The sequence below is a fragment of the Littorina saxatilis genome, linkage group LG5 (assembly GCF_037325665.1).
Source record: "Littorina saxatilis isolate snail1 linkage group LG5, US_GU_Lsax_2.0, whole genome shotgun sequence".
NCBI lineage: Eukaryota > Metazoa > Mollusca > Gastropoda > Littorinimorpha > Littorinidae > Littorina > Littorina saxatilis.
In genome coordinates this window covers 10,141,619-10,213,707 of record NC_090249.1, presented here as the reverse complement: position 1 = coordinate 10,213,707, position 72,089 = coordinate 10,141,619, and the positions used below count along the sequence as shown (strand labels likewise).

The 72,089-nt window shown below is 41.5% G+C and overlaps 3 protein-coding genes across 10 annotated transcripts in view; 2 read left to right on the top strand and 1 right to left on the bottom strand.

Annotated features, from left to right (window-relative positions):
- Window positions 1-12,542, top strand: part of LOC138966265 (angiotensin-converting enzyme-like) — a 41,447-nt gene extending 28,905 nt beyond the window's left edge. For all 5 annotated transcript variants that reach the window (XM_070338416.1, XM_070338415.1, XM_070338414.1 and 2 more), the window contains exons 10-14: window positions 7,949-8,047; window positions 9,190-9,334; window positions 10,141-10,239; window positions 10,416-10,538; window positions 11,895-12,542. In XM_070338416.1, coding sequence (XP_070194517.1) covers window positions 7,949-8,047; window positions 9,190-9,334; window positions 10,141-10,239; window positions 10,416-10,538; window positions 11,895-12,171 — 743 coding nt within the window. In that variant the 3' untranslated portion in view covers window positions 12,172-12,542. The remainder of the gene's footprint in view (window positions 1-7,948; window positions 8,048-9,189; window positions 9,335-10,140; window positions 10,240-10,415; window positions 10,539-11,894) is intronic.
- A 5,618-nt stretch (window positions 12,543-18,160) lies between these two features.
- LOC138966266 (glucosidase 2 subunit beta-like) lies at window positions 18,161-61,025 on the bottom strand. Of its 2 annotated transcripts, XM_070338419.1 has the most exons (16): window positions 60,868-61,025; window positions 59,000-59,116; window positions 58,507-58,602; window positions 57,347-57,404; window positions 54,633-54,750; window positions 54,113-54,176; window positions 47,528-47,593; window positions 47,177-47,261; window positions 46,801-46,879; window positions 46,165-46,311; window positions 36,032-36,151; window positions 32,882-32,984; window positions 32,348-32,417; window positions 30,333-30,497; window positions 29,872-29,971; window positions 18,161-25,991 (listed from the first exon to the last, which is right to left on the bottom strand). In XM_070338419.1, exons 1-16 carry the CDS (start codon window positions 60,947-60,949, stop codon window positions 25,848-25,850), a joined length of 1,614 nt encoding a protein of 537 aa, XP_070194520.1. In that variant the 5' UTR covers window positions 60,950-61,025; the 3' UTR covers window positions 18,161-25,847. The 2 variants fall into 2 exon arrangements, with proteins under 2 accessions (XP_070194520.1, XP_070194521.1); XM_070338420.1 differs by lacking the exon at window positions 36,032-36,151.
- Window positions 61,026-71,095: 10,070 nt separating this feature from the next.
- The window catches only part of LOC138966263 (microtubule-associated serine/threonine-protein kinase 3-like), a 211,480-nt gene continuing 210,486 nt past the window's right edge, over window positions 71,096-72,089 (top strand). For all 3 annotated transcript variants that reach the window (XM_070338411.1, XM_070338412.1, XM_070338410.1), the window contains exon 1: window positions 71,096-71,745. The gene's annotated coding sequence lies outside the window, so the exon portion shown is untranslated. The remainder of the gene's footprint in view (window positions 71,746-72,089) is intronic.

Here is a 72,089-nt window from a genome sequence, read left to right as displayed (position 1 = left end):
AGGTGGTCGTTGTCAACAGGTGGTCGCCAGGGCAGGTTTAACTGTACAACACTTACGTTTCAATACCGGTCAGTTACAGAAAGCTTACGTTTCCCAGGAAAACGACATTAACAAACAAATGCAGTTTAACTCTTTTTGGATATAGGTCTATGACAACAGTAATGCGAAAACAAAATGATATAGAAAACAAAATGTAATGATATTGGGCACCCGTGAATTTAAGCCAACGAAATACAATTAAAATTAAGCTATCCTTAACCTAGAGTAGGGTTGTTGGGTGGTTTTAAAATAAAACTGCTAGGACTACTGCTGTAGATCGAGCAAAAACAAAGCGACTGGTATAGCTAGCAACTTAGAAGAAAACAATAGCTGAAAAATGTGCCAACAAGTTCTGTGACTGGTGTAAACATCCGGGGTGTTTGCTTCCAGACTAAGCTGAATGAGAATAACCCAAATAGGTCGCACCAATCCCAGACAAAATGCTGGCACAGTAACAAGCTGAATAGGAATAAAAACCAATTCAGAATAAAGGAGTACATCGTTCGCCCGACATAACAACATTTAAGATTGAGGCTTAAAATGTCTTTATTATTAAACGTGTTCTTTCGACCCTGTATCGGAGAGACAAGGGTGTCTTCCGCTGTGTCTTCGTCATAACCCCCTTGACAATTTCAAGGTCACAGTGGGGGCAAGTTTTGGGCAAAAAAGATTTAAATTTGTGTTGTTGCTGATGCTAGATCTTTTAAACTTGACACTCTTCCAGGGTTTGATGACTTCTAGACATAAGTCTGCTTGATTCTGGTCAAATGGCAAGGTCACAATGCTATATGGAATTTCATTTTGGGTCCGTCGGAAGGAATTATCATTTTCTAAAACGTTTAGGGAGCTAGATCAAAAGATATCTTTCTGATCCATATAACTCATGGCGAAAGTGAGTAGTATGAGCATTTGCTTTAATTGTTGTGCTATAATGCTACATTAACGCATGGTCTGTTCTCATGAGTGTTGATGTTATAAACAGCTTTTAGTCAGCGTGACTCGTATAACCTGCAGTAGTGCCACTGTTGTCTATATATTCCACAAAATGCATCGCATGGCCTGGGTCATATTTGCACATGTGTTGCGTTTTATAATTATGATGTATGAGTTCGCAAATGACGCTGATGCGGGCTGGACAAGCGGGTGGGGTGGGTGGGGGGCACATTTGGGGCAGCGATGAGGAACTGCTGCAGTCTTATGTTGAATATATAGACCTATGCATGTCTAAGCCAAAATAATATGCTAATGCCCTGCACCAGGATGAATTTTGTGTCTATTTCTTGTGTTTCGTGTCAGTCGTTATTTCAAATATTTCAAAATCGCCCGAAAGATATATCAAGCATTGTTAAGAGGCAGACGGTTACGTAAATAAACCATTTTGACCATTAAAGATTATGAAATGGTTTCTTGTCATTAATTCTTTTTTGAGATTGATTTGTAGAAACAGAAAGATTCACAATTTTTCTAATGATTATATGTGCCGTTTCGCACATGGAATCAGAGGTTTACATAAATCCCTTTTGGCTGATCCAAAGCATAAACTGAATAGAGTTATACCATGTTCTGAAGATCTAACTGAATCATTGATTGTCAGTACCTATAGTTTCAATGAGTACAATGAACACAGTCACGTCGTTGTTTGTATTGGTATCCGGATTACCAGTCATTGCTTTTCGTGTTCTGTTAACTTGGAAGTTGGAAAAAGTGGAAGAAGTTATTTATTTCTTGATGTATAATTCAGCATCTCTGATAAGCAGACATAAATGGAACAACTTTTGATTCCATATCATGTAGCTTACCGAAACTACAGGATATACGAGATGCGCATGCCGGAAGTCGCCATATCACGTATGTTTCGGTCGGGCCGTCAAGACGCGTTTTTTGAATGCTCACAAGTAAGTCTCGTTATCCGTCAAATCCGCGCTTTTCTTTTAACGATTTGACTTTGTCAAATTCAATCGTTGAATTACAGACCCTGTAAAGACGGTGCATCGTAATATTTTTTGCGTTGCATATTGTTTTCTCAGCGAAAACCGTGACACGACCGACTTGGTGTCGTGCAGATAGCATGGCGGACTCCGCTGATGAAGAAATATTACTACGCGAGGAGACAGGGGAATGCTCTAAATCGAAATTCGAGGCTGTCACAATACCAATCGATGATTGGAATTTCATGAAAGATCAGAATGCTAGAATTCTAAAAAGACTTGATAAACAGGACAAGAAAAGAAAAAGACTCAGCTCCGCATCGGACTCTGACTCTGAGAGTTCAGATTGCGCGACTCTCGCACGCGGGCAAAAAACAGCCAAAACTAAAAGAACCGATCAGCGTTCTTTTTCCAAAGACGAGACGTCTAGTCTTGTGGAAGATGATTTAGAAATGTTAATCTCCTCTCAGTCTCACACAACGAAGCAGGTTGACACAACCGTGCTTGACGATATTGAACAAGAGTTTGAACCTGACACTGATGTTGGGCCTCCCATCTTAGAAAAACTAGCGAAAGTGCTTGGAACAATGGGAAAAGGAAAAATGGACGATGAAAGAATGAACACGAAGTTTGATAAACACAAAAGACCACAAAATTGTGAGACTCTCATAGTTCCTAGGGTCAATCCAGAAATCTGGAGCGTGTTAGATCACAGCACAAAATCTGCAGATCTAAAACTTCAGCGTACGCAAAAGTGTCTGCTGAAAGCAACTTATGCACTGGCTAACACACCAGATAAGTGTGTAAAAAGCGAAATGCAACACATGAAAGATCTCGTGAGAGATATCTCAGATGCAGTAAGTCTAAACCTCAAAACTGTCCATGAAATGTCAATGGAACGCAGATCAAAGATTTTGAACTCGCCGACTGTAAACAAAAAGTATCGTAAATTGACGTCAGACGACATTCCCATTACAGAACACCTGTTTGGTGATGATCTCAAATCTGTCCTCACGGCAATCGACTCGACTGCTAAACTGGGAGCTAATTTTGCACTGTCTACGAAAGGTAGAAAGTTTTTCCCCAAGTTTGATTCCCCAAAAAACGGGGGATGGGTGGACAGGCGTCGTGGGACGCAGGGCCAGCGCCAATGGACACCGAGAGCGGGACGTGGCCGAGGTCAGAGATACCGGACCAGGTGGCCACAGAGGACCACAACACAGGCTTTCCAAGCATAACACCAGAGGTGGGTGAAAAACACAATAATTGTGCACTGTGTTTCGAAGCAGGCAGACTGAAATATTTTGTGAAAGAATGGCAACAACTGACCTCTGACCCCTTTATTATTCAAATGATACAAGGAGTAAAAATTCCTATTTCTAACTCGGCCACATTACCTAGTTCTGTGATACCTAAAAATCAGGTACAGGGAAACTTGTGGAATAAAGTTGATCAAGAAATACGGAAACTTTCTGTCATGAAAGTGATTGTTAAGTCAGAACATGAAGAAGGAGAGATTATCTCTCCTATTTTCTTGGTCCAAAAACCTGACGGTTCATACAGAATGATATTGAATCTAAAAGAATTCAACGAGTCTGTGGAGTATGAACATTTTAAAATGGAAAATTTGTCTTCTGCTACAAGTATGATGAAAGAAGGATGTTATATGGCATCTGTTGATCTTCGTCACGCCTATTACTCAGTACCAGTTCATTCAGATTTCAAAAAATTTCTGAAGTTTCAGTGGAGAGGTCAGTTGTATGTTTACACATGTTTTCCGAATGGATTGGCGAACTGTCCAAGATACTTCACTAAACTTCTGAAGCCTGTGTATGCTTTTTTGAGAGCACAAGGTTTTCTCTCTGCCTCCTTTATTGATGATTGTTACCTGCAAGGCCAGTCAATTGAAGAGTGCAAAAAGAACATTCTGTCAACTGTCAACCTTTTTCAGAAGCTGGGGTTTACAATTCATGATGGAAAATCAGTCCTTGTTCCAACTCAAAAACTGAAGTATCTTGGTTTCATCCTCGACTCAAAGAAAATGACTGTTACATTGTCAGAGGATAAGATAAACAAGATCAAATCAGCTTGTCTTGGTTTAATGCAGAAGAAAGTTTTTTTCTGTACGAGAACTGGCACAGGTGATTGGAAAGCTTGTGGCAGCTTTTCCAGGGGTAAAATGGGGACCACTCCACTATAGACAGCTTGAGAGGTTGAAGACCAAAGCTTTGAAAGTGAATGCTGGCAATTTTGATGCCATTATGAGTATGACAAAGAAAGCAAAGAGAGATCTTGAATGGTGGATTGCCAATGTGACCACAAGCTATTACCCACTCAAAGTGAAACCGCCTTCCCTGGAAATGAAAACTGACGCTTCTACATCTGGTGGATGGGGAGCAGTTTGTGATACAAAATCAACTGGGGGAAGGTGGAATGAGCAAGAAAAAGACATGCACATAAATGCACTTGAACTGTTAGCCATTAAATATGGACTGCGGTGCTTTGAAAAAGACGTCACTGGTAGACATATAAAACTCATGTGTGACAATGTGTGTGCTGTAACCTATGTCAAGAATATGGGTGGTTCTCGCTCAAGAGAGTGTAATGAAATAGCAAAGCAGATTTGGATCTGGTGCAGAAACAGAGATATAGAGTTGACAATAACCTATATTCCTGGAAAACTGAACATTGAGGCTGATAGAAAATCAAGACAATTCAATGACAGAACAGAATGGATGTTAAACCCAAAAATCTTTGAAAAGCTGTTTTTGAAGTTTTCACAGCCTCATATTGATTTGTTTGCATCTAGGCTAAATTGCCAAATCAAACCATTTATTTCTTGGGGCCCAGATCCAGACTCCATTGCTGTGGATGCTTTTACTGTAAACTGGAGCGTGTGGGATAATGTTTATGCATTTCCCCCTTTCAGTTTGATCCAGAAAACTCTCTGCAAACTGGAAGCAGACCAAGCCGAGGGTATGTTCATCATTCCCCACTGGCCAACAGCAGTGTGGTTTCCCCAAATGCTGAATCTTCTGATACAGCAGCCTGTTCGCTTACCTCAGGGAAAGACAACTCTGCAACTGCCGCACTCAGAGGCAGCCCATCCTCTTCATCACAAACTGCAACTACTCGCAGTTCAATTATCAGGCAAGCCGTCCAAGCACAAGGATTTCATGGCAGAACATGTGACATTGTGTGTGCATCGTGGAGAGAGTCAACGAAAAGACAATATGCATCATATCTTGCGCGCTGGCAATTGTTTTGTTCTACAAGAAACAGTAATCCCTTTCATCCAACTGTAGGATTGGTACTGACTTTCCTCACTGAACTTTTTGAAGAGGGGCTTGGCTACAGTGCCATCAATACTGCACGTAGTGCAATTTCTACTGTCATGCATTATGACCAAGAAAGGTCGATAGGTACGCACCCAAAGGTGACAAGGTTCATGAAGGGTGTATTTGAAATGAGAACACCTTTACCAAGATACAAGGCAACATGGGATGTGTCAGTGTTATTAGAACATTTCAAAAGGAAAGAACACAATTCAAAATTGTCTTTGAAAGAGTTGACAAAGAAACTTTGTGCTCTGCTTTTGATAACAACTGCGCAGAGGGTCCAAACCATTCATTTTGTTAAGCTTAGCTGTCTTCAGTTTCATGAGACAGGATGCACTATTCAGGTGGTTGACAAGTTAAAGCATACAAGACCTGGACATCACCAACAAGCCCTCGAATTACACAAATACACAGATCTAAAATTGTGTGTTGTAAACTGTTTACTTGAATATATCAAGCGTACAACAGAGTTGAGGAAAAACAATGACCAACTGTTGCTTTGTTACGTACGGCCGTTTGGGCCTGCAAGTAAAGACACTGTTTCAAGGTGGTTGAAAGATGTCCTCGCTGACGCTGATATTTGTAAATTCACGTCACACAGTTTCAGGGGAGCGTCAGCATCTGCTATGTTGAATAGTGGTTTTTCTATTGATGACATTTTAAAGTCGGCTGGATGGTCAAATGCGAAAACTTTCTTCAAATTTTATAAGCGACCTGTAGAAAATGAGCAGCAAACTAGGCGAGGAGAAAAGAATTCTCTTTTGAATTATTTCGCTTACAAGAAAAACTGAACTCATTGGTTGTGTTAACTCAGTGAAGCTGAAATCCAAACGATGGTAGATTACCTTTGGATGTTTGTGGTTTGAAATGCAAGTGAAATGCTATGCATAGATCATGTTTGGTAATGGTATGGATATACCAGTTGCCAATATTAATCATGTTTGGTTGTGACTAGATCTAGTAAGTCATTGAGAGAAGGAAAACAAGATGTTTTTCAAAACTTTTTCAGGGATGTTCCTTGGATTTTGTCCTTATAGGACAAATGTCCTAGCCTTGCTGAAAGTATAGGACATTTGTCCTGAACTGTAAAAAAACCAATCGGTCATTTCACGTGGAAAGAAATAAGCCGTCCACATCCTCCTTTGGTACACACACACTGTGACACACACCAGAGAGAGAAATATATTGTAATTGTATTCCAAACTTGCCTTCTTCTAGTTCTTGTGTGTGTCTGTGTGTGTGTGTGTGTGTGTGTGTGTGTGTGTGTGTGTGTGTGTGTGTATGTGTGTGTGTGTGTGTGTCGGTTTGGTGAAATGCACACTGTGCAAAACATCAGTTTTCTCTCGCCATCGAAATTTAGCCATGGATAAAGTTTAAGCCATGAAGGCACAAACGTCCGTGGTGGTGTCGTCGCCGTTTTCGAACTCACAGTCACAGTGGGTCCGGTCACAGTCACACTTGACGGCTGATCATGATCTGACTGTCGAAATCACAGCTTGGGTTGGTCCTTGTCCGGTTTCAATTTCTTCGCAGGCGGCATGATCGCATTCGCAGTTTCTAGAATCTATACAACCGGAAGTTGAACTTTCGGAAATTCTTAAACTGCGCGGTCTTCAAACGGCGAAGTTACTAAACCAAACAACAGAAGACGTTGCCGATTCGGAGATTAGGAGACGTATCATCTGATGCCTGATCTAAATAAACGGATCAATGTTGCCATGTCCGACGTGGCAATAAAACGATCGGTCAGTGTCCGTCTCTGACATAAACTTATCGGACATTTGTCCGCCAAAGACACAAGGTTCCGGTCATTAGACCAAGGTATCCGGCCCAGGGCCGAGGGCCGACCCCTGGGAACATCACTGCTTTTTATTTGGTTGAATTGTTTCCAAGTATTCTAGTGATTTAATCAAGTGGTATCTTGAAAAACTAAATGTTCTGTCACATTTGTTTGAAAAATTATTTTGTCTGAATCAGACATATTTGTTATGTTGCCGGTGAGCTCTTGAAGAACATGTTTAAAGAAAATAAACATTAACTCACGCAGGGCGACAACTCATATGATGTGTTAACAATTGTATGTGTGAACAATCAATGCTATTTTGTGAAACCAACTTTGAAATCTCGTATATCCTGTAGTTTCGGTAAGCTACATGATATGGAATTACAAACATAAACGAGAACTTACCCAGTAAGTCGAAGTTTGTGTAGAATTCCATGAGTGTAGTTTATAGAAACGGAGGGATATATGCCCTCCCGTACAGCTATTATGCCCTTCCCAATTAACTGGTTTGCAGATAATGCAAAATAGTGTCAGCAGTATAGATCTGCTAAGGGAGACAATTACTTTTCAAGAAAAAACATTTAATTGTTTTGGTTACACAAAATGTATTAGATCAATCAAGGGTCGTTCCTTAATTGATCTGAGCGTTAAAGTATGGCGACTTCCGGCATGCGCATCTCATATATCCCTCCGTTTCTATAAACTACACTCATGGAATTCTACACAAACTTCGACTTACTGGGTAAGTTCTCGTTTATGTTTGTAATTAATTCATAATACATTATAATTACTTCAGTTTAAAATACATTATAATTACTTCAGTTTAAAAAGATTGTCTGAGTTTTGCGTGTGTTTCACAGGGTTTCACGAGGCGGTCGGTGATGTCATCTCTCTCTCTGTGGAGACACCTAAACATCTTCACGATATCGGTCTGCTCCCCACACTGGTTGAGAACAATGGTACGTCCATGCCTGTCTATCAGTCCGTCCGTCCGTCTGTCTGTCTGTCTGTCCGTCTGTCTGTCTTTCCGTCCGTCTGTGCTTTGTACAACAGAAACTCTTCGCAAAGGTCCGTGCAAAGCTCTCGTCATCCCTGATTCCTGCGGCCATCAATAAGCTTTCTACCGTTGTCTCAGTTGTTTAGAGTAACCTACAGAGTGACCCCCAGTAAGTGCTACCCATTTAATTGCTATTAACTCCCACGTGTTCAGCGAACTACTTCATGATTGGTGTACATTAACGGCAAATAAGTGATGATACGTTCTCAAAGTTTCAAGTTTGGAAGTCAAATGGTTGGACCTAAATTGTTCTTTTGAAAATAAATGTCAAATTCGGTGATCGACTCAAGAGTACGAGATCTGACCTTGAGCAGTAGCGTCGTTCACCCGACTTGAAAACCCTCCTGACTGCCTGTTTCAACTCACAGATTGTCTGAGGTTGGTTTTTGTATTCATACCCCTTCAGATACTCCCGAAAGTAAAAAGGGTAGTAACTTGAAGGCACACTCCTCCACGAGAAGGATAGTGCTGTTCCTAGGGTGGCCAACAGATAGCTTCACCATCTCAGATCTGGCCAGTCTTTTACATGGGACCAGTATCTCCACTTTGACACATACCAAAAATAAACAGCCTGGGTGCTCTCTATGTACAGTGGAAATGTTTAATGATTTAATATCAGGAAAGCAAATAAGTGGCTTTTTAAGAAATGAATCAAGCCGCTTTACAACACAAGTAGCCAGTGCGTTGATATGTGGAATGTATCCAAGCGGAAGGATGGTCCCATCCCTCGTAAAGGCCTGGCCACGAGAAGGATAGTGCTGTTCCTAGGGTGGCCCAACAGATAGCTTCATTTCATTCCCGTCTTACGGCAACACATATTTACCGGTACAGTAGAACACCTCTTTCAAGACTCCCCAATGTACGGCTACCCCCATTTTAAGACATTTATTTTTATATTTTCTGTTCAAAACCTGTGTAAATGTACCCCCATTTTAAGACTCCCTCCTTCTTTAAGACCCGATTTTCTCAGATTTCTTTGAGGTCTTAAAAGGGGTGGATTCCACTGTAACAATTGCACGTGTTATGTTACTATGTGCACTACAGAGGCGGACACGAACTTCCTGATGGCCATGGCGCTGCAGAAGATCGCCTTCCTGCCCTTTGGCTACCTCATCGACCAGTGGCGCTGGAGTGTCTTCAGGGGCCAGACCCACCCCAGCGACTACAACAAGGCCTGGTGGAAACTCAGGTCAGTTTGCGCTACAGCCATGCAAGGCGTCTGGTGCCTTTAAAGGGATACTATTGATCTGACCGTTGGTGTGGGGTTTTTTTTTGGGGGGGGGGGGGGGGGGAGAGCCGATTTTGACGAACCTGAAGAATCAATTTTACCTCAGTCCAGACGCACACGGTACGATTTGCTCAAAAACGCACCACGAGTATGGTTATTTATTAAATCAAAGTGAGCGAGTGACAGGCTACAATTAAGGCGCTGCTTCTCTCCTGTGTTGGAAAACAAAGTCGCCGAGAAGCGGCAAGATCTATCTAGCGGCCTAGACAGCAGCATCACGTTCACAAACAAGGTAAGTCAGTCAGTCGAAGCAACCCAACTTCACAAAGAGGGCTATTTTGTTGCCTATTTAAAAACGACATTGGATTAAACTTTCAAATCACTCGCTTTTGAAAAGTGAAGGCGGTCTTCTTGCGGGGTAGTTCATGTCGAATTCTAACCTAGAATCATATGGTATAGCTTCGGAAGCGATCTGAAGGCCGTTTCCCCCAGGTTTAATCCCTTTAACCCTGCCGCTGCATCCTCAATCCTTATATGCTATTTTAAATACTTCACCGGTCAGGCGAACACAGCGTTTGTTTTTCCGTTTGTCTCTGTCCTGCACCCCTCCTGTGTGTGTGTGTTTGTGTGCATGTGTGTGTGTGTTTGGAGCTCTCTGTCTCAAGCAAACCGTGCGTGCGCGCGCACACACAATCCTTCGGGGGGATACCAGGGCAATGACCTTTTCAGACTTACACCTGCATGGGAATGTATGTGTTATCTTTCAGGTGCGAGCTGCAAGGAGTGTCCCCACCTGTCGCACGAACAGAGGATGACTTTGACCCTGGGGCCAAGTTCCACATTCCCAACAACACTCCCTACATCAGGTGAGTAGTACACTCTATGTCAGGCGTGCAGTCATTTACTAATTACTCCTTAAACACCGTGCAAAATGATCCACCAAGGAAGCATCACAATCAAGTTTCCTTTGCATATGTTTTAACTCTCACCTTGGTGTTGTGGCAGGTGATATGTAACAATGTTGACGCTTTGTGTTGTACAGGTATTTTGTCAGCTTCGTGCTGCAGTTTCAGTTCCACAAGGCGCTGTGTGACGCAGCAGGTCACACGGGACCGCTCCACACATGTGACATCTTCAACTCCACAGAAGCCGGCACGAAACTCGGGTGAGCATTTTGTAACCTGCTCTGATTTGTATTTTTTGTCAATGTACAGTTCATAAAGCCTATCTGTAACCCCGAGAGAATCTGTGAGTTTGTAGGGTCTCGTCATGCAAGTCCCTCGCCTAAACCGGGTATGGAGCCACCTCATAAACATCCCCCAAGATAATATTGAGATCGAGGAAGCAAAGCAATTAAAGCACAAACACCTGAACTGAAGCAGTATCAACCAGTTTTCAGCCGATCCTCATTTCCTGCCGAGAAGCTACAGGCTAACAAAATATTTAGACTCCTGGAATGCAAGATTCAATTGACAGAATGTTTTAATCACGCTTTACAAGACTTGTTTATCACTTTTGCGCACTATATTAAGTTTTGTTTGTGTCTATTGTGATGACGTGATATTACTTGTCTTGGCACTCTGACACTGATGTGTACAACTAGTGAATAATGTGCGCATAGGATTGTCCTCGGCAGCTCCACACAACGAAGCATTCATTCCTTTGCTCTTTTAACTGTTCACCATTTCAAGATCAGTTTGTCTTTATCCTAACATATTAAAGCATACATGTACAGTCCAACCTGTCTATAACGACCACCCCAGGGACCAACCAAAACTGGTTGTTATAGACACGTGGCGTAGTGGGAAAGTAATAACATTGTATATATAAATACCCGTTTGACTTGGAATAAAGGCCGTGAAAGGTGAATGCTCGCCTAATAGGCTACTGAGCTTTACTGGCCGATGTGAATGCGTTATATATTGTGTGTAAAAAATGTCTGTTTGTCTGTCTGTCTGTAAAAAATTCCATTTCAAACGGCAGAAAATAATATGTAAGCGCCTAGGGCTATATCTAGATTAGGCGCATAAAAATGATCACAATAATAATAATAATAATATAAAGAAAAAAAATAGCTGGGATTCTTTGCGGTGGTCTGAGTGGGCAGGTTCGACTGTATTACATAATTACACCCCCGGTATAGGGGTGTGTATAGGTTTCGCTCGATGTGTTTGTTTGTTTGTTTGTTTGTTTGTGTTCGCATATAGATCTCAAGAATGAACGGACCGATCGTCACCAAACTTGGTGAACAGGTTCTATACATTCCTGAGACGGTCCTTACAAAAATTGGGACCAGTCAAACACACGGTTAGGGAGTTATTGGTGGATTAAAATTATACAAGGACTTATAGAGGGACATCTTCATGGTCAAAGGGAAATAACCATTCTCACTCAGTCACTGCCACCAACTGAGAAGGTTATTTCCCTTTGACGGGGGTGTTTTTCTTACCTCGTAGGAATTTCTTGTTATATATGAATCTTTGAATTTTTATTTATTCATCATTGTGTACTGCTGTTACAGCGAAATGCTGAGTATGGGATCGTCCAAGGTATGGACAGAACCGTTCCAGGCGCTGACTAATCAGACACGGATGAGCGCACAGCCGCTGATGGACTACTTCCAGCCCCTGATGACCTTCCTGCAGAAGGAGAATGGGCAGGACAAGGGATGGCAGCCGGACTGTCCCAACTTGGACCCCATCAGCTCTGCTGGTCAAGCTTCTCTGCATTATCTACTGACCGCTCTTCTCTTACTTGTGCTCTCTTCTCACGCTCTGACTCTGAACTGGAACTGCTAGGCGCTTTTTTTTTTGGGGGGGGGGGGGGGGGGTTCTCAGGGGTTGCTCCCAAACATGTTAGCTTTGGTCTTTTTGCTAAATCTTTGGGTCTGACCAGCTGCATGTTTTTCAGAGTGGCTGGACATGTTTGTTGTTTCTCATGGGTTGGATTTCTGGCAGCTGGAAGGTAACTTCCGTTTAATGGGGTTGGATTTCTGGCAGCTGGAAGGTAACTTCCGTTTACTGGGGTTGGATTTTTGGCAGCTGGAAGGTAACTTCCGTTTACTGGGGTTGGATTTCTGGCAGCTGGAAGGTCACTTCTGTTTACTGGGGTTGGATTTCTGCCAGCTGGAAGGTCACTTCTGTTTACTGGGGTTGGATTTCTTGTACTGTGCCTTAAAATATTACTTTTGTTTACTTGGGATGGGTTTCAAGTACTGTAGCTAAAAAAAAAAAGCCACTTCCGTTTAATGGGGTTTGTTTTCAAGTAGCTGAAAACGCCACTTCCCTTTCAGGTACTACTTCTCCACCCATTTAAAACAAGAGGCGAAGCCTTCAAGGCTTACGTAAGAAATCGACAAACAGTAACACAAACTCAATCACTCCGTCACACATACACACACACAGTAAGCATAGGTGACACGGTGCAAGAGTGCGAGACACTAGATCTAGATCTGTCTGTCTGTAGCCTACTTACGGGGACACGACTGCCAGATGGCCAGATCGACACTGCGCTTTCGACAGCGCTTCCTCGCGCAGACACTGGAAACACGCTGTGCAGATTAACCTTTTAACTACCATACCGCCCGATACCGCCCGTCTTCCGCCATTGCCGCCATTCCCATACCGCCCGATACCGCCCCTCGCCGGTGTAGCGTCTGTTTCGGTTGTTTGCGGTTGTTGTGCGCGAGCAGTAGTAATAAGACGGTTGCAAATGCATTGTGGGATTGTCTCACTTCCGCCTTGTTTTTTCCCCATGTGCTTTCGATCTCTGTGAGAGTTACAATCGATCTTTTTTCACCAAATTTGTTGGGCGCTTGGTGCCGACATGACAGTGATCCTGATTTCATGACTATGCTGGATTATCTCCACGAAAATAGACATCAATTAGAAGATTCTGGCTTCGACATCAGCATTTCTGTGAACACTGCTGATCTGACCTACTTTGATTGTTCAATGAATATCAACAAGTGACAGCGAAACGGATGATATACCGGAGCAACAAGTAAGCGTAATTTTTCAACTTTATTGACAGGTCAACAGGTAGATAAATCATGATAACACTGCGACATACATACCACCAAGAAGAAGAACACATACTCTTTGAAGTTTGATCCCTATCCAATAACATACCAATTTTTTTTATCAATCTGACAAAGAGAAACTGAGTAATAATAATTTAAACACGCATACCCGTTTTTGACCGTCTCTGCTCAAAATAACTTGGGAGCTGAGGGAGTCTACACAACAATAAACTTGGTAGTTAAAAGGTTAACCTGTAGGAAATCTCCTTTGGTATCTTCTTTATCCATTTTTCTGGAGCTACGAAACCGACCAATGTGAAATCATGAGTCGTCTTCTCCGAATCGGCGAACTGCAGCTCGGTGATAACTGGTGTATCTATACCACAATCCTTCACGCGATCTGACCTAACCTTGACCCCTGACCTGGTCTACATACCACACACGACACAAACCAGTCAGCTGTTTTTACCCCCCCCCAAAACCCCCCACCACCCGTTTTCTTTGGATACACACTTTAACTACATACGTGCCGACGAAATGTTGATCATTGCTTCAATACTTTGAAGCTGTTGCTTGAATAATAACCAAGTAAAATTAGTATTTCGGTGTTCAGTCAAATGTTAAAGTTTCTACCACAGACATCTATATATATATATATATCCCATGACCTCCCTTCTTTGTCTCTGTTACTTCAGTATGGGTATATATGTTGTATTTTTATAGCTCAATAAATACATCATGGACTCCAAAAAATATATGATAGTGCAGATTCCGATTTGGGCAAAGGACTACTTTCCTCCCGACCTTTGACCTCGCGCCGAACAATGTGACACATTTGTATGAAGTTCTAAAATCGTATTGCACGGCTCAGAAAACCATATCAGTTGCACGCAAAAATGAATCTCAGAACTGATCTGATGTATGAGATGCAATAAGCAAAAGTTTCTTTCATTATGAAAGCAATGCAGGTCGAAAAAAACGAACATTCAACTTACAAGATAACCAGATGCTAGCGAACCAAAACAAAAACACGAGTACCCTCCCCTTGCATCGTTAGCAGACGACTTTTGAGAATCTGTCGGTAGTGTGTTTTGGTGTGCGCCTTCAGCTATCAAACATCGGCTGTTTCACGTGTTTTGCGAGCAAGTCTACTCTTTTGCCTGGCTCTGCAGTAAGTCCACATATTTTTCCGTAATCCAGTCATATTCCTTCAAAATGCAATCAATCGGCGGTGACAGACGTGTCGGTCGCGTTTTCCTCTCACCCATACCAGTTTAAGTTCATCCATGCAAACACACTCGCAAAACAGTTTATCACGTAGATACATTTCAAATAGGGAGCAAATGGTTAAATCTAAACCTACATATTTGTTCCCTAAGATTTGCTTCTCTGTCAATAAGCCTAATTACACACGTTCGAGAAAACAACGTGTAATCAATTCTGAATCGAGTAAGCCAAATGGGTCCCAAACCCGTTTCGCCCGTTCTGCCGACCTAAAACGCAAAACAAAAGAATTGTGCGCTTCAACTAAATTAATTTCTATTCGACTTCATTACTTTCTTGCAACTTATGAACCTTTACTTAAAGCTTTTAAATGGTCTGAAAGTAGTGTTACCGCGTACTTATCGATGCACTCATTCGTTTTATTTTTTCAGCGACGGTCACTTAGTTTAAGGTTGCAAAAGGGCTAAGTCTCACTGGCAACAGTTTTACCCTGCACAGATCGCAACAGTGCCGCTAGTAGTCTACACTTTGTGTTTGATGGTAGAATGGGATATACAGATTACAACACTCGTGGTTTTTTATATGGCTTGTATTTCAGTCAAGACCCAGCGGGAATATCAATCGAGAGCCACTCGCCAGAGGCTCGTGTCTCCCGATGATATTCATCCGCTGGGTCTTGACTGAAATACAAGCCATATAAAAAACCACTCGTGTTGTAACCTATACATATACACTAGTGTCTGTCTGTGTGTCTGTGCGCGATGCACGGCCAAAGTTCTCGATGGATCTGCTTCAAATTTGGTGGGCTTATTCAGAGAGACCCCGGACACAATCTGGTCGATGAGAATTTTCAACACGTGCTCTCAGCGCGCAGCGCTGAACCGATTTTGGTTTTTCTCTGGATCCATTTCCAGTAACTCTTCCTTATCTTCTCCAGTGTTTTCAGCGTTTACCTCCCTTCCTTCGTGTGGCGTCAATCCATATTCCCGTTTCTATTTTTAGAAGGTCACTGTCGACAACGCTCAATCCATATTCCCGTTATATTATTTTTAGAAGGTCACTACTCTTCTCCAGTGTTTTGCGCGTTTATCTTCCTTCCTTTGTGCGGTGCGCCGGCAAAGCCGGCGTACACCCGGCAAAGCCGGGTCCCCGGCACAGCCGGGTATTCGGCTCGACTTTTTCCCGGCGCAGCGGGTATTCATCTAGTACATACATACGCACGCACGCACGCACAGACAGACAGAAGTTAGCATCGCATAGGCTACACTTACGTGAGCCAAAAATGTAGCCAGAAACTGATTCATATTTGTTTCCCACTTTTTTAACATTAATAAATAACCATTACATATTTATGTGTGATATATTAATAGCTTTTAAGCAGGAAAAGAGTATCCTCATGTAGTGATTTATTTGATTTATTTGTTGCAGCAAAGATGGACAATGTTGCATGGAAATATTGTACATATACATCAGTAGCATTCTTCTGTCCCAAACATATATGATGACGCATCAAATACTCTGTTAATGATGCCGATAATGTGCAGGGACTAATTATATTATTCTTTATATTGACTGTATGTATGCTACTAATTATGCCATCCTTTTGTTTTCATGTGATTTGAATACAAGTACAACCACCTACAGCCGTCCATACTGTACGGTTGTACATATCTATGTTATCTTTTACACTTTTGTGATTGTGCCACTGATCTAAATGCAGTCTTAATTACTTTGTGGTCATTTCAGTGTGACAATGAGAAAGCTTGGGACTGCTGGTTGTTACAACTCGACTTCAACTCTCTAATACAAAGACATAGTGCATAGTGTACTCTAAACAAGAGGTTGTGCTACCACAGGAACATCCCGATAATTGAGTGGGACAGGGTTAAAAAGCTTCCCAGGGCTGCAGTGAGGAAGTACATGGTTTTGCTGTCATTGACCTTAATAGCTTTTACACAGCCAGGATATGAGAGATAATGGTCTTCTTGGTGACCGTTCATGCCCAAGCACGCGGAGCTGGTTGCCAGCAGGACAACGTGTCACTGGAAAATATCAGACTTCGGAGTGCGAGGACCAGGGAAAATAACCTCAGTGAACCTGTCTGAGTGTGACCATCGTGACGCCCATATCTTTAACTCTTAGTCGTATGACGATTTCAAGAATATATTATCTCGATACGCAAGCTCTAGGGTGGGTTAATGATTGTAGATAAGCTTTGCCATAATTATGCTGATGCAGTTTAAAAGTGTGTCTGTGTGTGCATGCGTGTTTGTGCGGTCTTGTGTGTGTGTGTGTGTGTGAGGATTGCACAAGATCTCCTTCAGGGACAACTACACCAACAACAAATACATGTACAGTCATTATATCTGTTTTGCCTCCTTTTGAAAATTATACATGGAGTAGATATGATGCGTTAGTTTTAACTCTGTGTGTGTGTGTGGTGTGTGTGTGTGTGTGAGACGGAGTGATTGAGTTTGTGTTACTGTTTGTCGATTTCTTACGGGAGCCTTGAAGGCTTCGCCTCTTGTTTTCCTTTGGTATTACATCATGTACCTAATGCTTTCTTTTTTTCTTTCTTTATTTGGTGTTTAACGTCGTTTTCAACCGTTCAAGGTTATATCGCGACGGGGAAAGGGGGGAGATGGGATAGAGCCACTTGTTAATTGTTTCTTGTTCACAAAAGCACTAATCAAAAAATTAATCTGTCAAATTATTTCAATTGAATTATGAAGTTTGATTTAAAACAAATAAAGAAAAGTTATAGATTCCTAGAACATTTAATAATAAGTCAAAATAATACATTCACTGCTAGCATACAGTCTTTGAAAGGAAGGACAACTAATGATGAGATGATGAACAGCAAAAACAACATAGCTTGCGTTGTCTTTTCAATCTCAAGATGGCGAGTCAAAGAAACTGAAAATATTGATTAGATTATAGATGTTAGAACATGCACTGACTCTATCCGTTTCCAAGTTTTTGTTATCTTTGATGACAATCAAGTCACCAGAAACCATTCCATTTCATTACTGTGTTGGTACATGTCTGGTTTTGTTTTGGTATCTTTCTGCAACAGCATACTTTTCAAAGTCAATAAAACTGATCTTGTTTTTGCAAATAAATTTGTAGAATCAGTGTTCTCTACTATTTGAAGTTATTTATGTTGTGTATGTGTGTATGCACGCTCATGCACATGTATGTACGTGTGCGTGTGTGCCATCACAGCTTTGGATAACACTCTGATAAACAAACCACTACTCCTTGGGAAATAACCCTCCTTGAAAATTCTTAGACAACATTGATTATGTGTGCAAATATTCGGCACCTTTCTAGTGATGACAGAAAATACATTTCACATTTCTTTACTTTGTTTTGGATAGGTTTTTCCTTTGCTGGTACAGTATTGTTTCTGGGCAAAAAAGATGTGTGTGTGTGTGTTTGTGTGTGTGTGTGAGTGAGCATGCATTATTTCATCTTCAAGATAAAATGTCAATTTCTCTTCACTTCAGAGCAAGATTTCAAAATGCAACAAACATTGTGCAGAATGTCCAGTTCCACTTTTACTGGTATCAATCTTTTCATTTGCTGCAACATCAATACAACACCACATATTTCATGTACCAAGTAATAAGGTCTCTTAATCATAGAAAAGACGTTTCAAAAAGAACGAAACAGCAACAGTGATTGAATTACTGGAAACTATCAAGTTGACATGAAGAATCTCACAAAACACTGTGATACTGACATCTAGACCTTTTTTGTCAAAAATTTAAATATATTAAAATACATTGTCACTGTGTAATGTGTATTTTTTGCTTTTCTTTTTCAATGACAATTTGTGGCAGATAACCAAGTTACAACTACACTCTTCTATAGGATGAAGGAACAGGTTCACAGTGTTCTCCAGGAACAAACAGCAATAATTTTTTTTGATCCGATTGCCAGTTTAGCGGTGTCTATAAACATAATTCAATCAACAGTATGATAATCTGATTATCATACATAAACAGTCAAGATGACAAAATAAAACAAAAGAAAAGAAAAAGTACTGCCATAAAACCAAAATAAGAAAGGAATCTTTCAAACCTTTTTGAATCACAATTCATGTTTTCCAAATTATTTCACTCCAAAGAATGTGAATATCGCAATGTCCTGTAAAAAAAATCTGACTGAATCCAGGCACGACAATTACGTACACTGAATAGGCTGATAAAGAACGCCAAGTACATTTACACCATCTTCTCACCCCTTTTATCACAAAACAAAAAGCGAAACACACAACCAACTGTGACACTGAGTAAAGAGAACCCTGTTTGCCTGGCAATTTCATCTTCAAGTTCCTTTGAAAGAACTGTTCGTTGTTACCAACATAACATGTCCTATGATTTTCACCAAAACAAAAATGTCTCATGTCAACATGTAGGGGAAGGGAGGGCAAGTCGACCCCCTCGGGTATGTCGTCCCCCCTCGATTTTGAGAACATGACACTGCAGGGGTGATTATCATCGATTTCATAAGCCAGAGTTACCCAACCTGAATCAGTTGAAGAAAAAAAAATGTCAACAAAAACGGTCCCAGCAAAGCGGTAAGTCTTTATCAATTTTGATGGTTTCCACTCTAAAATTGTTGCACGAAAAAAAACACAGTCAGTGCATGGGAGCCGCTGATTCGTAAAATGCACCAGATCTGCAAAAAAGCTTTGGCTTTCATAACAACTAGTCGAAAGTTAGAGATCTCAGGCTATCCCAGGAACAATGGTAAATAGCAATGTTCAGCGAGTACCATGATCGGGTAATTCGTCCCCCCCTTTGTCGTGTAACTCGACCCGGGTCACAATACCCGACTATGGGTCCATATCACTCTCTCGTCTGTGTAGACTCTTTCATCTCCAAGAAATAGTGTCAGATGAAGAACCCGTAAAAGTTCGGTATTGACATATTGAAATTACGTCACAAAATGACGCAATAATGGTTTGCAGAGACTATAAACAAATGTGAGCATCGAGAATCTAAGCTAGTAGCCTAGATTTTTTTTGGCGCGAGATGATGCATAATTTTTGCGATTTTCACCAAAATAAATGAAACAAAATAACATAATTATGTGGTGTCAATGTGCGCGTACCCCCTTCCCCACACAAAAAAACCTCTCGATTTCTTAATGTAAAAAGTTTCCAAGCTGCGTATAGTTCCTGGTGTTCTTTGATGAACGAGTTTTGTTGCACGCTGATCTCGCATGGTCGTTTGTTTTTATTTTACAGGCCCCAATGGACATCACAAACACTATCTGCTGCGATGGACGCCTTACAGAAAGGATTGAGCCTGCATGCATGTTCAGAACATTTTAACATTCCAAGAGTAACTTTAAGACGCCACCGAAACAAAACCAACAAATTTGCCAATGGTGACATCAAAGTAATGGGGAGGCACCAAACATTACCAGAAGAGGTCGAACAGGAATTGGTTGAACTCATACTCATGAGGGAACGAAGGTTCTTTGGTCTCACCAGAAACGACCTAATGAAAATGGCATACCAAATTGCCGAAATGAATCGAATAAACCATTCCTTCAACAAGGAAAAGAAGACCGCGGGGAAAGATTGGTATCGTCTTTTCAAGAGGAGACACCCTGAAATCAGCCTACGACAGCCAGAAGCAACCTCATTTGCTCGGGCTGAGGGGTTCAACCGAGAAGCGGTCAATCGCTATTTCAACCTATTGGAAGAACTCGTCGATGACAACAGCTTGCACGCATCCCGGATCTTTAACATGGATAAAACAGGGATAAGTACTGTGCAGAAAAAATGCCAAAAGGTTCTGGCACAGAAGGGCAAGCATCAAATCGGTTCAATGTCCAGTGGTGAACGAGGAGTCAACACAACTCTTGTGGTATGTGCTTCAGCTGCCGGGAACTATGTTCCACCATTTGTCATATTCAAGAGAAAACGTATGCCTCCTTCCCTGGCAGAAGGATCGCCAGTTGGTTCTGTTGTTACCTGTAACGACAGTGGATGGATGGACGGCAACATGTTTTATTCATGGTTGCAGCACTTCATCAAACACGTGAAGCCAAACGTTGAGGAAAAGGTGCTGATCGTACTCGATGGACATAAGAGCCACACCAGCAATCTCGATGCCATTAATCTTGCAAGAGAACACGGCGTGATCCTGCTGTCTTTGCCCCCCCACACAACGCATAAGACACAGCCAATGGATCGCTCCGTTTTCAAACCTCTGCAAGCTTATTACGACCAGGCTATAGAACGCTGGCTGCGAAACAACCCAGGACGACTGGTCACCCCCTTTCAAATTTGCAGTTTATTCAACGAGGCCTACCTGAAAACAGCAACAATGCAGACAGCTATGAACGGGTTCAGATCATGTGGTATTTGGCCATGTTCAAGGGAGGTTTTTGAGGACTCTCAGTTTGAGGCATCTATCACTGAGGCTCTCCCTTCGTTGGCAACACTCTCCTCTTCACATCCGGAAACATGCTCAATGGCGCATCTAGCGACAGGCAACAGGACCAATGTCGCATCTAGCAACAGAACCAATGATGCATCCAGCGACAGAACCAATGATGCATTCAGCAACAGAACCAATGATGCATTCAGCAACAGAACCAATGATGCATTCAGCAACAGAACCAATGATGCATCCAGCGACAGAACCAATGATGCATCCAGCGACAGAACCAATGATGCATTCAGCAACAGAACCAATGATGCATCCAGCGACAGAACCAATGATGCATTCAGCAACAGAACCAATGATGCATTCAGCAACAGAACCAATGATGCATTCAGCAACAGAACCGATGATGCATCCAGCGACAGAACCAATGATGCATTCAGCAACAGAACCAATGATGCATCCAGCGACAGAACCAATGATGCATTCAGCAACAGAACCAATGATGCATTCAGCGACAGGAGCAATGACGCAACAGGCAACAGAACCAATGACACATCCAGCGACAAGACGAATGGTGCAACAGTCAACATGACCAATGGCGCAACAGAACCAATGATGCCTCCAGCGACAGGATCAATGACACATGCAGCAACATCTCCCACTACTACATGTTCGGTGATTAACCCTGCGTCAGATGGACGTTGCTTCTTCCGAAGCCTCGTTATTTCAGCTGACACAGACCTGCAAACTGCACGGCGAATAAATGGGCAAGCAATAGATCCTGGTCTAAGATTGAGAGAGCAAGCGGAGGCTGACAATTTACGAAACAAAGTGATGCTTCACATCATTACAAAAATTGACGATCATGCACAGAATCTTGTTGGGGATACACTGAATGCTGATATGCCCCAGCGCATCCGTTTTTCCTCTGTTCACGAAAGAGTCATGGCCATGTCTGTCAATACAGCAATGGTCGGGGAGTTTGAGATACAACAAACATCTGAAGTGCTGAAAAAAACAATCGTTATCATCGACGCAACAGACAACAGAGGAAACACTCTAAAGTACGGAGAGGAATTTGAACATCCGGTGACACTCCGATATACATCATGGGGAGATGAAGTCGGGCATTATGAACTCGTAGTCACAACTGGCAACGTGCTTCCGACACCGTCTTCAAGACGGCGTAAGAGAACATCGTCTGAGGTCCTAACCTCAAGCCCTTACAAAAAACTATTAGAGGAAAAAGCGAAGGGTGTCGCAAAGAAAACCAAGAAAACCACCGCCAAGAAAACCACCGCTAAGAAAACCACCGCCAAGAAAACTTCTGACGGCTACACCATGAAGGACTGGCTTTGTATTTTATGTGGAGAATACAACATTGAGAACATGATACGTTGCAGGAGCTGTGAGGGGTGGGCTCACATTGCGTGCGCAGGAACGAACACGAGTGATTATGTTTGTGATTTTTGCTGTTAAAGAGAGATAGAGATGGGTTGAAGGGGGTTAAAGACAAATTTGCCAATGGTGACATCAAAGTAATGGGGAGGCACCAAACATTACCAGAAGAGGTCGAACAGGAATTGGTTGAACTCATACTCATGAGGGAACGAAGGTTCTTTGGTCTCACCAGAAACGACCTAATGAAAATGGCATACCAAATTGCCGAAATGAATCGAATAAACCATTCCTTCAACAAGGAAAAGAAGACCGCGGGGAAAGATTGGTATCGTCATTTCATGAGGAGACACCCTGAAATCAGCCTACGACAGCCAGAAGCAACCTCATTTGCTCGGGCTGAGGGGTTCAACCGAGAAGCGGTCAATCGCTATTTCAACCTATTAAAGAAGAAGAGATATTTGTTTGACGGTTCAGTCTTTGTTGTAAGGCTACAATTAACGTTTAAAATGTTCTGGATGCTTTGCCCTTCTGACTGTGTGGTTCGGTCGACATCGTCAAAGATGGACTGTTATAATGCACACTCTTTTATGTTATTATTTATTTTTAACAGACAAATTGACGTATTGTTGATTTAAATTATGTGCACGCGCGTGTGTATGTGTAGGTGTAAGCTTATCACTATGCGGTGTGTGTGTATGTGGGTGTGCGAGTGGCTGTGTGTGTGTGCGAGTGCATGAGAGAGAGAGAGGGAGAGAGAGAGAGAGAGAGAGAGCATCTTTCTCTCTTCTGTGAATGTCAAAACTATTTAAAAAAAGTTCTTTGTTTGTATTTGAAATAAAAGTGAACGTAGCCTAAAAAAATAATATTCGAAGTTGTGTGTTGATTGATTAATTAAGACAGAGAGAGAGAGAGAGAGAGAGAGACAGAGAGAGAGAGAGACAGAGAGAGAGAGACAGAGAGAGAGAGAGAGGGGGGGGTGCGCTTTCCCGTCATTGGAAGTGCGCGTACACTAGTAGGCCTATTAAACTATTTCACGTTCACGCAACCTGAAATGGGCGACACAAATCAATTACAAGTCCAATTTGTAAATATATTTTCCCATTTGCTTCGCTTTGAACCAGAGCAACTAATAAGTATAGATGTTTGAACATCTATCCCTTCAAATACTCACCCTCCCTGCATAGCAAAGACGTCGATCGACTTCTGACGTAGGCCGACTCATTATGACGTCATTCTCACTTCCGATTAACAAAACTGACGCAGAACAGTTACTTCAGTCAATTTCATATGTCGAGGTGATGCTATTGGGTAATATGAACAACCTTTTCCACCTGGACGAATTACCCGCCCTCCATGGACGAGTTGCCCTCCATGGAGGGCAAGTCGTCCATGCTTCAGGATTTTTTTCTTTTATTATTTATTTAAAAACTGTGCCAGTTGGATCGTTCATATTCCACACAACGCTTACACGAAAGAGAACACACCAGGTTTTACAACAAAAACAATATTTTTTTTAAAAAGACGAGAGGTATAAGCTGCATTCGTTAGAGGGGTCGACTTACCCTCCCTTCCCCTACAGAACACCAATAATCCAGAACTGATTAAACAGCTAACTAAGCCCACTTTGGGCAACAGTACTTCATCACGCAACCAGCGAATACTAGGTGGAATGAAGCCACGATAGCCATGATTGTACAAGGAGTCGTTTCCCATGTTCCTCTCAAGCATGAATAGCTACTCGTCACTCATGGAATGTTTCCAAATGTGAGCCTCAGTTTTCCAAACGCCATCCACAACATTAATTCTGACCTGGGATCCCCAATGTTTAATGTAATATTCATTTTCTAGTAAATAGGAAAGAAAATGTTCAAGTTCTAATCGAGTAACTCTGTCTGGTCCACTCTTTCTTTTGATTTTGATATAAGTGATTTTGCATGATACTGGTCAGTCAGTCTTATGCTGAAAAGAAAGTATGCTAGGTTCAGGTCACACACAAAAAGCATAATCGCCTCTGCATGTAGTGACAGTAATTTTTTTTTATATAAATCAAACCCTTGTTCAAATTCGTGCAGTGACTATACGAGGGCCAACTGAGAAGTACCGGGCCCGACCAGGAAGGATGAACTTGGACATTTAAAACGTGGCATGAATTAAGAAAGGTTCTTATGAAGACTTCATGCAAAATAATAGGTATTTTCACCGGTTAGTTTGTATGCCTTGGTTTCTCAAAGTACCATACATTCTAGAAAACTAAAAAAACCTCAAGTGATCCAATATTTGCAAAGAAAAATATTTAGCCAACTGGAAATTCATAATGACCTGACTTGAACGTTAGGCAGGGATCCCCCTTCATAGACCACAGTAATAATGTGGTCAGCTAAATTCAGGCTTGGAAGGAAAACCGTTTAAGATGACAAACGGTGTAAAAGACCACCAACGGTTACAACTCAAACAACCGTTGATGCTGTATGCGCGCTGGTGATGCAACATTAACCAACTGGCATTTCTTACATTGCTGATACACTTGGCATTTCACATGGAAGAGTTTGGAGTATTCTGTAAAGAAAACTTTTCATGAAGACAGTTTAAGCAAGGTAGGTCCTCAAACTTTTACACCAGAACAGAAGCACTTCAGATTGAACATGGCACGCGACATTTTACGCTTATTTGAGGCAGATCGAAAAGATTTTATGTCCCGATTTGTTTGTGATGATGAGACTAGGGTACATCACTTTCAGCCTGAAACCAATCAACCATTCATTTAGTAGGGGCATCAAGGTTATACCCACCTAAAGAAGGTCAGGGTCATTTCCCCATAAAAAGGTGATGGCATCTGTTTTATTGGAGGTAGATGGGTATTTCCTGTTGGACTTAGTTCCAAAAGATGAGACAGTAACCGGTGAATTCTATTTCATACTTCTGAGTCAACTAAGAGAGCATATCAAAGCTAAGCACCGAGGAACGCTCCGGAAAGGGATGTTGCTCCGTTAAGACAATGACCCTGCCCAAAAGTCCTTGGTTTCCATGGCAACAAATCATTAATGCGGCTTGGAGATCGTTAACCATCCGCTGTATTCGCCAGATTTGGCACCCTCAAACGATATTATGTGTGCAACCATGAGGAAGTACCACAGGGTTGAGCGCTACGAAACGGACAATGACGTCATGACTGCTTTTGAGGGCTACCAACAGTTGCAATACAAAGGCCTCTGCAGCAACGGCAATAAGAATCTGAGGCACAGATGGAACAAGTGTGTGGAGGGACAATGTTGAAATGTAAACTTTTTTCTAGACTCGTAAGTCAACTCCTTCCTGGTCGGGCCCGATACTTTTCAGTTGACCCTCGTATAAGAAATTCTAGTATTGAAACCCTTGTTCAAAGTCCTATAGTGACAGTGTAAGAAATGTGCCTGGCTGTCTAGAGCTCTGTGTGTTGGTGCTGCCCTGTGACGGGCTCTGGCTGCTTGCAGCGTGCGGGGGTGGTGAACTCAAACTGGTATTCACAGCGACTGGGTTCACTGGCCCCGGTCAGCTTATTCTCCACGCCACAGTGAAGGTTCACCTGTAATCAGCATTATACACAATCATAATACGCATTATGCACCATGTGAACATCGAGAAGGTTCATCTGTAATCGGCATTATACACAATCATAATACGCATTATGCACCATGTGAACATTGAGAAGGTTCACCTGTAATCAGCATTATACACAATCATAATAAGCATTATGCACCATGTCAACATTCACAAGGTTATTGTAGCTGCCGGCTATTTATAGCCCGGCTAGTTAGGTTTCGCTCTTGAAATTCACGTTGTTTGTTGACTGGGGACTGTATCTCTGGTACTCTGGGGTCAATTGAACTCAAATATGGCGAGTAGCTTGGAATTGTGGGGCCAAGGGTTTGTGCAAAAAAATTACGTTCCTAACGGTAGGCAAACGGAAAATATTAGCTTTATACGTTTTTCTCTTTTTTGGCACCCGGCCAGGAAAAAAAATTCCCTGTAAAGCGGGTGCTAAAAATTTCGCATCAGGACGCGCGTTTCAACCTAACACTTGACGTCGAAGACATGTGCTAAGTGAGACATAAAACCTTTATACACGAAGCATGGAAGCTTTTAAAAGCATGGGCGTGTACACTAGTCAGATAACATGTTTTTTAATTCGTTTCAGCTGTTGTCAAAGACATTTTCAACTTAAATTGAATGTGGTACTGTCATTTCGTATGTCTGGGTTTGAAACATCGTCCCGTGGCGTTCTCGATGTGTGGAGGGGTTGATATACTCTAAGAGAGGCTTGATTTCGACGAGCGCGCAATAGCTCAATCGTTTAGGGCGCTTATGTGGCAAGGCGGAGGTGCGTGGTTCGACGCTCCTTATGGACCGAATATTGTTTTGTTTATTATGTTCATCCGAGCATGCAGCTTTCACTTTTTTCTTCTGCACTCCTTTCTGGCTCTCTCTTTCATTTTATTTTAATATCTTTTGAATTTATTTTTTATCTTAATTTATTTTTTTTATTTTTTTTTTATTTCCTTTCTTGCTCTCTTACATTTTATTTAAATTTTTGTAATTCTAATTTTTTTTCAATTATTTTTTTTTATTTTTGTTTTTTAATTCTTTTAATTTTTTTATCAGTGTCAAAAGTTTTTGGTTTTGCTCTGAGTGAGTGCAGGTGACCTCAATTAGCTGACAGTGACACCTCTCTGCCCACAGAGGAGCTGGGGGGGGGGGGGGGGGAAGACAGGGGGTGGGGGGTGGGATGATAGTGAGCTGGAAGTGAAAGATCTCTGGAAATGAAGGTGTACAGTAGTCCCTTCCATTTCCGGCCCTTTCGTGGGCGTGAACCTGCCTGGAGCGGCCAGCTTTCCCATGACTAATGAGTTTTCCTTCTATAATTGACTCTTAATGGCCGTTAACCTGTCTGACGCGGTCAACGGTCACTGATTTTTGCCCTAAGGTGCCCCTCTTACTCGACAGGAGCGGCCACTTAACGGCCACTTGTCACTTTCGCGGGCGAGCGCCTGTGGCTCTCCCCGCCCACCCACCTCCCACCTGCTATCTGGCCGTTAGAAATCAGCACCTGTCCACTTTCTATAACTGTTAACACATGTATCGCCTGTTAATAAAGCTGACGAGTCAAACTCAAGATTGTTTTTGTTTACATTGGAGTGTGAGCGATCGCTGCGTGTTTGTGTTTGTTTGTTTCGTGAATGAAGACGTGAGTGATTGTTGAGTGATTATTTGAAGCCTTTGCAAGCCCGTCAAGAATTTGTTCAGTCAGTCAGTCAGTCTTTCAGAATGGCAACACAAACTCCAACAAAGAAAAGACTGGTGCTGACTTTAGAGCAAAGAGTGAAGGTTATTAAGGCAGCAGAGAATACTTACGCATGCGCAAACTGTAAATACAGACATGCGCATACATGTACATTTACGGCAGTCACTTCCGGATCGATCACAGCTGATGTGAGTTTGAAACACTTGTTTATCTGACACTCAAATACATATATAATAATCCAAACAACACACATAGAAACATACGAAACAATAGCTTAGCCATGACGATCGAGTTAAACACGCAAATAATTAAGATGTATAAACAAAAGCAAAACTAACAGAGACAATGAATCGGCGGCTCGTGGATGATCGCTTTCTTTTCTTCATGAAAACTTGATCGTGTTTTTGGGTTTTTTTTTTGGAGGAGGAGGGGGCCTGTAATGAACGGCCACCTGATATTTGCGGTCACCTTTGCAATGACTAATGGGTGACCGGATATGGCAGGTACTACTGTACTCATCCAAAGTTCAGTGACAGTCGGGTAAGGAAAGCGGTGTTGTGTACAGGCGTCTCAGTGGTTAGTCGAGACTATCTAAAATAAGGTCTCGGCGACAACTGTTGTTGTTAATCTGTTACTTTGATGCCGACAGCTCTGTCTGTCTGTCTGTCGGTGTCTCTCTCCCCCCCTCTCTCTCTCCCCCTCTCTCTCTCCCCCTCTCTCTCTCCTTTTTTCTTTTTTTTTTTACAAATCAAGTCTTTCTTATTCTGGCGCCTTATTGTGGAACTCCATTCCTGATTTAATCAAAATGCAATTCAGTGAAACTTCCTTCAAGGAACTCTACATGCTGTTTCTCTTAGAAACAATTAAATAATTCTGTGATAATATTACATCATTGTTTGATATTCATAATGCATTTTGAAATGTCTTTTTAATTTTTTGACATGTTAATTATATAAAGTGTATTGTAATTTAACTTAACTTCTATTTCTTCTTGTTATTAATCGAGTTACCCTCAATGGGCGAGGGCCGGATAAAAAAAAGCATGTATACATTGCTTATTCCGTTTCCCTCGATAAATAAATAAAGTTCAAAGTTCTCCCTCTCCCTCTCTTTCTCTCAGTATGGTTTGAAACTGTTAAGCGTGACTTAATAAGGTCGCGGATTACGTCACAGGTCAACTGTTTGTGCAGAGACGGTATCCATGTCCTACCCCCGTGTCACCACGAGCGGCTACTTTGCCCGTTAAGGTCAATGCTTGTTTTGTATTACACATATTCACACGATAAGTGAACAGTCTTCTGCCTGATTTCTCTACAATGGTGGTGAAATCTGTACAATGATAGGGCCAAAAAAAAAAAAAAAAAGGTCTGTTTACGGTAACATAGGGTGAAAAAATAGGGTCGGTAGGTCGGCTTTTTTTCCCATTTTTTTTTTTCCTCCCCTCTCTATGATGTTTCACAGTTCATTTCTTCTCATCAATCCCTGTTTTTGCCCAACATAACTATAAACAGTACTTTGAGCTTACCTCCCTTCCGTCGTCTGCTGTTTGAGCGCAAACAGCTCTATTTTGGATGCGTTTTTTTGGTTTTTTTCAGACGATCCAAAAAAAAGATTAGGGTCGGGCCTAAAAACTAGGGTCGGTCGGGTTACCGTAAACAGACCTTTTTTTTTTTTGGCCTAGGAACCTTTATTTGAACACTAAAAGTTGCTGAATGATCAAGATGCATAAGCCGAACAAGATGCATAAACCAGCAGAGTGTGTGCAGTGGAACACCCCTTTTTACACACCCTCCTGTTTTAAGACTTCCCTCCTCTTTAAAACTTGGTTTTTCACATTTTATGCTCATGACCTCTGTCAATTTACCTCCATTGTAAGACTCCCTCCTTTTTTTCTCTCAGATGTTTGGAAATGTTAGAAGGGGGGGTTCCATTGTAGCTAATCCAAGGCACATTCTCTTGGTTGATGTCAAGCTTACGTTGTTTGTACAGAACAATGACATCGATTTTTACTTTCAAAAAATCATGCAAGCTCTGTTTTGACCACTTACTTAGCTGTACATACATCTACAAAAGAAAAACGCTAGGAGAGATATTGTTAATTCAATCTACAACTTAAAATATCTGGTTTAATCTGTGTGGTCACTGGCTGGTCTCTTATACTCACGTGGGTTGAACGGCTGGGCCCATTCCAGCAACTCTGCCCGTTTTCATATTTCATTGCATCGTACTTGTCCTCCTCTGGCCCATACCAATGGCCCCATTTTCTGAAATCATTAATATCATCATCATCCTTTGTCTAATCCTGCACACACATAGAACTCATACTCTGCAGCCTGGAAGAGAATGTCAGCTGTTCAAGTGAGACATGACTTTTTGTTATACATTTAATTTCACATTATCCTATTTTGGCCTGAAAATAGCAACTGATGTGCCTGACATGCTGTTGAAAATGCTGTTGAATAAGTAATTCTCAAATCAAAACTTTACCAGAAATCTGCATTCCTAAACTTTCCCATCTTTGCCACAATGAAAATATATTTATAACCTTTTAAATCAAGTTGCATTTTTACACTTAAACTTCACTTTTAGCAAACAATGCAAATTAAAACCCTGCAGCATACTCACCCTAAACTTGTCTCTATACCGCCAGCCTTGGGCCTCTGAGAGGATTTATCAAAAGCACACAGTTTGTAGGTGTACTCGCGGTCAGTGAGCTCAAAACACTGGTCACGTAGAGCGCTGAACTCTTCATCCGGACCGTAGTCCACCTCCAGGTATTTTTTCAGTCCGCTGAAACACACACAACATGATGGTCAAGATAGAGTAACATTTTACAAACCTCGAGGTTTCCTCATGGAAATTCGGGCTGCTTTCTCCCTGAAAAAAAGGCTACCACATTATGGCACCATCAATTTTTGACCCTGTAAATGTGTGTTCATGCTTTCCAAGCCCTGAGACTTCTGCTGCGATCCTTGGATATTTAGTATGTGCGTACTCCGAGAAGCATCTGTACAAAAAGGAGGACTGGGTGGCCGAGTGGTAACGCACTTGCGCTCGGAAGCGAGAGGTTGCGAGTTCGACCCTGGGTCAGGGCGTTAGCAATTTTCTCCCCCCTTTCCTAACCTAGGTGGTGGGTTCAAGTGCTAGTCTTTCGGATGAGACGAAAAACCGAGGTCCCTTCGTGTACACTACATTGGGGTGTGCACGTTAAAGATCCCATGATTGACAAAAGGGTCTTTCCTGGCAAAATTGTATAGGCATAGATAAAAATGTCCACCAAAATACTCGTGTGACTTGGAATTCCTTTCTTTCTTTATTTGGTGTTTAACGTCGTTTTCAACCACGAAGGTTATATCGCGACGAGGGAAAGGGGGGAGATGGGATAGGGGAAAGGGGGGAGATGGGATAGAGCCACTTGTTAAGTGTTTCTTGTTCACAAAAGCACCAATCAAAAAATTGCTCCAGGGGCCTGCAACGTAGTACAATACACGACCCCACTGGGAGAATGCAAGTTTCCAGCACAAAGGACCAAACACCTCCTGACCAAAATCCCCACAAACATCGACCACATTCTATACAAGAACCACCCAACAAGGGTAAAAGGAGAAACAGAATCCGCCAGTCGCCTCCTACGACATGCGGGGTGCAGAGAAATAAGGATGTGGAAAAGAAGACTTTTGGTAAGTGAAATAAAGGTGATGGATCCAGTCAGGTAGAAATAAGACAAGAAAAGAATTGGAAAACTGCAGGGAATAGTAGGGAGAGTTTTCTTGGAAGGAAATATAGGTGAAAGGACTGGTAAGGCAGAAATAAGACAAAAGAAGAGAAGTAAAGGGGTGGGGTAGCTCTGTTTAAACGCTCCCGCCGCGTGAAGGCGACCCCATGGGAGCGTGTGACTTGGAATAATAGGCCGTGAAAAGTAGGATATGCGCCGAAATGGCTGCGATCTGCTGGCCGATGTGAATGCGTGATGTATTGTGTAAAAAAATTCCATCTCACACGGCATAAATAAATCCCTGCGCCTTGAATATGTGCGCGATATAAATTGCATAAAAAAAAAAATTTTAAAAAATAAAAAAATAAATCCCTGCGCTTAGAACTGTACCCACGGAATACGCGCGATATAAGCCTCATATTGATTGAAAAAGTTATCTCTGGGAGAAAGATCTGCAACCGATCCAAGGGATACACTGATATTACTCGTAATGGTGACAAACTCATGATGTGTTTTTTTTAAGTCAAATGTGCTTCCGACTCAGTTTGCTCCCCCCTTAATCACAGAACATGCATTTAATTATCTCAATGAAGTCAGGCTACAAAACAATTTCCAAACCATTACATGATTTTGTGTTCACACTGCGAACCGCGTAAGCCCCATGCAGAGTGTCGTCGACTCTCAAATGACACAATATCCACACAAACATCTTATTTCACAGTATCCTACTTGGGTCTGAAAACAATAGCTGGGATGTCTAACTCTAAATGCTGCCAAAAATTCAAACACACAAAAACAAGCTATGGCCTCACACTTAAGACATGATTTATATAACATGCTATGCTCTTTACCAGCTATCAGCCACCGCAACAACAAAAAAGTCAAAGGAAACTCGGGAAATACAAGGCAATAAAGTTTGACTCACTTGACTTCATTCTCTGCATCTTTCACTTTGTCAGCTGCTTCGTCGTACTCCTTCCTGACAACATCCGCCGCTGCAAGAAACACAAATGTTTTCAGTTTGTACACACAATCTTTGCACTTGAGATGAATACACTGAAATCAAATATAAAATCAGTCATTTTATCTTGATGCAAAGTAAAATTCCTTTATTCAATCTTGAACCAATTTACTCAGAGGTTACATATATGCAGTCAAACCTGTCTACTACGACCACTCAACCCAAAGTGGTCGTTATGGAAAGGTAAATTGCATCGAAAAAAATCATTGCGATTCTTTTTGGGTGGTTGTTAACAAAAGGCTGTCGCCAATGCAGGTTCGCCAGTAAAACAAAACAGTGTACAAAAGTATCTTCAATTCATTAATCAATTTAGGCAGAGGTCTTAAGTTAAAACAATGTAAAACTTGGTTTTGTACACGCAAAACAATGTATTCATGTAGTGACAACTACTGACTGGCCCTATTCCTTCGATTTGCCTTCATTCTGAAGTAAATGTACCTTCAATCAGTTTCTGCGTTTCTTCATCATATGGCGGCATTTTTTCCTCTTCTTCTCCCGCCTCTTTTGGCTTTGCTGAGTCCTCTCCCCGGTCTTCCTCGTCCTATGTAAACAGAAAAGGCAAGAGTAGTCTTACATCGCTGACAAACCTTGTGTGTCAACTGTTGCAGGCATATAAACACAAGCTTTATCAAAGCACAACTAAAATTGTAAGATTGTGTGTGTGATGTGTGTGTGTGCATGAAGTGTGTTTCTGTCTGCATGTCTGTCTCTATATATATTGTGACAGGGGAGGCTACCGCTCCTTTCACAGCAGACTCTGCACCCGAGTTGTTGGCCTTTAAGTCAACACCGGTTGATTGTGGAATTCTGTTTGTGATGGGGTCTGGTGGTTTCCGATTGTCTGTATGTTCATGGAAACCTTTGGGTTTGCATAACAGTTTTTATACAAATTATAGGGCTAAGAAATTAGCCCTAACATTTTCAATCCTGTTTGATTGCACTTCGCCTCCCGAGGTGATCGTAGTGTTTGGGCACTCGGTTACATCTGGCGCTTGCGAGCAGGGATGGGACTCGGCATGATATGTTCAGGTAATGGCATAATATGACGACTGAACATTTTCGTGCTGTTCCCATTCTGCGAACTTGGGATGGACAGTGGTCCCCCGGTTCGGAACTTCGGGACGAAGTTCATTCAAACGGGGGCGATTGTGTGGGGACCGGGTGGCCGAGTGGTAACGCACTTGCGCTCGGAAGCGAGAGGTTGCGAGTTCGACCCTGGGTCAGGGCGTTAGCAATTTTCTCCCCCCTTTCCTAACCTAGGTGGTGGGTTCAAGTGCTAGTCTTTCGGATGAGACGAAAAACCGAGGTCCCTTCGTGTACACTACATTGGGGTGTGCACGTTAAAGATCCCACGATTGACAAAAGGGTCTTTCCTGGCAAAATTGTATAGGCATAGATAAAAATGTCCACCAAAATACCCGTGTGACTTGGAATAATAGGCCGTGAAAAGTAGGATATGCGCCGAAATGGCTGCGATCTGCTGGCCGATGTGAATGCGTGATGTATTGTGTAAAAAAAATTCTATCTCACACGGCATAAATAAATCCCTGCGCCTTGAATATGTGCGCGATATAAATTGCATTAAAAAAAAAATTAAAAAATAATTAAAAAATAAATCCCTGCGCTTAGAACTGTACCCACGGAATACGCGCGATATAAGCCTCATATTGATTGATTGATTGATTGTGACAGGGGAGGCTACCGCTCCTTTCACACCAACTCTGCACCCGAGTTGTTGGCCTTTAAGTCAACACCGGTTGATTGTGGAGTTCTGTTTGTGATGGGGTCTGGTGGTTTCCGATTGTCTGTATGTTCATGGAAACCTTCGGGTTTGCATAACAGTTTTTATAGGGCTAAGAAATTGGCCCTAACATGTTCAATCCTGTTTGATTGCACTTCGCCTCCCGAGGTGATCGTAGTGTTACGGCACTCGGTTACATATATATATGTCTGAGTGTGTGATTCTTAATGCCTGGAATGACACTCTTCAGATCTGAATTGTTTGTTAAGCAGCAAAGCTTTCAGTGTTATAAGCTGCAGAAAAGGAAACAGAAGAGGCCTAAAGTGAGTGATAAGGAATATGCGAAGTACAACCTTGCTTTATGGCACAGCATCTTATAACTCACTCCTGCTTACAATTAGAGCTAGTTCTTAAGTCAGACAACCATGCAGCAAAAAACTTAAGATCATACTATACTTAACATTTGTTCATGCTACCTACTGGAGCATGTGGGCTGATTCATAATCTCAGCTCCTCTGTTCAAGATGCAGCGCCAAACAGACCTTTCATTTCTGGTTTCAACTGTCTCAGTCAAGACTACAGGCACATTTAGGTTGGATTAAGTACATGTATAAACCACAATACACCAACACATGTTTCCTGTAAAAAAAATTAAAAAAATAAAATTCTAAAAAGGACCACCTTGAAACCAAAAAAAAGCCAGTGAACTAGTAAGAAGCAGGTGAAAAGGTGTACTGTAGCAAAATAAAACCCCAACAGTCATGAGTTACAGAGTATATACTATATATATGCGCACAAAGCAGCTAAAAGTAAAACAAACTGTGTAGCTAATAGGCATGTAAATGTGAGAAACAACAAAACAAAAATCCCTTTCAAAGAAGAGACAGGTAACAGTATATGCATTACAAAAGTAGAGGGGGAAAAGACTTGGCCAGACAGGAATACACAAGGCATTAAACTGAACTTAAATTTTGTTTGGTTTGGTTTGTGACAAACAAAAACAAACAAAACTTAACTAAAATCCTAAGACAGTTACAAAGTGATTAGTAAATGAAGTAATATTCCATGTATAAGCTTCCAGGCAACTTGTACAAATGAAGTGATTCTGTCTCCGAAAATTCCAAATATTTAACTTCTATCAAAGAGAAAAGCACTTTGGAACAGAAAACCAGAATTCAATGCTGAATGAGCTTCAACCCCATCAAAAGTATCATCTAAACAAATGTATTATGTTCCCAAACAAAGCACACAGAGAGAAATCCAAGAATTAATAAAGACTGAAATCTTTCTGAACCAAAACAACCCTTATCAAAGACACAAAGCAACACCAAAACAAGTAACCGTAAAATGTAAGCACAGAACCACTGAGTATGCTTCAATGACAACCATTTAAACAGGATCAAATAGAATGAAATGACAAAGAAGTGTTCCAGTGAGTAAACACCAGCTCTAGGCAGACACTGCTACGTGTACTATGAAGCACAATTATCCAAAGCCACCACATACATTAGAAAACTTCAACCCCCCGGGAAAATGGCAAGAGCTGTCACATACACAGTGTTGTTCTCAGGCCTCGGTCTTCGGTCACCAATGTATACTTTTTTTTAAAGTGACACATTCGTCTGAATCCCTTGTGGCTCAACCGCCTGATAGTCTTGTTATGTAGAAGGTCTTCTGACCACCTGTTTTCCTACAAAGCTGACAAAGCCAGAACACTTGCACCTGCATTTAGTTTCAATCCAGGTCAAATTAACTGACCTATTGTCTTTCTGAGCCTGGGAACAACACTGTACATTACGCAAATTCCATGGTCAGAAAAGACATGCATGACTGCAAGCATTACTCACTTCTTCTGCTTCATAGTAATCCCTGTCATCTTCCTCATCCTCTTCATCATCTTCATCAAAATCAGAACCGTCAGGCTGCCTAGGTGGGGGTATAACAGGCTTTGGGGTTGGGGTGCCGTCCTACACACGACAAACAAAACAGTACTGAGGACTGGTCTTGTTTGCTGAGTTGTTAACTTTACCCTGTCTTGGCTCATAATCCAAACTGGTAGCATTTGTTTCACCAGGCTCTTTGAATTGCTAATTTACATGATTTTTTTTTTGTACAAGTACTACTCCTGGTTAAGTTGAACCTTCCAGGTGTTGGCCTTGAAACACAGCTGTGCCTTCGAACTTTTCAGGCATTATTATATTGCTTGCTCAGCAAAATGTGCAAGCTAGGTAAACAAAACAGTACTGAGGACTGGTCTTGTTTGCTGAGTTGTTAACTTTAGTGTCTTTACCCTGTCTTGGCTCATAATCCAAACTGGTAGCATCCGTTTCACCATGCTCTTTGAATTGCTAATGTACATTATGGTTTTTTTTTGTACAAGTACTACTCCTGGTTAAGTTGAACCTTCCAGGGGTTGGCCTTGAAACACAGCTGTGCCTGGAAACTTTTCAAGCATTATTTTATTGCTTGCTCAGCAAAACGTGCAAGCTAGGTAACCTTGCAGGCCTGCTTAAGTTAGGGCACTGAGGTCTGGTATCTACACATACACTGATACCAGCATTGGCCATCCTTCACAATGTTCAGAAATGTGTGAACCTGGTAATGGGTACAACTACTGTCATATAATATGTGCACAGCCTACCACAATACTCTCAATGCAGAACCAAGTAAGACCCTTGAACAATCAAATCAAAACAAACATTGCTTTTAGCTCCAGTGAAATTAAGTGACTGCCTTTCCCAACACGCTCATTAATCTTTTTTGGCTTTGATATTGATCTTTGACTAAAGGTGGTCATTTCAAAAACGCTATTATATATGAAGCACATACAATTAACTAACGGCATCTATTTTATACAAAATCTGTAAAGAGACATTAAGCAAAATCTTCAAATATGACCTGAAAATGTAAAAATAAATAAAACCAGTCCCTAAAATAGATAAAACTGTGCAAGTTACAAGATCTATCCTTCAGCAGTGAGAGAGAGAGAATGACTTGGGCTAAATTAAAGGGCACTTGTCAGAAATACATCAAAACTATTGGTTATTATTGCAGAAGGGGTCTATGTCGATCAAAAGTGGGTGTACAGTAGACTCCGCTTAATAAAAACACATCGGGACTGGGCAAATTTGTATTTATTAACCGAAGTTTTTATTAACCGAATTTAAAAAAAATATATCAAACAGAAAAAAAAGAATTTCCTCTCCTGTGAAGGAAGCGATCATGAAGTAAATGTACCTGTACGATTCAGTTGAAAAACTTGTCCATTGTCAGCTGTTTCAGTGGCTCTTTGCGCAGAAATGCGGGGATGTCGGCATCAACACAATTAAAGCTATCACTGTCACTGTCAGGAAAGCCCCTGTCTTTCCAGTCCCATTCGCAGAACACTCTTTGCTGTCAGACTATGGAAACGATCAAGAAGTTGAACCTTGTCTTGCACCGTCATTTCTGTTCTTTTTCTCTTTGTGCCCTTGGACGCCATGTTCAAAACTGCGAGCTTTATACGTGTGTAGGAGAGAATGCAATGAGAGAATGCAAACGTGATCTAATTCTCGTGATCTCGTTTCCCCCCTTAGCTCACTAAGCTTCAGCAAATGCTTGCATCGTCTGTCGAGCAAGTAGATATCGCTCCGTGTTTGACAATACATTGTCAAATTTGTGTTAAGTGAGCGTCCCAGCATGGAAAAAATACCCAATTTCACCAACAAACTGTTTTTATTAACCGGATTTTTGTATTTATTAACCGAAGGATTATTACATGGGCCATATAGTGATAAATCCGGACCGGACTAAAGTGTATTTTAAAAGCAGCTGTCCTTATTAACCGTGTGTTTATTAAGCAGATTCTACTATATAGCTGCATTTCCTGTTGGTGTTTTTCCTGTATACAGGGAATACATCCAGGTGCATTTCCTGAAGCGTTTCGCCGATCTCGCTGAAAGTCATGTGATGCTAAGCAACATTGGTAGAATTTGATGTTTTTTTTTAATCTTTTTTGATATTTCTAAGAAATTTGAATTTGATGGGCTGAATGCCGCACACGAATACAGGATCTCTAAAAGATACTCCTGTCGAATCGCAATTTGGAAAGGGGAAGTAACGCAAAGGTATTTCAAATTGGTTTATGGCAGTCACGCACTTGGCGCAAGATTGAGCGGTATCGTACTTTCTTACATGGAATACACCCAGGTAAAACGCCTGCAGGAAATACGCCCACTTTTGGTCGACATAGACCCCTTCAGTGTTATTATTATGTGACAACAATGTGTGCAATGAAATCCCGTCGCGATATAACCTTGAATGGTTGAAAACGACGTTAAACACCAAATAAAGAAAGAAAGAAAGTGCAATGAAAGCTAGCTCCCGGCCACTAGTGATCTGACTGACACAAGTATACCTATGCATGGAACTACATTTTCTGTGTTTTCTTAGGTTTTCATACTCTTGATTTCTATTATACATTTAGTAACATTTGTCTGTAAGAATACAGATTCTAACAAACCTTAAACTGTGAAACTATTCACAAGTAAAGTGTGTTTTCTTGCTGGAAAATCAGTAGGCAGCAAGTTCATGACAAATCTTGCTATCATATCTCTTACACATAACATGAGTAATAATAACATTGTGAAAATCTAAACAAGTCGCGTAAGGCGAAATTACTACATTTAGTCCAGCTGTGGAACTCACAGAATGAAACTGAACGCACTGCATTTTTTCACAATAACCGTAGTCCGCCGCTCGTGCAAAAGGCAGTGAAATTGACGAGCATGTTTAGCGCGGTAGTGGTTGCGCTGTGCTGCATGGCACGGTTTTCTGTACCTGGTTTAAACTGTTTTATTTAACGTTTGTGCATTATTTACAAAAAACGCATATAGAGTAAACAACAACAAGCATAATGCTTATAGTGGTGTTCACTATTTCTAGAAAATTACATATAATATAAATGGCGGCTATTGTACAGTTTACAAACACGAAAAGAAAATTGAATGAAAATTGTACATCAAAACAAAAATCCGTTTGGGAATACATATATAATATTTATGGTGTTTGCGAGTAAGAGATAGGGAGGGAGAGAGGGAGGGAGAGAGGGGGAGAGTGAGAGAGAGAGAGAGAGAGAAAGAGAGAGAGAGAGAGAGAGAGAGAGAGAGAGAGAGAGAGAGAGAGAGAGAGAGAGAGAGACGAGTAGACGTGTCGATTTTGCTTTCACTTTACATGTTTATCTGTTCGAAACGGCCGGATTGTCCAATAAATTCCTGCACTGTTAAAAAGATTTTTTTGTTAATTTTTGTTTGCAAGGAGGGGTTTCCATGAAGTAGAATATCTGTGTGTATGAAGTTGTTGGTTAGTTTGTTGATTGTGTTGTTTCTTGCAGCTAAGTGTAAACGGCATTCTAGTAAGAAGTGTGTTGCAGTTTCTGTTCCATCACCACAGTCGCATACGCTGTTTTCCGCAAGGTGTCGCTCAACTAAGTCTTTCTTTAGATCACTAATATTAAGTCTCATTTTTGTGTGGATTATTTGTGTTTGTCGATTGCCACTGTAGAAGTAAACGGGAATTTGTGTGTCGTCTTTTGTTAAGTAATGTTTAAATTCCCCGAGGGAGTCAGTTAACTGTATTTGTTCAGGTAGTTGGTTCCAGAGTACTGTTGTCGAAGGAAAAAAGGATGTTTTGTACGTTTCTGTTCGATGTGGGGGTATACTTCGTTCTAAGGGGCGGCGTCTGTGGTAGGGGTTGTTGGCTGCTACGAGAGGTGGGAGTGCTGCTTGTAGGTATGGGGGGGTCTTGTCGTGAATAATTTTATGGAACATTGTTAGTTTATGACGGTTACGCCTTTCAGATAATGATTGGAGTCCAGATTCTCCGTAAAGCTTAAAGTGACTGGTTCCGCGGACAGCTCCGATGATTGTTCGTATTGCATCTAGGTTTAACTTTTCGAGTTCATCTGTTAGGGTTTTGCTACAATTGTCCCATATTATGTCGCAATAATCAAAGTGTGGTAGAATGAAGGATTTAAACATAATTTCCAATGATTTTCGACTCAGTCTATATTTGTATGTACGCAAGCAAGCTACGAGAGTTCTGCACTTTGCAACAAGAGATTTTATATGTTCATCCCATTTACAGTTGTTTTGTATTATTATTCCTAAGTGTTTGTGATTTGGGGAACTTTCAAGGATGGTATTGCCAAAGTTTAGATCTGCGATATCAGGGGTTCTTTGTGTACAAAAGTTCACCAATTCAGTTTTTGCATGGTTAAATGCTACCTTCCATGTTTCTGCCCAATTTACAATTTTTTCAAGATCTGAGTTTAAAATTTCGGCACGGATGTTGTGATTGGCTAAAGACAAGTACATGCTAGTGTCGTCAGCAAAAAGCTTAATCGTAGATTCTATGTCACGTACAATGTCGTTTACATAAATTAGGAAAAGCAAAGGTCCAAGCACTGATCCTTGAGGAACTCCCGCTACTACTGGAAGATAAGTTGATTTACTGCCTTTTAATACAACTGCTTGCTTTCGATCTGTTAGGTAGTCTGTAAACCAGTTTAATAATGGCCCATTAATTCCAACGGCTTCGAGTTTATGCAATAAGCCCCGGTGCCAAACTCTATCGAATGCTTTGGATATATCAAAGAAGATTGCTTGGGTAGTTATTCTATTATCGAGTGATTTGCATATGTCATTGTATATTGTAAGAAGCTGGTAAACAGTTGAGTCTCCAGGGATGAAACCGGACTGCGACTCTGTAATGATATTGTTTTGTGTTAAGTAGTCAAAGACATGAATTTGTATGCATTTCTCTAGTGTTTTGCCAACACAGCTTAGGAGGGAGATTGGACGATAATTACTACATGTATCTTTGTTTCCCTTTTTATGAACTGGTGAAACGTGGGCTATTTTCCAAACTGACGGAAAAAGTCCTTCACGTAAAGACCGATTAAACAGTGCAGTTAGGCTGTCACAAATCACTTCGCAGCTCTCAATTAAAATTCTATTGTGGATTTCGTCTGGACCGACTGCTTTTGTTTTGTCTAGTTTGTTAATCGTATTTATAACTTCTTCGACTGAAAGTGTGAGAGTGTTTATTCTGCAAGGAAGCCTTGGTACTTCAGGAATGTCTGACATATCGTCTTCGACAATGGACTGTTGGATAAAGAAGTCGTTGAACAAGTTTGCTTTTTCTAGGTTAGTATAGTAGGTTGTTCCGTTTGACGTCAAAGGAGGAATTTCATTGGGGTTTGATCCTTTCTTTGATAAGAATGATTTAACTAGTTTCCACCAATTTTTAGTACCAAAGTTATCTCCACTGGATACTTTTTTGTCTAATTCTTTTATATATTCTAATTTCCGATTTCGAATTGTGTCAGTATAATTATTGCGAGTCAAACGAAAGTGTTCCCAGGCCTCAGGTGTGTTTAGTCGCACTGCTGTATCGTGAACTGATCTTTTTTTGTCGCGTAGTTTTATAATTTCCTCTGTCATCCATGGTGCGTCTTGATCGCGAACAGTTATTGTCTTTACTGGCATGCATAGTCTTGCGACACTTAACAGCTTTTCGGAAAATGACCTGGCTGCTTCGTTGACAGTGTGTACCGTTGCAATGCTCATCCAGTCGATTTTCCTCAGTTCGGTAAGGAATTTTTCTTTGTTTAATTTGGAATAGTTAAATATTGTTCTTTTAGATGCAGGAGTTTTATGTATGTGTTTCTTAATTGTTGCACATGGCACAGAATGGTCGCTGCAAATAGGGGGTAGAACGTTAATGCTTTGCACGATGTCTACACTCGAGGTAAGAATAAGGTCAATGCATGACGATGTTGTTTCTGTAACGCGGGTCGGAAGTGTAACTAGTTGTTGTAGACTGTTTAGAGTGATAATATCAAGAAGATGCTGCGACGGGTTGTTTGTAAAATCTGAATTGAAATCACCAAGAATAATAAACATATGCTCTGAAGCGGCGACATTTTTAATTGACTGATCGATGAGTTTCCAGTATTCTACATTAGAGTTAGGCGGCCTATAAAATGTACCTATTAACAACGTATCCTGGTTTAATCTAGTTTCAACCCATACGGCCTCAAGCTGGGGGATCAGAAGGTCATGCCTTGGTTTGCACACAAGAGTGTTTTTCACGTATACTGCTACCCCGCCGTGGGGGTCGTTAGGTCTGTCTTTACGAATTGGGGGGTGATAACCTTCAAGATGAATGTCGTCGTTAGACGTGGTCTCCGAAAGCCATGTCTCTGAGATCGTTATAATATCGTGGGTACTAGTCTCTGTTTCTATTATATCTAATTTGTTTCTGATACTTCTAGCATTTATGTGTATAACAGATAGCTCGCTAGGTTTCTTAGTTCGTGACGGTCCAGGGTTCGGGTGAATGTCGCCAGCAAGGCAGATCAGATAGCTGGCAAGGTTAATAAGTATTATATAGAAGAAGGATACGCTAACTGGTGCAATGTGGGTAAGTTGATTACGTGGTTTAATAGATTCGGCTTGTTGTGTCACATTCTTGGATGGGGCTGTCTTTCGACCGAGTAGATGCGATTTAAAGAATGTTTGGTTAGATAAACAATGGAGTAACAACGCAAGAGGATAGCCTTCTTTGCCCATAAAAAGCAATGCGAGAAAAGAGTAAATATTTGAAATATTCAGAAAGTTTAATTTTTTATTGGACAGGCCGACCGCTATTGAGTGATAACCCCCGATTCTGGCCCTGTAACAAGCTAGTGATACAAACATTATGTCACAGTTTCGCTAAGGAACACAAAAGGAGACGGGGCCAGAAGCGGTGGCGATCGTTCACACTGGTCTCTCGGAGGAAGCACACTCTTGGACGGAGAAAAAAATGTCTCCATCAGGAAAGGAGAAAGAGGACAGTTGGGTGAACAGAGCAGAAATATCGAAGTTCTAAGTAGGAATGACATTTTTAGGATTACGTTCAGTGTATAAATTGGAACAGAGCGATATGTCTAAGTGAAAAAGCAACTTTAAAAGAAAAACTAGAAAAGAAAGTAAATATAAAAAATATGGAAAACTCGCAAAGAACCAACAGAAAGGAGAACAGCAACAATGAAGTACGATCACAAACAAAGGTGTTCATGAAAGTCAGGGGTAGAGTTGAATTTGAGCAGCAATGCGAATACAATCAAATCAGACGAACTAGGTATCTTGGTGGGCATTTACAGTGGTGTTTGTACATATATATATATGTATAAGATATATTGTATCACATAGAAGCGTTAGATAGGTGTACTCATGGATACAAATAAGAATACAACCATAACAACAACTATGCCTAAGCACTCACCCACACAGTAAGTCAATCGAAGGAAAATAGTGTAAGTCAATCGTAGGATAAATGTACTTGTGGGTACAGAAAGTATGCATACAATAATGTCAACCACGACAACAGCCATGCGCGTACACTCACGCACGCACGCACACGCACGCACACGCACGCACACACACACACACACACACACACACACACACACACACACATACACACACACACACACACGCACACACGCACACACGGTCACAGTGGTTGTCATGTGGCTGTCGTGTCTCGATGACTGACTCAATGAATTGGTGGAGCGCCATGAGATCTTAGCGAGCATACAGTCTGACTTCGCGCATGGTGGTCAGTCTGTGCACTGTTTCGCCTTTCTTGATGAAAATGGCCCCATCCCTGGTCCAAGTGCCATCAACTTTCTCTTCTCTGAGGAACTCGCGACACTTCGCTGCCATCTCGGCTCGAATCTTGGTCAGATCCTCGTTGATGAACACTGATGAGGCTGACTTCTTGGGGCCTGGCCTGGTGCTGGAGGGCAGGGGCGGCCAGTGCAGATCTGGAAAAAGCTTTCCGGTGTCGACATCCTTCAAGGCTCTCCTGGACCTCATGAGAGCCTCTTTCCAGCGGTAGGACGACAGCTTCACAATGATGGAGCGGGGGCGAGTGCCAGGAACCTCAGACCTCTTCCCGACCCGATGACTGCGGTCGATGGCGTCTGGCGTCAGCTCCACACCGATGCTTTTGGCCAGAATGGTTACAAGGGCGTCCGTGTTTTCACCCGGTGCTTCGGTTTTCTGTACCTCTCTTCGTTTTAACTTTCTGGGCGTGTTTTTAATCCAAACATATCACATCTATATGTTTTTGGAATCAGGAACCGACAAGGAATAAGATGAAATTGTTTTTAAATCGATTTTGGAAATTTTATTTTTATCATAATTTTTATATTTTTATTTTTTAGAGCTTGTTTTTAATCTAAATATAACATATTTATATGTTTTTGGAATCAGAACATAATAAAGAATAACACGAACGTAATTTTGGATCGTTTTATGCAAAAATAATTTTAACTATAATTTTCGGATTTTTAATGACTAAAGTCATTAATTAATTTTTAAGCCTCCAAGCTGAAATGCTATACCAAAGTCCGGCCTTCGTCGAAGATTGCTTGGCCAATATTTCAATCAATTTGATTGAAAAATGAGGGTGTGACAGTGCCGCCTCAACTTTTACAAAAAGCTGGATATGACGTCAAAGACATTCATCCAAAAAATGAAAAAAACGTCTGGGGATATCATATCCAGGAACTCTCATGTAAAATTTCATAAAGATCGGTCCAGTAGTTTACTCTGAATCGCTCTACACACACACACACACACACACACACACACACACACACACACACACACACACACACACACACCACGACCCTCGTCTCGATTCCCCCTCTATGTTAAAACATTTAGTCAAAACTTGACTAAATGTAAAGACCAACCATCTGAATCCTTATTTTGTAAATAACCAATTATCCCAATAATACAAAAAAGTTATTATTTCTGGACAATAGCAAGCTCTACAATTTTGTGTGCTCAACCAACACCCACTCATTCTTGTCTACACCGCATGCAGCTTGCTTAACCATAGCGGCAGACAATACTATGGCTGCAATCTTAAAGGTCTCAGCCAGAAAGAAAGAAGGTGTCCAGCAAAAATCTGACTTTATGCAGCCCTTGGTTTTATATTTGTCTTTGTAACAGTATGTACGCCTAAGCTCATGTAATTTCCTGACCCTCCCCACCCCTACCGGGCCTTATACCCCTGCACCCCACCTTCGTGGTCCCTGACTTATGGCCTTCTTTCAAAATTGTGCTATTGTTTTTTCAGCCTCAATAGTAACCTTTATGGTATGGATATGTTCTCTAAATTTAGCTCATTCTTGTTTTATTTGTTTTACCTGTACACACTTCAAGGCACCCTGTACCTACACTGCAGTCACAAAGACATATCAAATAAGAATGCCTGCTACATGCATATGACCATGAAGCATGTACTTAACATTTCCAAATGGCTAGTGATCAAGAAGATCCAAGTCTCATCTCTACATCTTTCTTTATTTGGTGTTTCACGTCGTTTTCAACCACGAAGGTTATATCGCGACGGGGAAAGGGGGAGATGGGATAGAGGCACTTGTTAATTGTTTCTTGTTCACAAAAGCACTAATCAAAAAATTGCTCCAGGGGCTTGCAACGTAGTACAATATATGACCTTACTGGGAGAATGCAAGTTTCCAGTACAAAGGACTTAACATTTCTTACATACTGCTTGACTAAAATCTTTACAAACATTGACTATATTCTATACAAGAAACACTTAACAAGGGTAAAAGGAGAAACAGAATCCGTTAGTCGCCTCTTACTACATGCTGGGGAGCATCGCGGGGGTCTCATCTCTACAGCCCCACGTGGGTCCCTTGTGATGAGTAATAAATCTTGAACCTTAAAACCAACGATAATACTCAAAGAGCAAGCACAGTTTCTCCAAGGAGCAAGTACAAGTCTCCAAATGCCCAAAGTGTATGAACTCTAGTCCTTAAACTGTGGACACTACAAAGACTAGTGCCATGCATCTCGCCAGAGAAGTGAAAAAGGCTTGCAGCATTGGGCAGAGCCAAACTACGGTTACCTACCTGTGAGCCCGTAGCGACATCTTCATCAGGTAAAGCTTCCTTGGTTTCTTGCGCTTCAGCCGGAGGTTTGTAGATGTCCTTGATGTTGGTCCAGATTTTGTCCTGGAACTTCGCCAGGTCCACACCGTCGCTGTCGTCCAGGTATTCCTGATGACACAGGTTAGGTGACAAAATGTGATACCAATCATCACCATACGTATGTGGGCACAGCCTTGGTCCTGACAGGAACAAAACCTGGCCAAGGCACTTCAAATTCATCAGCTGAACAGTTGCCGCTGCAGTGTGAGTCTTTTGATGTGTTCATAAATTATCCATTCTGTCAGTAATAAATGTATGTAAAAAGTTGGGACTTGTCTGCTAGGGATTTTTTCCAGGTTAGGGAAGCGTTCCGACAAATATTATCCTGGGACTATCACCTGGGACTATCAACTACTGATCGGAGTAGTGACTTGAACTACCTTTCCGTAAGTAGATATTTGCATCAAAATATTTTTTTGCACATTTTAAGACCGCTTTGGTAAACTTGGGGTATCATAATTTGCAAGGAAATATGAGACACAGAATACCTTATTTTGAAATTGATGATTTTGCAATGAGATTCACATGCCTTAAACATGTATGCAATACAATACCTACCCTGGCTTCTTCTACACTGACAGTGCCATCCGAGTCAATGTCAAACTCAAGGTGTTTCTGCATCTCTGGGTAGTCCACCCTGAAAACATAGAAGAAAAGATACATTGTGGAAAGACGCAAGACAGTATCACCCAAGTCAAGGAGTAAAAATATGCCCTCATAAATTCAGACGCATAAAAAAAAAAACCCATTGTGCAAGTGATTCTATCCAAAACTTGAATGTGGATGACAATGAAGAAAGCTGCCCCAGTCCAATCCACACAAAAACACCAAAACCCGACACAGGCAGAAACCTCTGCACAGATCTGTCTGAGACTTAATCAAGTTGCACAACATCCACAAAAGACTATTTGCAATGAAAGGTTTTGCCACTCACACATTGTCCCTGTTGGCGTCTAGCTCAGCAAAGGCATGGGCCGCTTTCACACGATCCTTCTCTGCTTGCCGCGCTGCTTTCAGCTCTGCAGACAATCCTTCACACATCACACTCAAACTTGACCTTCAAGTCCAGGATAGTTTACATATTTCCCTAGTGACCATTTTCAGGTATTTCTGAGCATCTGGTGAAAAGGATACATTTACTTACCCTAAATTGTAACATTACATGATTCAGCATTTCAGTCATCTAAATCTGTTTACAATGTTTAAAGAGGTCAAAAATAAATTTTTCACTTAATCATAGTTGTACACACAAAACATTTTAGAAAGTGGTGTGCGGTTTTCATACCTTCCCAGGCCTTCTGGTGTCTTTCCTTGGCCTCTGTCTCTGGAGCTTCTACTTCATCTTTCCTGGCTGCAGAGGACAAATGTACACAAAAAGTTTGTTTGTTTGTTTATTTGTTGCTTAACGTCCAGCCGACTACGCAGAGCCATATCAGGACGAGGAAGGGGGGATGAAGGGGGCCACTTGTCAAGCGATTCCTGTTTACAAATGCACTAACCCATTACTTGTGTCCCAGCAGGCTTTAGTAAAACTAAATTAATACCTACTGGAAGATTACCAGTTTCCAGTATGTTAAAATAGGCTTAACCTATCTACTGCTGGACTTACATCAGAACACTAACAGATTAAACTATACATGAATCGCGAGACAAGCGGCAAGAGAAGAGATTTTTGGAAAAAATACAGGTGAATGAGCAAGAAGGCAGAAAAAAGAAAAGAATTCATGAAGAAAAAGAGAGCATGACAGGAAAGAGGAACCAAAAATCTACCTAACAGCAAACTAGAAAGCTCCTGCGGTTCCAAAAACAGGAGGGGCCTTTAATTTCATAACCGCAGTGCCCCACTGCGGGAACACAAAAAGTTAGTTATGACGTAAGTTCTACATTACAGGGTGTCAACACCCCATCTTTTATCCCCTGCACCCTTCTACTCTAGAAGCACATTTTTGTGTATGGCAACTCCCATAATACAGTAAGACAAGACAACCCTTTTTTCTTTTTTTTTACTGGGGTTATGGCATAAGAATATGTATCTTTTTTTTATTCAGCCCTAGTGTTGTTCCCAGGCCATTGATCTTCGGTCATTGACACATACATTTTTGATTTGACCCATTGGTCTGACCCCGGACAAAGTCACTAAGTGATTAACTTTTTCGCGACGCGCCGCCCGAATACAAGCGTTCACTGATCATGCCGTTGTCAGCACGCCGCCAGAATCCGTGCGTAAGGTGCGTGAGTCGCTTCGCCACACAGCGCCATAATAGTAGCGTTGGAAGTGGAAAATACCACGCTGGGGATTTTCCATACGAAAACCCACGTCATAGGTTCAGAGGTCGGCTGCATTACCATACGCGACAAATAACTCCCAGAACAGTTGATTTCATTGGTTAGTTTGGATACTACAGGTCATTGACGGGACCAACCCATGCCTTAGTTTCATATTTAGGATTCCAAAATGTCGCGAGTTGTCAGTGTTGTTGCGAAGCGAAGCGGCGTGCAGAAGGAAGGCAGTGACTGTGTGTGCATCAAACAGTGTTGTTGTGATAGATGGATAAGTGAGTGATGAGGGTGAATGAGTTAGCCAAATCAAGAGCTCGAGGTGTCAATGCTACTTTGGCCAAAACCCAATGCAAGCGGACGGACGCGATTCTGGTGCCGGGAATGTTCTGTGGCCACATGGCTGTGGCGCTTTGTGTTGAGCCGTGCTTCGAAGTGTGGCACACAAAGAAGGATGTTCTCCGTGCATAAACCGAGTTCTAAACAAGTCATTTATACAAAAACTGTAAATACTGTGACAGTGTCACGATCGGGTGACAGAGGCCAAGAAAGTGTCACTCAGTGGAGTGCCTGTTCTTGGTCGGTTATGATAGAAAGCGCCTGTGCGTGATATTGGACACAGCAGAGTTTGCTGACAGTGTGTTTTGAAACGCACGAGCTTCACAGTGCGGGTTTCTGCTATCATAGGGCTGACGGTTTTTCGCTGACAGCGCACACGGGATTTTCAGGGATTGAGTTTCTCGTGTCTTTTTTCTGCTTGGGGAGGCAAAATTGTGTATAGCTGGACTGGTTTTGTGACAAGGTCAGTCACGTGTATTTTGGCTAGGTTGTCTGACAGAGACACGAGTACGGGACACTTGACACCCAGCGGCAGAAGGGGAAGGATCTAATACAGTTTCTAGAGTATGATGGTTTTTCACCGAATATTATATTCGGCACTCTAGGGGAACTTCCACTGCCACGTATTTTGCTGAGGACAAGTCGTCAACTTTCCTTCGTCGGCGATGGCTTTCGCATAAGGATTCGACAAGGGGTTCTGGACGTTTTTGGTCACTGTTGACGAACAGAGACTGTTCCAGGGAGGAAGCGGACTTTGCTTCCATTGAGAGTACAATCATAGGCTTTTGAGGTAATAAATCATTATTTAACGCTGTTGATGAGTCTGTGTTGTGGAATGAAATACTCTCTGTTGTTCTTTCCAGGTTAGCGCATAATTTACTCTCTGTGACGCTAAAATACTAATCTGTATATGGTTTTTGCAGATAGGGAGAGAAGGACGGAAAATGACTGTTTTGTTGTTGTAAAAAGTCCGTTTTGTGCAGGCCCACGTGCTCGATGAGATATTTAAAGATGACATGTTTTAAGGTGGTGGGTGAGGGGTAGCTGACATGTTTAGTGCACCGATGCTTTCTGTTTGCAGCCTTCGTTCGTTCGATCCGATTCGTTCGTTTCGTGTTCCTGTGACATCTGCACGGCTGACTCTGGCGGGAACTGATGAAGCTACGCTAACCAGGAGACCGGCTAACCAGGAGACCGGCTAACCAGCGGACCGGCTAACCAGCGAACCGGCTAACCAGCGGACCGACTAACCAGCATACCGGCTAAGCAGCAGCAGCAGAGATAAAGCTAAGTGCACCATGTCGTACGCACCCCGTTGACCACCGTTGTCTTTTCGTATCTATGATTTCATTGGAGTAGCGACAACGTGGGGTGTGTGACACCTGCACGAACTAGAGCTTTTCGAACAGAACATTCGCATTTAACTATATTTACACGGGTTCAGCGTGTTCCTATAATTTTCTACATACTACTGGCATTTTGTCAGTGAACACTGGTTTTTTACGTGTTGAGAACGTAAAAGGAACATATTTTGAGTGAAGGCTCGAGGGAGGTGGAGAGTTTATACATAAACAGGCGTCTGAAACTTATACTTTTGTTGACTCTATTTAATTGTATGCCTGCGAGAGTGGATCGTGGTGTGGTTAGTTAATTAGTAGTAATTAACCGGTTCATAATCACCTTAAGTGATATATTGAAACGTGACAGACAGCAAGTGTTTCTTTTCTTCTATGGATAAAACCCAACGCAATGGGACTCGATTCTGGTGCCTGGAATGTGGTGTGGCGTTTTGCGTTGAGCTGTGCTTCCAAGTGTGGCACTGTAAATACTGTGACAGCAAGTGTTTGTTTTCTTCTACATGGATATATTCATCATAGTCATCACCCAGTCATCTCATTGTCTCATTCAGGTTAGTAAATTCTTTTTTGAGTATTCACTAACAACATTTTGTGCATATTTTCAAACATGTCTGTAGTATTTATGTGGTGCCTCTGGACTTTTTTTAATTTAAATTGTTGACATTTTCAATAGCATACCACACAAACACAACAAGCCTTTTGACAAATACAAAGTACATTTCTGAAACAATGAAAGATCTTTCTTTAATTGTGTGCAAAAAGTAAGTCTCCACATGTACTAGTTTTTTTACAATATTTTTTTCAAAATACAATATTTTTTTCAAAATTTTCCAATTTTGGTTGTCAGCAGGCTATTTATTGACATTTTCAATAGCATACCACACAAACACAACAAGCCTTTTGACAAATACAAAGTACATTTCTGAAACAATGAAAGATCTTTCTTTAATTGTGTGCAAAAAGTAAATCTCCACATGTACTAGTTTTTTTACAATATTTTTTTCAAAATACAATATTTTTTTCAAAATGTCCCAATTTTGGTTGTCAGCAGGCTATTTATATGCTTTGGCTCAGGCGTTCTGAGTGTATAGTCATGTCATAGGGTGGACGTGTTGAATGAGTTAATCATAGCATAAAAAACATTAACTCAGTTCATGAAGTAAAGTTGGGCAAAAAATTATTGCAACAAATTTCAAACCCAAATTAAAGCATTAATTCCTGTGTCATTTCCTTAACACTATTGTGACTAGCATTGCCACGGCGTTAACGTCCTGCCTGCCCAAGCTTGCCACCAAGAAACTTACCAAAAAACAGTAACTGTAAAGAAATCTTTGTTTGTTTGTTTATTTGTTGCTTAACGTCCAGCCGACTACGCAGAGCCATATCAGGACGAGGAAGGGGGGGATGAAGGGGGCCACTTGTCAAGCGATTCCTGTTTACAAATGCACTAACCCATTACTTGTGTCCCAGCAGGCTTTAGTAAAACTAAATTAATACCTACTGGAAGATTACCAGTTTCCAGTATGTTAAAATAGGCTTAACCTATCTACTGCTGGACTTACATCAGAACACTAACAGATTAAACTATACATGAATCGCGAGACAAGCGGCAAGAGAAGAAATTTTTGGAAAAAATACAGGTGAATGAGCAAGAAGGCAGAAAAAAGAAAAGAATTCATGAAGAAAAAGAGAGCATGACAGGAAAGAGGAACCAAAAATCTACCAAACAGCAAACTAGAAAGCTCCTGCGGTTCCAAAAACAGGAGGGGCCTTTAATTTCATAACCGCAGTGCCCCACTGCGGGAGTAAAGAAATCTGTCTTGCAAGCTTGAATTAAGTCCAATCACCACCAAAGTTTGTGTACTAATTAAAAAATGGATGCCCAGTTCAGTCGTGCTATTTATAAGTTTGTCACGCGATTTGTTTTAGCATAGGGGGGTAAGAAAGGGGGATAATTTGTGTTTTCTAACGGGGTTTTTTGTGTTTTCTTTTCCACTGCTTTTTTAAAGGTTATTTTTTAACAGAAAGTATTATAAATAATGTTATAACCAAACAAGGTGTAAAACCTATGAATTAGCTGAAATATTGTTAACATTGTACACAGAAATAAGGAGACAGTACAAAGAGAAAAACAAGCAAATCACGCATTCACTCACAGCATCCTGACTCAAATGAAACAAAACTGTGACACTCACCAAATGATGTCCAGGTAATCCATATTGAATATAAGTCACATTTTCACAACAAAGTACCAACTGTACACCTATAAACATTTCCAAAAGGATTAGGAGGCTCCAGCCAGCCATTGTTATCAGTGCTGCCACGCCCCCTTGCACCTACACAATTCCGAGATGTGCGTCTAGCAGTACCACCCCGTGTAGTTTGCCGACTCGTACTAGCAACAACAGGACAGTTTCTTCCTCACTATCACTGCTATTATCGCTTTCTTGAGGCGAAAACGACACGTCGGAATCATGATCTACAGGATCCTCAAGATCCAACATCCGGAGAATCTCCTCCCGTGACAAGGCTCGCCTTCGATTCATTTTTTTTGTTCTAAAAAACCACGCAAATCTGCACTAATTTGATCAGGGCGGAAGAGGAAACCACATGTATCAAGGGAAACAACTCAATTTATTGCAATCTTCAAAAACCGGGAAGCAATCACGAGTCGTGTACCTTGTATGACTGTTACTGAAAAATTCACCTCCCGTTCATGGGCGTGTCAGCGCTGCTACTGATTTATTCACCTCCCGTCGCGAAAGTGTTAAAACTGTATATGCCAGTTAAGGCCGTTCACTTAACCTTCAGGATCACCTTCTGGATTAAATATTTCTTTTACAGGGATCGCGTGACCGCCGCTCAAGTAAGGGTACCGTCAAAATCGACCAGACAAAAACGGAAGAGCCGAATGAAAAATCGACCAAAAATCACAATAGGCAAAACTTTGCAACTTTGACATACGAGAAGAAATTCAAACCAATTATCTACCCTGAACAGATTGTTTTGTTTTGCTACCTTACGTATTTCCCGTGCTATGCTATTCTTACTGATGCAGGTGTCGATCGCAAAAGCGGTCAAAAACGGGACTTTTTGCATCATTTTTTAGGGGTATCATGACAAAAAAGTCTGCACTTTAGCAATGACTTGGTGGATTGCTTTGAAACTTTCAGAATATTTTACCAACATACTCGAGATACTTCGAGCGAAATGATGGATTGTTACAGGTGTTTGTTAAAATGTTATGCAATTTTTCGAAAGAAGTTTTTAATCTCGTCATAGGATTGTTCCCTTGGGTCCAAAAAATTCATGACTTTGCATTCTTTAAAAAAATGATTGATACACACACTGCTAAAGTTTTATGTGCGTGTAAGCTCTGACGCAAATTTGCTGGGCCTGTAAACACGCTACATATTTAAGCGATGATTCTGGTGCCACAGCGATGCCCAGCCAAGCGTGACTGTAGCATGTTTTAAGAGGCACGCAGCGATAACAGCTGTAAGCGCGAAACAGCGTGAACGTTCCATTTTTTTCTCATGTGTTTGCATGACTAGCAAATTAACGCCAGCGGCTACACGCACATGAAACTTAGAAAGAATCTGTATCAATCATTTATCTGTAGATATGCAAAGTCATGAATTTTTTGGACACAAGTGAACAATCCTATGACAAGCTTAACAACATTTTCCAAAACATTGCGTCACATCTGGATAAATAACCGTAACGATCCAAACTTTCGCACGAAGTATCTCTAGTATGTTGGTAAAATAGTCTGAAAGTTTCAAAGCAATGCACCAAGTCATTGCTAAAATGTAGCGCTTTTTGACATGATACCCGTACAAATTGACGTAAATGATTCAGTAAAACAGCAGCAAACAATAAGTCTCAATACTCACTCTGGATCTCATCGCGAGCAGCTGTCAACTCCGCCATCTGTTTCTCCAGCTCTGACAGACGTGCCTGCACAAGGAAAAAGGAAAATGTTCTTACTATAATAACCTCTTGGTATGAAATAACAAGGCAGTTCAGAGACATCCTGCTTGCTGCTGTGCGAGCAGAGAAATTTTTTCACTCTTTATCTTCACTGCCCTGGCTGCAAAACCCCTCCACGCCGAGGTGTTTTCAGACACGTCAGACACAGGGTGAAGAGAAACATTTGAAAGCAAAATCTACCAAGGCCTACAAGTACAACATAGTTCAAGAGCTTGTGTGTGTTGTGTTGTGTTGTGTTGTGTTGTGTGTGTGTACATATATACATCTCTCTCTCTCTCTCTCTTTTCTTCCCTTGAATTCATGCTTCAGTGTCCCAATGTATAGATGTGCGTGTTGGTTTTGGTGATGCTGTTTATTGTTTTTTTTAAGAAACGGGATGTGCAGGCTGGCACGCAGACGTCAGTTCCGCAAGTCACATCTTACCCGTTTTTCATCCTTTGCCCGCTTGCCCTGCTGCATATACTCCTGTTTGATCTTGTACCCCTGCTCCTGTAGCTGTCGGAATGCCTCACGCTCCTCGCGCTCTTTGCGACCAATCTCACTGTCAGCAGAACGCACATATTACAAATATGTACACAATGTACTGAAAGGAAAAGTCAAGATCCAAACAAACTTTCATGTTTTCTGAATTTTTAGATGCGATGCTTTCTGGGTGAATGTCTGTTTTCCACTTTAAAAATCACAAAACTCACAAAAATAGGAACTGTATATAGTTATTGAGTTTTCACCTCAGATCTTATGTAACAAATGAAACTTACTGAAGTAAACAAACTGGAGAAAAAGTCATTAAGTACAGTAGTCCCTGCAATGTACGGTCCCCGGCGTGAGCGGACACATGACATGTACGGACACATTTGCTCGGCACGGAGTGTTTTCCTTCTATATTTGCCCCCCCTTAAACGGACACCTGCAAAACGTGGACGCGGACACTCATTTTCGGTCCCAACAGCAGGTCATACCTCCAATGTACGGACAGACCATCGTCAAATTTTCACCACAACAAAATCGATAACAGCTAGCAGTCCGGCTCTTGGTACAAAGATCACAGCCACAATGGCCTGATGACAGTCACTGATAACTTGAGTGCACGTGTACCCATCAGGAGGGGGGGTAGTTTTGGTCAGGAGTGGAGTACATGCGAAGATGCCAACATGAAACTGCACTGTGCTCTTTATTCTTGTCTGTTGGACGTAAACAACAGAAACCACAATCGATGAAGGTCCTGAGCGAAAGAGAGTGAAAAACCGGCCACAGTTCTCAGCATCGTGTGTCTGTGTGTAACCTCTTTCATTGAAAGATACTCTTGTTTCCCCTCAGCCTTGACCAGTGAGTCCGTTGCCTAATCTGTGAACCCTTCAGTTGTCTTGCTTTGTCAAAAGTTACAACACAGTCAACTGGTTTTGCTCTGAGTGAACAGTGCAACTGGCCTCTCTGGCCACAGCCCCAAACAGTTCATGGCTGGAGGGAGTGAGAGAGAGGGAGGGGGGGTGGAGGGGTAGCTGGCTAAACTCTGTGGGGTGTCCGGTGTCACTGCATGTCAGCAGGAAGAGCATTGGAGAGAAATAGAGAGGTGTACTCTTCCACACAATTTCCAAGCATCAGTTGTCACGGCTTGGGGTAGGCATTAGTGAGGGAGAGTGGGAGCTGTGTTATTTATGTACAGTGTATTTCCGACTGAAGAGTGAAAAGTCACTGCCATGCCACATGATCGGCATGCAGTCAATAAAGCCAGACAAGAAGAAAATAAATTACATGATTATGACATGCAGCTCTATCTGCTGCTATTTATTCAAACTGGTTTTCAAGCTTATTCTTGCAAAGCATCTGCACACGCTCCTCTGTGCTGTGTTTGTGTGGCTGCTTTCGTATGTCAGTGCATGGTGAGTGTGTTCACTGCCTTGAGGATTTATTTTATCTCTTCTTTTCAACACTTTTCATACAAATCATTTTTACAGAACGTTTAAAGAAGTATTAAGAGTTTATTGTTATTGTTTAGTAGCCACAAGAAGTGATTAGCATAGACTCAATCCTGTTGTTTGTGTGTCTCTGTGTGAGTGTATGGGGGAGGGGGTGGTGTGGTCACCCCTCCCGTGACCGGACACCTGCAATGTACGGACAGTTTTGCTATGGCCCAAGGGTGTCTGTTCATGAGAGGGACTGCTGTAGTGTAAAGACATACAACTTTAGCTTATGCATGCATATTCTGTTGCAAGATATAAACAGTAATAGCATAAAATGAAACAAGTCGCGTAAGGCGAAAATACAACATTTAGTCAAGTAGCTGTCGAACTCACAGAATGAAACTGAACGCAATGCCATTTTTCAGCAAGACCGTATACTCGTAGCATCGTCAGTCCACCGCTCATGGCAAAGGCAGTGAAATTGACAAGAAGAGCGGGGTAGTAGTTGCGCTAAGAAGGATAGCACGCTTTTCTGTACCTCTCTTTGTTTTAACTTTCTGAGCGTGTTTTTAATCCAAACATATCATATCTATATGTTTTTGGAATCAGGAACCGACAAGGAATAAGAGGAAAGTGTTTTTAAATTGATTTCGACAATTTAATTTTGATAATAATTTTTATATATTTAATTTTCAGAGCTTGTTTTTAATCCAAATATAACATATTTATATGTTTTTGGAATCAGAAAATGATGGAGAATAAGATGAACGTAAATTTGTATCGTTTTATAAAAATTTATTTTTTTTTTTTACAATTTTCAGATTTTTAATGACCAAAGTCATTAATTAATTTTTAAGCCACCAAGCTGAAATGCAATACCGAAGTCCGGACTTCGTCGAACATTACTTGACCAAAATTTCAACCAATTTGGTTGAAAAATGAGGGCGTGACAGTGCCGCCTCAACTTTCACGAAAAGCCGGATATGACGTCATCAAAGACATTTATCAAAAAAATGAACAAAACGTTCGGGGATTTCATACCCAGGAACTCTCATGTCAAATTTCATAAAGATCGGTCCAGTAGTTTAGTCTGAATCGCTCTACACACACACACACAGACAGACAGACACACACACGCACGCACATACACCACGACCCTCGTCTCGATTCCCCCCTCTACGTTAAAACATTTAGTCAAAACTTGACTAAATGTAAAAAGAAGAAGGGAATACATACTCGCAAGTGTTGCCACACTTAATCTTTTCATCAAACTCATCGCTCCCATCACAGCAATCTGGAGACAAAAAAACACAAAACCATTACATCTATAATGAAATTCCAGATAATCAGTTGTAAACCTAATTTAACATTTCTAATCTAACAAACACTTGACCCCTGGTATGGTAACTGAAACTGTGAACGTTCAAACCGTCAGCAACTATGTAGTTTAATCAAATATGCTGTTAAAATATGATTTGGAGAACAACAAAAGCAGCAATATCAATCGTGTTTGATAGTGCTGCTTTTGCTGTTCTTCAAATCATATGCTCTAAAGTCTAATGTCTCAAATGTTTAGTCAAAAAACCAGTTTTAGATATTTTTCACTTTTGTTGAACTCATTCATAACCAGGGTCCCCACTGGTTTTTAGAAACAAAATTCCATGACTTTTCCATGACTTTCCATGAGCCTCAATAACATTTTCCATGACTAGATCCACAGGTCGCCATTTCCGAACACGCAAATTTTTTACATCTTGTCACTGCCAGTTTTGACACTGGCTTGCTTTGCACTGAATTTGAGTCAGTTTCTACGCTCTCTTCGACAAGCAAGTCAAGCATTTGCTACGCAGTCAGATTATCGTTAATGTTTGCTGGTCCTGTCATTTCACTAAACTGGACCAGCCACTGTTTGTATCCATCTGCACTTTCGTAAATTCCGTTTCGTAACCGTCACTGTGACTTGACGAACTGTCATTTTTTTCACCGCGATACACAGTTCATTGCGAAGATCTTCCTTGGTAATTCGTTCCAATTCCGCATACTTTTTGTTGTCAAGAAACAACTCGAAAGAAAGTTTCAAACTCATCATCCTCCATCTTGCTTGTCGGGGGGATGGGCGACGAAAATAGCCGCTGGCGTGCTAAAGGTTAATTTTTATTTTCTTTCTTATTTTTTGTTAAATTCCATGACTTTCCATGACTTGAATTGAAATTCCATGACTTTCCAGGCCTGGAAAATTAAAAATCAAATTCCATGACTTTCCAGGTTTTCCATGACCTGTACGAACCCTGCATAACACTACTAACAGTCAGCTAGGTTTATCATCAGACAGGGTATTACATCCACTGACTGGATAACAAGAACACCAACTAATAGTAATACATGCCATAACTTACCACAAATGCCATCATTCACTCTGGAAGAAATAATGTAGCTGCCACGATGACCTCGGTTTTCACAAAAGAAAAACCCATTGGCACACGCAGAGGTTCCTGGGTGAAAAAAAGAGCAACATTATTCCTTCACATTCACCATATAGATTCAGTCACACTACTCATAAATTTGTATACAGTTGAAAGCTGTGTTTCCATATAGCGACGTGACGGCGGCACAAGGGTTGCGTAATAGTGTAGCAATTTGTCTGAAAACGTAGCATGCTACACCAAAAAGGTAGCAGTTGGCAGCTCTGCATGTCTCTGTTGCAGACATTACTCCTCAAAACTGACTTATTCTAAGACACAATTATATACCAGACATTCGTTTAGCATTTGGTTGAACTGTCAACAACCCTTCCTGCAAAAGCTAATATAAAACCAGAACTAATAAAACACTAATTGAAAGGAAAATGATTATCACCATTAGTACTGGTCACTACTATGAATGACTTACCTGGTTCATCAGTGCCATCTTTGCAGTCACAGTAATCATCATTGACAAACTCCCATGGCACAGTCTCTCCTGATGTCAGACATTTGAAGTCTTTTCCAGGTTGGTAGAACGAGGCCTCTGAAATCAAGAAAAATGTAAATTAAAATACGAAGAATGAAACTGAAAGAATGGACTAAAACAAGTTGAAATAATTTATCCTGGTCAGCAGTATCACAAGTGTTGTTCCCAGGGTCACAACCGTCGAGCGCTGAAGAAGTTCCAGGGGGTTAGGTCATTGACGCATACATTTTTGATCTGATTGGCCTGACACCTGGCTGGTTGACCGTCCGATAATTTTGACAGGTAGAAGGTCTTCTGACTATCATAAATCTAATGATCTGAGGTACCTCAGCCCCATGAACCGATGAAATTATATTTCCTGTGCCTGTGGTTCACTGACCTTCGCTGAGCCAGTGAGCACCGTTTGCATTGACTTTTGGAGACTGCAAGCGGCGAATTGTAACATGAGGAGAACCAGGGTGGGAGGGGCCGAGAAAAACAACTTGTTTTGGGGGGTTCAGGTTTTATTTGATCGGTGTTTTCCCCTTGTGAAAGTCCATGTAAGAAGTATAATGAATATTACTTTGTTCCATTGTACATGTCTGGATGTTTGTCTCTAACGGTTTGCTTCTGATATCTTCGTTCGTACTCTTCTGCCGGCGTCAAACATTGTTTTGCGTTCTTTCTGTTTTTCATGAAATTACATGTGCGAAGTACGGATATAATTTTTCTTTACCTGTTTGTTTGTTCGCTTGTCTTTTCTGTAGGTATTGATTGGTAGTGTACGTTCTACAAGTAAAATATCTACAATCGTGCTGGTTTTTTTTTATATTATTTTTTTATAAACTTTTACGGTATTGAGCTTGCCATTTTTGCCAGTCGCCTGATCGTGCCACATTGTGCTTGGAGTGCGTGTGCAGCCTGTAACATGCGTCACGAGAATGAAAAGTGAGGATGTTGAGATTGAGGCCAGTATGAATGTTAAGCGTGCAAAAGAGAAGGGAATGATATGTGTCTGTCATGTTATGATGTTTTTAGCCCATGAAGTGAGTTGCGAAACTAAGAGGGTGTCTCCGTATGTTTCCAGTTCGAGAGAGAGAGAATTTCCATGAGACTGAATATGTTTATTATGAAAGCTTGTTGTTATCTATTGATGTGGTATTCGTGTATTATAATCACTGGTTCATAACGTGCCCTAATATTTTTCATGAAAGGTACATATTATGAATAAGGTTACAGTTGCCTCAATGAATTGTCGAGGCCTTAGGGACGGACAGCCCACACATAAGTACATGTAGATCTGACACAAACCTGACCACACAGTTACGCCTATCCAAATGCGCGTTGCAAAATGTGCGTTTTGAATCTTCTTTTTTCTCTGGCGGTACTGACAATATCGTTATTGAAACAACCCCAGTGCACTAAGGGATTTATAGAGCAAATCTCGAAATAATTATTGAACTCAGCGCTTCGTTCAATAATGAATTTTCTCGATTTGCTCTATAAATCCCTTAGTGCACTGGGATGTCTCAATAACTTAAATAATAAAACTCTGAAAGTGAAATTCCATCCCCCGCAAAATATCGCCACACGCAGACCGTTTGTAATTCTATCCACGTAATTTTAAAAAATCACAATAAACAATTGTAATGATCGCATAAAATGTGGACACAAATCGCTGCCAACGCGGTCGTCAGAACCCAACCCCGTTCTGCAAAATTCTTTAATAAATAATACTCAAATAGCTTTGATTTTGAGTTATGGTCCCATCGCGATATTTTACAATGCTAAGAATGACAACCTGACAATTTTCTTCGGCCCATACTTACTTGCCGAAGACACACCCCTGGGACGTTCTGCAGCCTGAGCAAAGAAGCTAAGAGATAAAATCAGCAGTAATTTGTAAAACATTTTCCTGTGTTTTTCACGTCGGCATTCGGCTCCTCTCGTCTGCTGCCACGCTTCCGATCACGTGGTCTGTGATTGTGACAAAAGGGACTCCGACATAGCACTGTTGGGCGCAAAGTAAGAATCCGGGGCAGAGTTAGAATAATCGAGATTTCCCGAAACCTCATTTGATTTCCAACAAAGCGCCGCATTTCCAGAAACGAGCTGCCTCGTTCTAGAAATGGCAACCCTTCGACTGGCACAAAAAAGTATACCCTTTTCACAGGTCATGAATAAGGTATATGAAAAAGGGGAAGTCTTGAATTGGGGCGGGTGTGGGGGTACACTGTGTAACAATTCTCTCAGACACTCAGCGCATGCAGCTAGCTAGTTATTGCTGCTGTCTCGATCTATTTTGAACACAATGATTTTTTTTCTCAGAGTAGAGTGTTAGTTTGTTACAACAGGCTGAAATCATCTTTAATTTGAATCAACATGTTGCACTGAACAATCAATCGCATCAATATAGCGCACACACTTGCACATTACGTTTCAAGAGCCTAGATTACCATGCAGTGACAAGAGCCTACTCAGTAAAGGGACGTAATGCTGTCTCTGCAGCCCAGAGAGACTGGCTGTGTGAGTTTAATATATAATCAGTTAAGACTGAGTAAAAAATTATTACAATCGATAGTTACCAGTGAAAAGTTATATCGGAACACTCTTGTTGTGTTTTTGTTGTTGTAAAATGTAAGATCTGAAACGTGAAAAATTACGTAAAATTGGTGCGTTTTGGTAGAGTGGGATGGGTCGTTGAACTGTGTTGTTACAGCCCGCCGAAGTTATCAAAAGTGTTTTTGCTTTTTGTAATTCGGTTGGTCATATTTGGTGCGTTATACAATGCATCTGCCGCTTTTTCAAGACTAAGCATTGATCACTTTAAAACACAAGGATCATCATAGGCCATCATGACTTGTATCATTTTACATCGCATTCTAAGAAAGAGCAGAATTCTCACTATGCGCGCGGTACATTTCTAGAAATGCGTAGCGCAAAGTTGGAATTCCTACAATGGCGGCCATTGTTGGAATTCCAACAAAGCGCAGGTCATTTCCGGAAAAGCGCCGATGACGAGATGGGTCGCAACACTACGGAGGGAGGGGCAAATCTGAAATCATGACAACTCGGCTCGGTATCCTTAGCGGATTATGACTTTATTCAGTTATTCTGCAGAAAAACAGAAATGCTGGAGAAAAACTTGGGTTTTTTTTTGGCAGCATTTCTGCATAATGTCATCTTTCGCGAGAGCAACGTTTTTTTCTGCAGTAAAACAGTTTTACTGCAGTAAAATTGAAATCAAGAATGCTGCAGTAAAACGATGATGTTGTTTTACTGGAGAAAAACTGTTTACACTTTTTCTTCAGCATTTTGGCATCATATTCAGTTCTTCTTCTTCTTCTTCTCTCCGTTGGGACCGGGTTTATTTGATAAACGTAAGTGGTCCCGCGTTGATGTCACTTGTCGATTCCGGATGCGGTGTGTGCCTCTTGGAATCGGGATGACAATTTAAAACAAGTCGCGTAAGGCGAAAATACAATATTTAGTCAAGTAGCTGTCGAACTCACAGAATGAAACTGAACGCAATGCCATTTTTCAGCAAGACCGTATACTCGTAGCATCGTCAGTCCACCGCTCATGGCAAAGGCAGTGAAATTGCCAAGAAGAGCGGGGTAGTAGTTGCGCTAAGAAGGATAGCACGCTTTTCTGTACCTCTCTTCGTTTTAACTTTCTGAGCGTGTTTTTAATCCAAACATATCATATCTATATGTTTTTGGAATCAGGAACCGACAAGGAATAAGATGAAATTGTTTTTAAATTGATTTGGATAATTTAATTTTGATAATAATTTTTATATATTTAATTTTCAGAGCTTGTTTTTAATCCAAATATAACATATTTATATGTTTTTGGAATCAGCAAATGATGGAGAATAAGATAAACGTAAATTTGGATCGTTTTATGAAAGAAATATTTTTTTTACAATTTTCAGATTTTTAATGACCAAAGTCATTAATTAATTTTTAAGCCACCAAGCTGAAATGCAATACCAAACCCCGGGCTTCGTCGAAGATTACTTGACCAAAATTTCAACCAATTTGGTTGAAAAACGAGGGCGTGACAGTGCCGCCTCAACTTTCACGAAAAGCCGGATATGACGTCATCAAAGACATTTATCAAAAAAATGAAAAAAACGAATGGGTATATCAATCCCAGGAACTCTCATGTCAAATTTCATAAAGATCGGTCCAGTAGTTTGGTCTGAATCGCTCTACACGCACGCACGCACACACACACACACACACACACATACACACACACATACACCACGACCCTCGTTTCTATTCCCCCTCGATGTTAAAATATTTAGTCAAAACTTGACTAAATATAAAAACCAGCACTGAGAAAGGGCAGGAACTGGATAGGTTGGGAGGCGTTTAAAACTATGTGCAGGGGTTGAGGGATTAGGGGTTGCCCACTGGCGGCTGCAGGGGTCTGCTACCGCGGAGACGTGAGCGGAACGACTCGAGGCTTGGGGCTGATGTCGTCGTCGTGGGAAGATGGTTCCAGTTGGAGATAGTCCGTTGGAAAAAGGTGTTTATTCTGCAGAAAAACAGAAATGCTGGAGAAAAACTGTCTTTTCTGCAGCATTTCTGCATAATGTCATCGTTCGCCGAAGCAACGGGGTTTTCTGGAGCAAAACATTTTACTGCAGTAAAATTGAAATCAAGAATGCTGCAGTAAAACGGTGGTGTTGTTTTACTGCAGAAAACCTGTTTACTCTTTTTCTGCAACAGTTTGTACTGGCTCTTGGCGGATTATGACATTATTCAGTTATTCTGGAGAAAAACCGAAATGCTGGAGAAAACTGACTGTCTTCCACCACCATTCTCACTGTCGTTCCGGCGCCGATCTGGCACCACGATTCTCATTCTAAAATTTCTACTCCACTAGAGCACCACCGCTCTCTAGCTCCACCACTCTCAGGCGGCTCACTCTAGCACCGTTCTGGCACCACCACTCCGGCTCCATTTCGGTACATTCACACCACCATTCTCACTCTTTCACGTGACCACTCAGTCTCACTCTAGCACCGAGCTGGCGCCACCATTCTCATTCCATCATCTCCACTGACTCGCACTCTGGAACCACCACTATCCCCCTGGCACCGGTCTGACACCACTATTCTCACCGTCTCACTCTGGCACCACGACTGTCGCTCAGTCTTGCATCGGCCTGGCGCTACCATTCTCACGGCTCTGGCTCCACCACTTCTGATTACTCTGTCTCTGACAACGGCCGGTCTGGCCGGCACCACCATCCTCATTCTCATTCTCAGTCTGGCGCCACCACTATCCAGGGCCGGACCCAGGGGGGGGGGGGGGGGGGGCGGTTCCAGGGGTTCTGGAACCCCACCCCTGGAAAAAGCATGTACCTTGCTTTGAGTGTTTGGTTTTTTTTTTACTAGTTTTAGCACCAAAACAATGCTGCTCTTAACCCTCAAAACAAGGCCCAGAATGCACCAGATTGCACAGATTTTAACCGTTTTTCAAACTGAATTTTCCGGGGGAGCATGCCCCCGGACCCCCCTAGTTCGCGAGCAGGCGCGCGCTTGTGGCTTCGCCACTTCGCTGATTCCCCCCCCCCCCCCCCCAAAAAAAAAAAAGGAGGAACCCCCCCCCCCCTCCCCTTACAACTCATTTGGTCCGGCCCTGCTATCCCGCCGCATCACCGGGCACCGGCCACAGGCACACACACACACACACACACGGCACACACACATCAGAAGCTGGTACCAGTCTTGCAACGGTCGGGACACACACGTACAGACACACAAACACGCACAGAAATATTGACGGGAGTGGGACTATTGGAACCCACGCCGTGACTGACTTGGGCGTTGACTGTGTTTGAATACTGTCGCTCTTATCCCCGCGGCCACTGTGCTCGCTTGAAAGTCTGAGGAAAATGTGTAATTTTTTTAGCCGCCTTATGTAAATAAAGTTGGCTCGAAATGGTTTCGCTCTGTCAGTCTGTTTGTTCGTTTGTCCCACTAGAGTTTAGACTTGTATCTCTGGCACTCTGGGGTCAATTGAGCTCAAATTTGGTGAGTAGCTTGGAATTGTTTGGCGTCGGGTGTGTGCAAAATATTAGGTTCCTAACTTTAGTCAAACTGGAGATATTACCTTTACACATTTTACCCACCTGGGCCGGCCAGGGGAAAAAGAAGCCATAAGGCGGCTCAATTAAAGGTTTGACATGAGGACGGATGCGCTTCTCGACCTAACACTTGACGTCGAAGAAATGTGCTAGTGAGACCTAGCTGGGGACCTTTATACACGAAGCATGGGAGCTTTTACAAAGCATGGGTGTGTACACTAGTCCGCAGATAACTTTTTTTTTATGATTTGTTTCAGTTGTTGTCAAAGACGTGTTCAATTAAAAGTGTACGTCAACGCGTACGTCTGGGGGTTGAAACATCTTAAATAATAGGACACGAACGTGACGAATAACGGGAATTTCCGATTTCTGATGGGAGCACAAATCATGTCTTGCTCGAACAATACTCATGCAAAACTCATCATTTTCAAAATTAAATTTGACAAATGGTATTCAACAATGTCTATCATATGGTTTTAGAAACAAAGATTTCGTTTTAATGCAAAAAAATATCCTTTTGGGTGGAATATTAAAGCCGGCGCACCGCACGAAGGAAGGGAGATAAACGCGCAAAACATTGGAAATTGTACTTAAAATGCAGTATGACAATTTATTTTTAAATTTGTATCTGTATATACAGTTATAATGTATTAAGTTTGATGTGATAGTTCTTTGATTATAATGTTTTCTGTTCTTGTTGACCCTATATTAGGGCGAGGGCTGGATGTAAAAAAGCAATATTCTTGCTTATCTATTACCCTCGATAATAAAGATTTTGTCTTGTCTTGTCTTTCTCTTTCTCTCTCTCTCTCTCTCTCTCTCTCTCTCTCTCTCTCTCTCTCTCTCTCTCTCTCTCTCTCTCTCTCTCTCTCTCTCTCAGTATGGCTTGAAACAGTTTAGCGTGACTTAGAATCCGACCCGGGTAGGTCACAGGTCAACTGTTTGTGCAGACTCAGAGACGGTATCCATGTCCTACCCCCGTGTCACCACGGCCACGGGCCTGCGATCTTGATCCCGTTAAGGTCAATGCTTGTGGGTTTTTTTAATATAAGTGTTACAGCATGAGCGAATGTTCACGAAAGACAAAATAAACAAGTGTTGACCTTAACGGGGTCAAGAAGCCGGCCTTGGTAATATGGGGGTGGGACACGGAGACAGACAGACAGACAGACAGACAGAAAGACAGACAGAGGAAGGGGGATTTTTTAGTTTTAAATGAATAAATTATTAAAACAATTTTTTTGAAAGTAAATAAATAAATTTGAGAAAGAATTAATAAAAAAAATTAAATTAATAAATTAATAAATAATTATAAAAAAAATTGACCGAGCTCTTTACACGTGGTGACATGGTAGACAAACAAACACCTGAAACCCGGACAAACAGGCAGAGCAAATCCAGTAAGCACCCTTTACAAGGCGGCTTAATAATCCAACGCATGTTCGCATGCTGTCAGTGATAGAACGAGACCCGAAGGGAAGTAACTCATTACCGCCTCTTTCCCAAGTAAATGACGTACACACTTTTGCGTCACTTAACCTTCACAGTACCAATGATATTACTCATGAACGGCCCATACTTTCTAAGGAAATATTCAACATAAAAAGTATCCTTCTACACAACCCACGCCATCCAAATAGAAATAAATAAAGTAAAATGCCTTCTTTAATTCAAAAGTGGGTCGTCCAGAACCCACCACATAATTATAGACTGTGTAGTTCAAATGACGTCACTATTTATTTGTTTATTTACGGAATAATTCTTCAAAAATTGGTCGTTATGAAGGATCTATGGTGTTTGAGATTTACATGAAGTCTCCATCAAAAATCCATGTCCCACCCCATATTACCAAGGGCCGGGCTTCTTGACCCGTTAAGGTCTACACTTGTTTTTGTTATGCTGTCAATGATAGAACGAGACTCGAAGGGAAGTAACTCGGAGTTCTGGGTGCGGGAATTCCCGCAAACGTATGAGTCTGTCAGTGGGTTTCGTCCCCTGGCTCGGTTTGTAAAAGCGTTAAAAGCTAATATCTTCCGTTTGACTACCGTTAGGATTGTAATTTTTTGCATACACCCGTCTAACCCTATTCCTAACAATTTCACGAAATTTGAGCTTAATTGACCTAGAGATACAAGTCTTACCCGACAAACACCGACCGACCGCCCGCCCGCCTCAAACAAACAAACAAACAAACAAATAAACAAACAAACAGACAGAGCAAATCCAGTAAGCCCCATTATACTAATGGCGGCTTACTAAGCCCCATTATACTAATAGCGGCTTAACAAACATGGATCAAACCGTGGACCACAGATCGCGCGATTATCATAACATTTATTTCACTGCCGCCCAGCTGCCTCAGTGTGTTTGTCAATCGTTGCGAAAGGTGGGCAGACATAGACTGAGTTGGCGCTCGAGCGCCGTGTGTGTGTGTGTGTGTGTGCGAGTGCCGGTGTGCAGTTAGCGTGTGCGCGTACGTGTGTGTGTGTGTGTGTACGTGCGCGTCAGTGTGCGTGTGTTTGTATATGTGTGTGTGCGCGCGCGTGCGCGTGTGTGTGCGTGTGCGTGTGTGTGTGTGAGTGTGCATGCGCGTGTGCGTGAGTGCTACTATGATAACACCCTATGAGATAATAAAGTATTCTTATTATTATTATACAATGGTATGAGAAATCACGCAAATACCGACAAATTCATGTTCAAATTTTGGTCATTCTTTTATAATTTGTCTACGTTGCTGTTTGTTGTTGCAATGAAATTACTCAGCAAATCAGTATCAACAAATCGTTTTTTTCGACTTCTCCGCTGTTGTTGTTGTAGTTGTTGTTGTTCGCCTGGGAGTAGGGCGGAGATGTTTCACTATTCCCTTCCCAACCCTCCGACCTAGCTCTGCCCATCATTTTTTGGATTCCGAGTATTATGTAGAATTTGTAGATGTTCGTATTGATTTTTAAGGGACTGTTTGTCAGTCGTTGGGACAAAGTGTTTTACCAAAAAAAGTGTTAAAAACAACTTCATGTATACATGTGTAATTTAACGCGTTTTGATTTTCCACAGTTAATATTATGGTCATAGAGAATACTACATGACTTGCTGTGTCGTACCAGATTTACACGAGTTGTTTTAAAAAAAATTAACTGCGAGCGAAAGCGAGCTGTTCACTATTTGAACAAGAGGCGAAGCCTTCAAGGCTCACGTAAGAAATAGACAAACAGTAACACAAACTCAATCACTCCGTCACACATACACACCCACACACACAGTAAGCTTAGGTGACACTGTGCAAGAAAGAGAGACACTAGATCTAGATCTGTCTGTGTCTGCATGTAGCCTACTTACAGGGACACGACTGCCAAATAGTCTCGGCCCGCTCAAAATAACAATGACCGAGACCACACACACCACGCGAGAGAGAAAGACTACAGGGAGGCATGCCGTCATGATGCATTAATTGACGTCAAACACTTTTGACCATGACGTAATCTTATGCGAGCTTTATCCATAGTCTTGGATAACCACTCACACATAGACTCGGAAATGTTAAAGTTTCTACCACAGACATACACACACACGCACACACGCACAAACGCACGCACAGACAGACAAAGTTACGATCGCATAGGCTACACTTACGTGAGCCAAAAAGCAACGAGTGTAAATCTGGTAGGACACTGCAAGCCATGTAGTATTCTGTTTATCCTACATACTATATACTTACTTGTATTTTACTCAAAACGTCCCGCAGTCGAGACGGCCAAACTGAAGACGCTTTTTTTGGAACCTCGATCTCTTCCAAAGCCTCGTGCAATCTTTTACGTTAAAGCAAAGAAACGTCACTTTGGAAAGTGTAGCGTGACGTGTTAGTTCTAAAAATTCATCGAGGGGAATTATAGCGAGCGAATTTTTTTTTTATAATGACGTTTGTCTCGGTGACTTTGGCATCACAACTGAGCAGTGGAAAAACAGGTCCCTGTCAGACTTGCTTGACATGACCTCATTTACATGATATACACACTTGTGGTTTGAACGATATTGTTATCTAATGAGTGGTCTCTCTCACGGATGTAGGATAAAAAGATATATTAGGCATTTTATATTTCAGTGTACATATTTATTTGTGTCCTATTGGTTTTCCATTGTGACTTGCTTGACCGCGTAATATCCTTTATATTATGCATTTGATTTTGTGAATGACTACACATATATACATGCTCTTCATCTTCCTCCTCCTCCTCCTCCTCCTCCTCCTCATCATCATCATCATAATTTTTCTGCGGTGGTTGGTATTATAGTTGTTTTCAAACTTCCCCATCTTGCATTTGTCTCTCAATCCAAGTTCGCGCTGATTTCTGAAACACTCCAACGAAATTGGTGGTAAAAAAGAGAACGACTCAGGAGGTCAGTTGTGGACGGGGCATGGTGGGTGCGGGGGGGGGGGGGGGGTGTTACAAGCAGACATATGGGAACAGGTGGAAGAAATTAAAAAGAGACCATAATTATTAAATAAAAAAACCGATAAGGGAGATCGATCTTTACTCATCAAGATAAGAACGTACAGCACAGATTCGTCAAAGTTTACGCCTTTAACGGCCTTTTTCAGGACTAGACTGAAAAAGTCAATCAAAAAGCAAAATAAAATGCAAACAACCAAAAACTGAAAAGGAGAGTGAAAGAATCAACCGAAACGTAGAGGGAAATAAAAGAAAAAAGCTACTTTTATTGGAGAGGCTTTTCAAAACCTACTGTCTGGAAGTCGTTCAATTTTTATTGACATTGGGTGTGAAAGGCGATGAGCTGAGAAGTAGTCTAATAAATGTAGATGTTTCTTTGGTCTTAGATAAATAAAATAAAAATGACAAAAGACATATCATTGTAATCCTTAGTACATCTTGAATTCCCCCCAATTAATATAGTTTTGTTGTGTTTGGTTGTGCCTAAAATAACAAAAACCGTTGAATTAAAAAAGCCATGAAAATTTCGATTTTTGAAATGAAAATGTACCTTTACATTCCTAGGAGCATTCACTTTTATCTGGTATCTCAGTTTTTGGAAAGCTTTATTTGATGACGTCATATTTGCGTTATAATAATTAGAAGAAGTCTCACTCTTTTGGCGGCACTCCCACGAATTCTATTTTGAAGCTATTTAAAAAAAACATTTTTACTAAGTAATCTTTGGCTCGGTCCAAACCATGAGATTGCATTACAGCTTGGAAGATTAAAGACTCGTTAACTTAAATTCTGATTCAAAGTTATGCCCAAGTTTACATTTTCTTTAGTTTTAAAACAACTGGGACTCATAAAATGGATACCCTTGTTTTCCCTTATTATTTGTGTGTGTGGCTTAACGTCCTCACAGGAAGCTGACCCATTATATAGGGACATGTTATGTATGTGATGATATGCTAGAGGCTCAGTGTCTTGCTCTCAGTCTCTTTTACTCGGCTTTACTGAGTATGTTCCCTTGTTAATAATGAAGATAGAGAGAACCGGACGTATTTCAGTGCATTCGATTGATTGAATGGTTAATCACTCCTCAGCGTTCTTGTTCTTCGTTTTCGTCTTGAGAAAGACAACCAAACAACCGGTATTATTTTTTTCAGAGCAGAAGTCTCCACAGCCACGCTGCTCCCAGTAGGCCCTACTGAATTTGGGTTTACGGCTCATAATGGATTTTTTAATAATTTAAAAAAAATCATGTATGGTTCTTACTCTGGGTTTGTTGAATAATTTATCTGCAGCTGAGGAATAGTGACACATGCGCTGCTTTGCACACAGTGGAGCTGAGATGTGCCTTTGTTGAAACTCGGTGTGTTTACTCTTCCATCCATTAACTACAGCGTGCATCCTGCAACATTTCGGGGCGGTCTCTGATCTGGACATAATCGGAAGTTCGCCTGATGTGACGTCAAACCTTTCCCACAATTCTGCGTTTCTAAATTTATCTCAAAGAACTTCCATCTACTCCCGAACGTGAACCACAACAAACCCTGCAACCTTTTCGCTTAGCCACCGCAAATAATGGGATAGCCGTGCGTTTTCTTGCGAATGAAAGGAGAGAAGGAAAGGAGATAAACCGAGCCGCGTGGCTGGTGGCTGGAGTTAGCGGGACCATTCTGAACTTCCTTCGAAACAAAAACAAATCTTGGCCCGCGCGTATTGCGGTGGACACACATGGCTGAGAGTGGGAGAGAACCTGACTATGTGGCTGCCAGCACAAGAAGGAAGGAAACAGATTGGATGAAAAGTACAAGAGGATAATTTGTGGTTGTGTTTAACGAGGGATTTCGCTGGTCAGTCCGACGACTGTAGACCTTTACCGAATCAATAACATGGCGACTCGATCACCCCCCGGACTGTTTAGGTCCAGTGATCAAGTGGGACGATCTCCCACCAGACAAGTTCAGAGGAGCAGACGTGATTCCGATCTGATTGATCCACTGATTTTCTGGAACTTCCAAGCTTCCGTTTGGAAATGATGAAAACCAGCTCGAGATGGGGGCTGTTTTCAGCCGAACACCAAGGTGTAAAGAGGGTTTTGGACTGGAGACTTTAGAAGTGCTGATGAATGTTTGCTGAAACCATGAGAAGTCTGCACTACAGACAGTGAGTATTGATTTTTCCTCACACAAATCGCCTAAGCCAGACGAGGACAACTGAATAGTTGCACACATGTGATGAGAAATGTTTTTATTGTGTTGAAGAATGCAGCAGAGCAGTAAGATGCGAGGTGTGAATTGCTATACATCATTACGTGGAACATGATTTGGTACCGGTGTCTTTTGAAAATAAAACATTCAGTACGAGTATGACTCAGATTCACTTGATCCAGCAGCAGTTGAAAAGATGCAGTGAATCACTCTTTTTAAGCTTTTCGGATGAAGCATGATCGGAATTAGTCTATTACGAAAGATTTGGAGAAGTCGATCAGATATGGGGAAATCTTTATA

Bases quoted from the DNA above. Each gene is read 5' to 3' on its own strand.
- LOC138966266 (XM_070338419.1), bottom strand. From the start codon at position 60,949: ATGTTTTACAAATTACTGCTGATTTTATCTCTTAGCTTCTTTGCTCAG. The intron at 57,405-58,506 runs GTAAGTTATGGC...TTTTGTCTCCAG, and splicing joins AGTGAATGATGGCATTTGTG to ATTGCTGTGATGGGAGCGAT. The intron at 47,594-54,112 runs GTGAGTATTGAG...TGTCCTCTGCAG, and splicing joins TGCTCGCGATGAGATCCAGA to CCAGGAAAGATGAAGTAGAA.